Below are 72,089 nucleotides of genomic sequence, written 5' to 3' on the forward strand. Positions count from 1 at the left end.
TATCGATCCAATCCAGTAGGATGTCGAGCTCCCCAAGGGCTTTAACTGCTGCAGAGTGTGAGTCCATCTGAAAAGGAACAGGAAAAGATAAATTTTCCAAACAACCAGTGTGAATACTGGATAACAAATGACATATCTCTGGTGTCTCCTGCATTACTTCTGTAGCTGCTTGTACAGCAAGGTGTAACAGAAAATTATGTAAGTATGGGTACCTTAACAGGGTAAACAGCAGCTTCTGCAGGATTGGGGACAATTTATATCAGTGCAAGGGGAAAATTTTACATTCTCAATCCAAAGTGTCCTCCTTCCTTGCTGACTTGCTTTTATTTTCTTTAAGACACAGAAGATCCAGTTATGGCTCTCTTCATCTGGTTCTGCCATGGTTCAGCTTAGCATGAGCCAACAGTGTGATGCACCAGCAAAAAAAAGCTAATACTATTCTAGACTGCATCAACAGAAGTACAGTGTCCAGACAGATCCAGGGAAGTCAAAATACTTCTCTATTCTATCTTGGCCAGGCCACACCTGGAATACTGTGTCCAGCTCTGGGTGCCAGTTTAAGAAGAATATTGACAAGCTGGAACATTTGCAGAAGAGGGCGACCAAGATGATCAAGGGTTTGGAAACCAAGGAATGGTTGAGGGAGTTGGGTATGTTTAGCCTGGAAAAGAAGAGACTGAGATATGACAGCCAACTTCAAATATCTAAAGTGCTCTCACATGGAAGATGGAGAAAGCTTCTTCTCTCCTGCTCTGGGGGGTATGACCTGAACCAATGGATTCAAGTTACAAGAAAGGAGATTCCAACTAAATGTCGGGAAGAACTTCTGGACAGTAAGAGCTGTTTGACAGTGGACTCTTGTGGTGGACTCTTCTTCCTTGGAGGTTTCTAAGCAGAGGTTGGATGGCCATCTGTGATGGGTGCTTTAGTTGAGATTCCTGCATTTGCAGGGAGCTAGATGACGCTTGAGACTCCTTCCAACTCTACAATTCTATGATTCTATGAAAGATCCTAGGTTGCCAGCTAGGCTTGGGAAATGCTGTGCTTGTTTTTCTGAGCAAGCCATGAAGACAGTTTCTGGAGTGACACGAAAGGGTTCCAGTCAGGCTGGTCTCATGCCAAAAGTCAGTTCAACACCAGACACCTGCAACCCGCTTAAGAGAGCACCTGCATTCCATTAGCTAAATTGCAAAGTGAAAACACATTTACCCTCTGAAACTGATTCAGGATTTGTTCATATCTTTGATTGGCTTCCTTCCCACAGGAGCATGTTGTGACAGTATCCTGAAGGAAAATAATTATTAAATAAATTATGTTTAGACATATTTCTTCATGTATATTGTGTTCAAACATATATCTTCAAGAGGAACAAGATTCACAGTACTGCTGAACTGAATGCAAAAACAAATGCTGAATTACTAAATTATCTTGTTTGGTATGGGAGCACATCTATTCTCTACTTGTGAAAAATATGTTGTGAGATCCATGTAATAAAATATGGAAAAGAGGGTCTGCAGAAGCAGTTTCGTCCTAGTCTGCTGTAACCACTCATGCATATAAGTGCTGTACAAAGCTAATTGGTCATCAAATGCCACATCAGGCAAAGGAGGAAGAAAATGTAGCAATGAGAACATCAAAGAGCTATATTATTTGACACTACTACAAAGGCTAATGAAGAAATGGAAGCTTTTGGCACTTTACTGAAGACCAATTTTAAATTACAAATCTGAATTTAGGTTTACTGAATGCATGTTATTAAGACACAAAACCCATTTTAATATATATCCTGGAATCATTCTTGCAGATGGAGTTGATATCCATGTACCTATGGGCAACATAACTGCAGTTGACAAGGGACTGGCATCTGACACGTTATCTGAAGTTTTTCAGAGTTAAAGCCATTTTATCAACTGTGCTACATCTGTGTATGTAATTATTTTGTTTTTGCTTGTTACATCCACTGCTTATGACAATTCTATGAGGGTGGCAAGTTTTCTGCATGGAGCTTGCACTTATTTCAACATTTCTCTAACACTTTGAAAGCAGGGTTTCCTTCTAAACATACTTTCCCCCCTGCCCCAGAACCAAGCTCAGTCCATTTGTTCAAACTTGCAGAGATGCTCATGTGCAGCCATTTGTGGCCTCATGTCAAGACCTGTATATTAGGGTGAAGGAATATTAGAGGGCTTTATAATGTAGGAACGCTCCCCCTTCCTCCCCCCCCCCATGCATGTATATGGTTGACATACGTCCAGAATTTCCCGAACATATCCGGAATACTGTAGGCAGCAGCAGTGTCTGGGCAGAAATCTTTAAAATGTCCAGGAAAATTTGGACGTATGGCAAACTAGTAGGTTTTTTTTGTTTTTTGCTTATTTTCCATAAAAATAGCTCGAAAACTTCATTATTATTTTTTTCAATTTTCCAGAAAAAGCACAACAACTTTTCCATCCGGATTTCCCCTGTTTGAAATATGGCAACCCTTTGCATGTATTTTATTCCTCAGCAGCAATTTTGCCCATTCATCTCTTTTATTAGCTTACTCTGGAATAAGTTCCACTGAGTTCAGTATTCAGTGAATACTGCTCAAGGATGGTCTGTCATTTACTCTCTTCTCTCAAGGGCCCTCCCTACAGTTTGAAAACCAAAGCCTTAACCCACGTGATAACCCACATGATTGCTCTGGGCGGAGAGAGAGAAATTCTGGCTATCTAGTAACCCACTAGGTCTGATGTACTTGTGGAAAGCTCTCTGATCACTGCTGTTCTTACAGATCTGCTGAGTTTTTCTTCCTTCCTTTTTAAAAGCATGCATCATTGCTGATTTCAGGCCCACAAAAAGCATCTGAGATGCACTGGAAACCTCAAGGAAACTTTGTAGCAGTGGTACTGCCATAATGAAAACATCCGCCAATTTGGAGAGTTATATATTTAACAATGAGCTGAAATGGAGAGAGGGAGAGGGAGAGGGAGAGAGGGGGGGAGGGAGGGAGCGAGGGAGGGAGGGAGGGAGAGAGAGATTTCACGAACATTTTCCTCACTTCAAAAACACATGCTGCCTTGTTGACAATTTTTGCACCCCTTCGTGGAAAAAAATATGGAACTGTTCATAAGGGGAAACTATGAGGATTTGTGCCCATTGGTTAATTTTCACAGTTGTGCATGATTGGAGCAGAATGTGGACTGGGGCACACATCCAGTTTTGAGCCTGAACGCCAGTTCGACTGAAATGAATGCATCATGATTTGCCTCTGGATTCACATCTGGTAATGAATGCTATCCATTCGTCCAGCATTATTTTCAACGGGATGCAAATTCAAACGTGCATCTGACTGTTCATATCATTCCATCTGAAGGATGTGGAACTTAAACTAGGTGGTAAGAACATGTTCCCTTTTTCTTTCCCATCCCCAAGTAGATTTAGCATAGTCAAAAACGCGTCCTGCCTTTCACGATGCTCATTTGTCTTTCTCCCTTCAATGATATATCCATATCTTATGGGATACATGTCATTGTGACTACATGATCCTGAATTGGCTAGGAATAAATAAAAATTGGGGATCCCCCCCCTTTGCAAACAATTGTTTTACAAACAAGTGTAAAAAATATCTGGTAGTCCGGAATGTGGAGTTTCCCCCTCCTGTAAATTTCACATATCAAACCTTATTAAAATTTGGCACAGTCCTGCAACCTACTTCTTTATGAACTTTTGAAAAACTGCACTGCTTTGCAAATTTTTAGAAAAAGCTTCCCAGCTAAATCCTACATTCCTTTACAGTAAGCCCCATTGAACTCAATAGGATTTTATATCTGAGTAGGCATGCATAGGACTGTCTACTCAGATTGTTAGTTCCCATAAAATAAAAACAAAAAACCCAGAGGAAATTTACAAGATATGTATTTAAAAGCAGGCACCAATGTTCTGGGCACTTTTCTTGTCTTGGCTGACCCCAGAGGGGGAGAACTGAAACCCATTATGACCAATTAGAAAGCCCATAGACTTATTCCAAGGTTGTATGAGTTGTAATCTGGTTAGCTGTTTTCAGTGCATGCATGATTTTACTGGTATTATGTACTAAAGCTACTATAAGTATGCCCATTACTGCTATAGGATTGTTCATTGCTGCAGCTTACACAGAGTGTCAGTTCCTTCTTAATACTGAGGAAGTTGTTGGCAATCCTGCTGACTCTCCTTTGATGAAAGTTGTTTCCTTCTGTGCATTGATTGAAGACATTAACCAGGTAGAATTTCAACAAGTAATGAAAAAAGCAACACCTGTCTTCAGACTAAAGCAAATCAGGATAACTTATTAGACTAGGCAACATGTCATTGAATAATGCATTACAGTTCAAATCAGAGGCTTATTGACAATTCACAATCATTTTGATTTTATCAGTTATCATATATGAAACATCTTAAATAGTTATCTCCTTAAATTTCATATCACCTTTCAAATACTGCATATAACAAATACTGCAAGTAACAAATACTATTAATACTAAACTCCACTGAATGTCAGTCATGACCTGTCAAAAATCTAATCCTGAAATCTAATTAAATATTAAATGCAATTATAAAATAAAATACCAATATAAAATAAAGCAAATATTGGAATGCATATATTCAGAGAATATGTAACTAATAATCAGTGTGAAAATTCACAGGACAGAATCTTAGAAATCAAACCCTTTTTGGAGTCCAATCAAGCAGCAATCTTTGAGTCCCTGATTACATACACAGTGGTACCTCAGGTTACATAAACTTCAGATTACAGATGCTTCAGGTTACAGACTCCGCTAATCCAGAAATAGTACCTCGGGTTAAGAACTTTGCTTCAGGATGAGAACAGAAATCGTGCTCCAGTGGCGTGGTGGCAGCAGGAGGCCCCATTAGCTAAAGTGGTGCTTCAGGTTAAGAACAGTTTCAGGTTAAGAACGGACCTCCAGAACGAATTAGGTACTTAACCTGAGGTACCACGGTATGACTTTGTTAGCTTTGATTACAGAACTATTGCCAACTTTGGCACTATTGTGTAAATGGGACAACGATATATTAGAATTCATATGTGTGAACATATGAGATACATATACGTCATCACCAACAAAAGACATAGATATTAGGGCACACAAAGGAGACACATTCTGAATAAAGAAAGATTTTCAGTCCAATTGTATCCATCTACTGAGTTCAACAGGAGTTATTTTCACCTCTATTTTTTAAGATTAATATTTTGTTGGAATATGAGCACTTCTCCAAATAAGAGAACAGAATGTGCAAGGGACAGAAAGCTTATACCAACAAGTTTTCAAGGACAAAGATTTACAAGAAAATCTGAAAAGTCTGCCAAATCTCTCTCTCTCTCTCTCTCTCTCTCTCTCTCTCTCTCTCACACACACACACACACACACACACACACACAAATCTTCTTCCTCCCACCCCCAATTTAATCACTGAATGGCTTAGGAGAGATACCTTTGTATTTTGAAGAGAATGTGATCCATGTAAGAGGCGGATGTTTGTGTGCTGATCTTGAGACTGCTGAAGAAGAAGAAACCCAAAAGGTTCAGTAATCAAATTGATCCATCAAGATTTGTCTCTGTGACTAAGCTTCCCGCACGAAATTCACTGCAGTTCCAAACACGTATGAAGCCTCCTTCCACCAATACTCACAGTCATTTCCTTGATGTCTCCAAATCCCTTCCGCATTTCATACATATCCACAGATACCATGCAGTGCCCAAAGTGGAGTTGTTTGAGGCTGCTGTTAGGGATCAAACACAGCAGAAAGGCTGTGTGCAGAAGCAAGAGAATGTAGCCACCCTCCATTTCAGCACTGGGTAGAAAACATTCACTATTCAGCCAGGAGAGCTATTAATGGGAAATAAAAGACCTGTGAGGCAGCCCTACTTGTACAGGTACATGCTGGTCTTTTAACAGGTCTGCAAGATGCTTGTTGGACACTGGGGCTCATCTACATAATTCTGTTCAGTAGTATGTATACTCCAACCTTTTCTATATGATGAGCTGGAATGTATGGTAAATAGTTTGCAACGCCTGTATATTTCCCCATCTTTTGTTCCAGTACATCCTTCTCTCTCACTTGAAAGCCTTTCAGCCCCAAGCCCTGCTCAGCCACATAGCTTACTGCTGGATGACAAGTCACCATCTCTCAGTCTAGCCTACCTCTGAGCGTTGTTGTGAGGATAAGAAGTGGGTTGTGCTCAAGTGAATCAGAGGAGTCTGGAATGATTCAGCAATAGAGAAGCTATATGGCTTCCTTTTTTACATAGATTCCTCATTCTGTAAACAGTTAATTAAGTTTATTTTATGTTTAAGGACCTCCTGGATTATTACAGCACAACCTCCTCTGAGCTGCTTGCAATAAGGGTTTCAGGTCTCAAAAGCAGAAAGAAATACAAACAGGAAATGTGAAAAACAGTATCAAGTTTTTTTCTGAGGTAAAGAAAAGGAAAGATAACATAAAAAGGGTCCCACTGAAATGAATCAGTTGGTAGTTCTCAATAAACATATTAATGTTTAGCATCTTCATGCACATCAATGTCCATTTTCCAGTCAAATTTGGATGAAGCCCTCAAACCCCCCCCCCCAACACCACACTTTTCATGGTGATTGTGTTTGCCACAGGTACCCTGGTAGTGTACCAGTGTTTCCTATGGCAAGTTTGTCCAGCGTGAAAGACAAGTGAACATACTTATACAAGTTAAGATACATGTCAGGGAGCTACAGCCTAAATAGGGGTCCCTAATGTACATAATAGTGGTCATTGCATGGAACGTCTCTTCACCTTTTTAGTATCTGATATTTTTTGAAAGTATACAAAAGAAAAGACAGAAATGGACATAGAAGATCAGAAATGAATTTCTTTTCTTCTTTTTTTGGTGGGGGAAGAATGCTCTTAAATTTTGAAGAATTAAAATCACTTTATAAAATGACCCTTTACCGTGAATAACCTAATTAACATACAACAAGATGCATATATTTCAGATAGCTATCTATCATCTATCTATCTGTCTATCATCTATCTAAATGCTGCATTGGATACTGTCTTTCTATCTGATATATCTATTATCTTATAGAGTGGATAAATTCACACTTGCAAGTACTGTGAAAGTGCATGAAAACATATCATAGAAATATCTTACCGTGTTTTGAGATGCCTTCCCTGTTTATTGGTAATCATTGTGTACCTGTCCTTGAGATTGTCTTCCACTTATATACTATAAGTGAAGATAATGAAATGCTTAGTAATCCCCTTTGGATTTCTCGCCTGATTATGTACAAGCTTACTCAGCCAAAACAGATTTCCTAGAACACATTTCTCACTGAGATGACTGGCATATAGTAAATATGCCACCCCCACACAGATGTAGAAAATACATCAAGGACTCTTGATACATGCCTTCCAGCAGAATATTTGTTTACACTGCCAACTTTATTTCCAGATTAGCTCGACACAGGACTACTAGCCTTATATATCCATGACAAATGTGTGCCAAAAGGGCAATTTCAGTGGGCCCATCTGCAAATGCTACATATTTTATGGAGTAACCTCTCATCTTTATCTCATTTTTTTGTGGGGGAAGAGATATGAGGTTAGAGAATGCACATAATATGAACTCAGCCCTGTGTAAAAAAAACAATCTGTTTTCAGTTCTGTGAAAATGGTCCAGGCGTTCAGAACATCTAACTCAGGAATGGGGAACCTGAGGTCCGCCAAATGTTGAGCTCCTACTCCCATCAGCCCCAGCCAGCGTGGCCAATGGTCGGGGTGAAAGGAATAATGTCTGGAGGGCCACAGGTTCCTCATCCCTGATCTAAGTGATAGATTTAGATATTCACCACAACATGGTCCTCTTAGCAAAGATGTCAAAAACCTTGAGGTTGAGGTTTTTTAAAAAAAAATCTGAAAAGAGTCTGGTGGTTAGGAATCAAGGTAGAGTGTTCCTCAGAGGATTTGAATGCCTTTAACCCATATTTAGGGACGCGGGTGGCGCTGTGGGCTAAAGCCTCAACGCCTAGGGCTTGCCGATCGAAAGGTCGGCGGTTCGAATCCCCGCGGCGGGGTGCGCTCCCGCTGTTCGGTCCCAGCGCCTGCCCACCTAGCAGTTCGAAAGCACCCCCGGGTGCAAGTAGATAAATAGGTACCGCTTACCAGCGGGAAGGTAAACGGCGTTCCGTGTGCGGCTCTGGCTCGCCAGAGCAGCGATGTCACGCTGGCCACGTGACCCGGAAGTGTCCCCGGACAGCGCTGGCCCCCGGCCAATAAATGTGAGATGGGCGCACAAACCCCACAGTCTGTCAAGACTGGCCCGTTCGGGCAGGGGTACCTTTACCTTTAACCCATATTTAGTCCTGTTTCGATAGCACACTTGTGTTGATTGAGCACAGATCCACACCATATATGTAATGTGCACGTCCACTGCTCATTAAAAGCACATTTACTTCCCCCAAAGAATCTGGGAAACTATAGTTTCCTAAGGGTGATGGGAATTATAGCTCGGGGGGCTGTTGTCCCTAAGTTTCTTTGAGGGAAGTTGTGTGCTTCAAGTGTGCATTAGATATGCTTTAAATGTATAGTGTATATCTGCCCTGAGTGTGCATGGGGTATTTCATGCTGTATAGTCATCATAGCTTCCAAACAGGACTTGTGCCTATGCACATTCCCTTTGAATATTATGGAGGAAGGGCCCACCATTCCAGATTCCCTTATTTCTTCTCTTCTCTTTCAGTCAAAACAAATATGTTGTCTGAACAAGACTGAACATCTATGTGTGTTTGCTATGTCCCTTTTAAAAGGTTCAATTCATTAATAACTGTCCCTAGTGGGCCTAATCAAAATGTGAAGGTTTTTTACACTACAATCCACAAACCAGTTAAGGCAAAGTACTTAGATTTAAGTTAAACTGTGCCACTGAAGCTATTGCACTAACACTTCTAGCTCCCAAACTTCTAGCACCTGTACTGGGGCCTGTGTATGTATTTTTTGGATGAGGCTGGTGTTGCATGATCTTATCTGATTTACTGTGCTAGCCCATCTGAGCTAGCCCATTGGCCTAACAGACCTTCCAAGTGTCCCCATTTTCCAAGAACATCCCTGATTTGGAGAAGCCGTCTCAGTTTCTGATTTGATCCCAAAATATCCCACTTTTCCTTAGGATGTCCCTATTTTCATTGGAGAAATGTTGGAGGGTATGGAGTTACCTGAACCCCGAGCTGTCTGAAGGCAATCCTGTATAGGGAAGTTTTTTAAATGTTTAATGTTTTATTATGTTTTTATATATGTTGGAAGCTGCCCAGAGTAGCTGGGAGAACCCAATAAGATGTTTGAGGTATAAATAGTAAAATTATCATTATGGAATGGGATGTCCCTATTTTCATCGGAGAAATGTTGGAGGGTGTGGGCTAAGGGGAAGAAGGAAGGAAGGGGGGGATAATTTTGCCAGATTCTCAGTATTCTTGGTGTCATTAGATACTTTAATCTCTGGTTTAAATGGCCGTGGGAAGAGGCTCTTGAGATAGAAGTAAGTGTTTTTTTCAGTGTAGTAAACCAAACCTTCTGCATTTGGGAGCTATCCTGCTCAGTTTGCTGAGTGGGACCCTGTATGTCTGCCGTAAAGTCCTATGCTAACTGAGTTTCCTTTCTTAGCTTTCCTTTCTTTCTCCCCAAAAAGAAATACAGAGGGCTTGATGCACATAGGGACTTAAGAATGGCAACAGGCAACACTTATTTAGTTTCTATGTCTGCTACATGTTGTCACCACCCCTATTGTAAGGCAGCTCAGACAACTATCTCCCATCCCTGCTATGTTTATACCCATGCTTTCATGTTATCATTGTATCTCTGCCCTGTGATCATAAAGTCCTCAGTAGTGATATATTTATATGATAAAGTTTTACAACATCCGAAATTAGTAACAACCTGATTTGATTTGCGTTACCTTTATCTTGTAACGAGCTTTTTGGTCGAACCCTGCAGTTGCCTCCCAGCTATATGCTGCAAGCTGTAATAAAGAAATGAACTACCGAGAAAAGAAATTAAATTTTGGCTGTACTCAGCCTTCTTGCAATGAGACACACAGACAGAATGAGAAGTTATTGGCTTGAGATGTCACTGACTTTTGGCACTGTTCCTAATGCTATGTCTTTAAGAAATGCATGGGAGGCAGAAATTTAATAGAAGGGGTCCAGCCCCCCCCCCCCAAGCTATTGGGAAAACTTCACTAGCTAAATTTCTGCCTGTCATGCAGCCGGAAAAAAGGGGGGTTAACTTAGTCTTGGAAAATCTTTTGACTAATATTATATCAATCAGTGCCAATGGTGTACAAATGCAACAGCAGCAGACTGTAAATCATAAGTCATCGATAAGCCCTTCACTCCCTGTTTAGTGGTACTGAGTACTTTGAAAATGAATCAATATAACAGCGAACTCAGGGCCCCAATCCTGATAGAAACAGAACCAATATGGTGCTACTGAGAAACAAGAGCAAGTTATTAGCCTGCTTGGGAAAATCCCAGGGTTTGCAGAAGAAGAAATATTATTTTAAAGCCACCAAAAGAGGTCACCACCCACACAAAAAACAAACAAACCAAAAAAGCCCTATAAGCCATGGAATGTTGAATGTTGGTTGGGGAGGAAGGATATAAGAAATGCAGGAAGGAAAGAGGAACGTGAGTTGACTTCCTTAAGCATCTGACATTTTATATGACTGGCTGGGTGGATGGATAGATGGCACAGCCTGTCACAGGTCCCACTTTTTAATATATGTTTTTAAAAAGTATTGTTCCAGGCTTATCATTGTGGAGTCACCAAATCTTTATCCAATGGATTGGTTTTGAAAAATCTACCGACAGGCTTTAGTAGATAGTAGTAGCAAGAGTGGGTACCTTGGATTTTGTGGCTGACTGCAGCCCCCCAGGCCTCTGTCTCCAATCCTCAGGACTCTCGCTAGGTCATGCCCTTCTCAGGCTACAACCCATCTCTCCAGGCCACAGCCCTCCCTAGTTATGCTCCGTGTCCTCCATGAGTGTTTTTGACTGAATGGAATGTGCCCTTGACTGAGATAATGTCTCTTCCTTGCCTGAATGAAGGATGAAGAGATGTGGGTGTGCACTGTGGGCATAAGTAAAAATAATAATAAAAAAACCTTGACTTTTGCTTGGCTGGAATGCAGCATACAGTAAGAAGATAAGAGCCACAGCTGTTTTTCTACACACTTTTATCTCTGGCCCTGCCCACAACTGGTGTGCGGCCTATGGCAGCGTCTCTATGAATGAATGTGGCCCTTGAGGTGGAAAATGTTCTCTATCCCTTTCTGTAGCTTGTTTCTTTCCTTGACCCTGGACATGAAAGGGAACCAAGGCTCTTGAGAAAACCATTCCCAAATAAACCATTCGTAGGAATGGCTGCACACTCTGGGATATGTGTTTTCTTGGATGTGCAGCTCAAACTGCTGATACAATTTTAATTGCTTAATCACCTTTCTTTTAACTAATGACCCAATGAATTAATTGGCTAAATTTAAATACTTTTGCAAATACCAAAACCTCAGGTTTGACTAGACTGTAGAGAGACAACCTTGCCTAGCAATTAAGAGCTTTGCTCTCACAGAAGGACAAATCGTCATCCTACAAAGAAGGCGATGGTGAAAGCATTATGGAGCTGCCACTGAGGAAATTTTATGACATGAATTTTACCTTCCCATCTTTGACAAATGAAAATAATTGCTATGTTAGGTAGAAATTTTACTGGATGAGTTCATTTGAAAACAGGCTGACAATGCAAAAAAAAAAAAAAAAAATTCCTGACATGGAGAGAAGTGGTGAGGAAAACTTTGATTCCTTAATCCCTTGTGTCTATCAACCTTCTGAAAACACACTGTTATAAGGTCTGAGACATTTGGCTTCTCTCAAGAGTGACTCTGGAAATGTTATCTACAATTATTTTATTTTATTTTATTTTATTATTTGGGGTTGCCATATTTTGTTTCTGGCTGGGTTCTGTGCTTTTAACAGCAGCATATCAAGCAGAGGTTCAGCATATGACACTCTTCCTACTATAGCAGTTGTGGAGAACCTGTACCTGCCACATATTGTGGACAACTTGCATCATCCCACCCCGAGGCTGATGGGAATTGGAGTCCATCAGTATCAAGAGGGCCAAAGGTTAGCAACCCCTGCACTATAGCATGTGCATGCCAGGAAAAGCTTCATCTGTTGAATTTCTGCTTGTACTCAACACACATATTGTTGTCAAAGGTACAGGATCCCTCTCAAGCAAAACCTTGACAGCTCTTATTCTCTCATCACCAAATATGCAGATGCATCTTTACATATAGACATTGATAACCCATAACTTTAATAGTGTGTCGTATCAATCTAGTGCTGAATACTGAAATCTGGTGATTGCAAGGAGGAAGGAAGATATTTACGCTAACTCTCAGGAAAATTACATTTTCCAGTGGCTATAATTATTTATTTTTATTATAATTTATTCAACTTATACACCGCCCTATACCCAGAGGTCTCAGGGCAGTTCACAACAAGACTACAACATATAAAATCAAACCAAAAGCAGAAACCCAATAACCTCCACCCCCCCCAAAAAGCCACATTCTAAAAGGGTGTTGGATGTCAATAAGATCAACCAAAGGCCTGGTTAAAAAGGAACGTGCTTGCCTGGCGCCTAAAGGTATATGATGGAATTAATTATTCCTGCTTGCCATCACAATAACAGCATACAAGTGATTGGCCATCTGGGTGGCAAGGAGGAGGTTGGAGGATTGTTGGTGGGTCAGGGTTTGTGGGTGGGGTGGGTAGGAAAGGGAAAGGCCATTGCAATGCTCATTTTGTATTGGAGGTGTGTATTACAAGCTCCCAGGGCTCAGAGTTCCAAACCTGGAAAAACAAGTCCTAGCGATATTTCTGGCTTTATGATGTAGGAACTGACAGCTGACTCCATGGGGAGGTAGAAATGGGAATACCATTTCTCTTTCCTTTTATTTCTGGCCCTGCTTCTCACAGCAACTGGGGATGCAGACACTTCAGATGCCACTCTGCCAACTGTGATCTCAATGCCAGAAACAGCTTCAACATGCTAAATGTCTTTGGCAGGCAGCAACTGAAGGCAACACAGCCAAGTCAGAAAAGTTGGCAACCCTTAGCAGAAATCGAGACAAATTTATTGGTGAAGCAGATTTCAGGCTTCAAAGGGGGGTGGGGGAAGCAGCCGTCGTGGTGAAATCATAATCCCATTAAGTTTTTGTTCTGACAGTTTACATAATGGCACATCCAGAATGAACAGTAGCAGAGTGAAACTTCAAATTGCTCAAAATGTGATTGATTGAGGCTTTGCAACATACTTTAATTGTGCTGGCTCTGAGAGCTAGGGACAACTGCACCCCATGTAATACGTAGCAGATGAAATCAATATTGCTTTGTGCTATTTATTTGTACTGCCATGAGAGTAAGTGTAGGAGTTTATAGCTGCAGGGTTTAAGCAGTACTGGGAAATGTACGTGGCTTAGGATCATGTACTTTATTTATTGCTGCCTTGCAGAATTCCTGTGAAACTCTGCCTTGCACATTCTCACATACACATAACCATAAGGTTTGAACATATTGATGGTATCAGATATCACACCATTCACTCTAGCTATACAACCCAGGCCTTCAGGGACGAGGGAATTTTTTGGGGGTGGGTGGGTGTTATCATGAGTGCTTATAAGCCTTTCATGGTAAAAACTTCCAGAGGGGACAACTGTCATAGGAAATTGTCCAAGGGTCTCATAGTACCTTCAAGACTAAAGCTGCAGTCCTAATCCCATATAACCTATTTATGAAAAGACACGGTTAGAAGTGCATCCTATCACATTTGATGTGGCTTACTGCTTTCATGAACTAGAGTCCACTTCCTTATACAATACTTCATGCATCAGAAGAAAGGGATTCCAGTCCACAAAAGCTTGTGCCATAATTTATGACATATGTGTCAGCATTGAATGTGCTGCAGGACTCGTTGTTTTTTTCTCACATCAACATCCAAAGAGCTACTTTGGTATATACAAGGGGAAAAGTGAAAAATGGAGTGCCCGTCCTGGGCCCATTGTTGTTCAACATCTTTATAAATGACTTGAACAAAGGAATTGAAGGGGTGCTCATCAAATTAGCAGATGACACCAAACTTGGAGGGGGAGCTAAAGCCACAAAAGACAGAATTGGGATTCAAAATGACCTTAGCGGATTGGAGAGCTGAGCCCAAACTAACAAAATGAATTTCAATAGGGACCAACATAAGGTGCTACACTTAGGCAGGAATAACCAGCTGTACAAATATAGGATGGGGAACACCTGGCTTGTCAGTAGTACATGTGAAAAGGATCTAGGGGTCTTAGTAGACTACAAATTTAACCTGATTCAACAGTGTGACACAGCAAAAAAAAAGAAAAAAAGACTAATGCTGTTTTAGAGTGCATGAACAGAAGGATAGTGTCCAATTCAAGGGAAGTAATAAGGTAAAGGGACCCCTGACCATTAGGTCCAGTCGTGACCGACTCTGGGGTTGTGGCGCTCATCTCGCTTTATTGGCTGAGGGAGCCGGCGTACAGCTTCCGGGTCATGTGGCCAGCATGACTAAGCCGCTTCTAGCGAACCAGAGCAGCACATGGAAACACCGTTTACCTTCCCGCCAGAGTGGTACCTATTTATCTACTTGCACTTTGATGTGCTTTCGAACTGCTAGGTTGGCAGGAGCAGGGACCGAGCAATGGGAGCTCACCCCGTCACAGGGATTTGAACCGCTGACCTTCTGATCAGCAAGTCCTAGGCTCTGTGGCTTAACCCACAGCGCCACCTGCGTCCCTTTCAAGGGAAGTAATAGTCCTGCTCTATTCTGCCTTAGTCAGACCACACCTGGATTACTGTGTCCAGTTCCGGGTGTCACAATGTAAGAGGGATATGTAAAGCTAGAACATGTTCAGAGGGGGGCTACCATGATGGTCAAGGGTCTGGAAACCTTAAGAGGAATGATTGAGGGAGTTGAGTTTGCTTAGCCTGGAAAAGAGACATGATAGTCATCTTCAAATATCTAAAGGGCTGCCACACAGAAGATGGAACAAGCTTGTTTTCTCCTGCTCTGGAGGGAAGGACTTGAACCAACAGATTCAAGTTACAAGAAAGGAGATTCCAACTAACTTTCTGACAGTAAGACTGTTTGATAGTGGAACGGTCTCCCTCGGGAGGTTGCAGACTCTCCTTCCTTGAAGGTTTAAAACCAGAGGTTGGATGGCCACTTGTGATGGATGCTTTAGTTGAGATTCATACATTGCAGAAGGTTGGACTGGATGACCCTCAGGATCCCTTCCAAACTCTACAATTCCATGATTCTTTGATTCTGAGGGGGTTTTACCCAGTGGGAATGTTGAGCGTACACATATCAGCTGACCCTCATGCTATGCTAGAAATTGCTTTTCAAACTTTCCTCAGTTACAAAAATTAATTTTGCATAGTTCTTTGAATACAAACAGTTGTCTTTAACCAGAAATGCCAGTACTGAAGCCTTCCTAGAAACCATATCTGAGCAGTCAAGGGACAGAATGCAAAGACTACTTCATTGGGTTTTTTAATAGTATTACACACTATGCTAATCTCTAAATTGTGTGAGATTCCAGGGGTACCAGGCATGCTTATCAGAGCCTGTGTTTCCTTTTGGACAATGAGGCACAGCAGAGACTGTGGTGTCTTTATAATATATGGTTTATTTACACATATATACCACCTGAGTCTAGATCAGTGTTTCCCAAAATTGGGTCTCCAGCTGTCTTTGGTCCACAACTCCCATCATGCCTAGCTAGCTAGTCAGGGATGGTGGGAATTGTAGTCCAAAAACAGTTGGAGACCCAAGTTTGGGAAACACTGGTCTAGATGGATTGGTTCTGCAGAATCACTTCCTGTCCTTCTCATGACTGCAGCCTTGCAGCCCAGCAGCAAATCAGTCTTGTCACTCTAACCCCTAACTTCCTCCTGCCAGCTTGCAGCACACTGTTGCCTCAGCTTTCATTGTCTCTGCCTTTTCTAACTCAGGAAGAGGCCCCATCCTTTTGATGTGCTAATGGCTCATTATTCCCAGGCCATTACCTCAAAGGAAATTACCGTATTTTTCTCTCTATAACACTCACATTTTTTCTCCTAAAAAGTAAGGGGAAATGTCTGTGCGTGTTATTGAGCAAATGTGTGGTCCCTGGAGCCGACTGGCCCAAGTGCAGGGGCAAAAATCAGGCAAAACTCAGATCGCGCGCTGCAGAGAGGAGGCTGCTGCTTTCCTGCATTCTGCCTCAGGGTCTTATTGCCCACCCTCTTCTGTTTTCAGTTGCTTTGTTTACAAAGTTGTAAAAGCTGTTTCCGGTTGCTGTGATTACAAAGCACAGATCTGCATGGATTCTCAGGATTTTTGCATTGGCCTACCCCAAACTCACCGTCAAATCACATGTCTTCATGCCACAGCATGAAGCACCAAAATGATACATCCACTGTTTAATTCAGAATTTTTTTTCTTGTTTTCCTCCTCTAAAAACTATGTGCGTGTTATCGTCAGGTGCGTGTTATAGAGTGAAAAATACGGTAGTCTGACTCCATTACCTTTCAACTAGGATTAAGACGTACCCAATATACAATTTAAGAAGTCTGTCCAGAATAATTAGCTTTCACACCTGCTAATTAAATGACTAGAAGTATCTGGTACACAGGTTAAAAACATGCACAGATCTATCTTAAACATACATAAACACACATCTTAAACACACATAAATTCTAACCTTGACCAAACCCTAGCATGTAGCACCCACAAACAATATACTGTGCTGCTGAAAGGGAGAATTCAAATCATGAAGGGTTTTCACAAATATTTTGGCCCCTGATGGCACTGCACTTACACTGAAATTAGAAATGGTTGAACATTCAGCACAGTCCCAGTTCACGCATGACAGTGTAAGCTCCTGGTGTATTCAAGGTGTAGCTAGCTGGATGGAAGAGAGAAAACTCTTCAGCTTTAACAGAAATGTCACCATGGCTGGCATCCTTGTTATCCTTAAATTGAGAATCAACCATGCGCTGCAGTTACCTATGGCAGATGATAAGCATCTCCCAAATGGAATAGACCTATTTATTCCTGAATTTCACAAAGGTACAGCTGTTTTGAGTAATGGCTCTCTCATGTCCCAGGATAAGCAGTAGTGACAGGTGTCTATTTGGGCTGGTGGGGCCGTGGGTAGGGCAGCTAGTGAAAAGTGGAGCCCAAGGGGTGTCAAAAAATTGCTAAAATTTTAATAGCCAAATTTGCAGAAGCACATTTTTGATAGGCTATTAAGAAAGACAAACTGTATGTAGTAGCCCAACAGAAAAAAATACACATTTCAGAGCAACCAATGGCATAAATAGTGAGCCAGAATGAAGAAGCAATCAGATTTTGTTTGCATTTAAATGAGAAACCACCTAATTCACACTTTTCGAACCAATATGCAAACCAGAATGCAGCTATCATTAAAAATTCACAGTTCTCTGAATTTTGTGATGAAATTCTCTGACCAAATGCATATACTGGGGGGAAATGTGCATATAAATACATATTAGTGAAAATAGCACTAAACATCTTTCTAGTAGAGAAAAAGCACTTACAAAAATGTGTGTATTGTTTATAACCAACACAAAAATGTGTTTATGAGGAGAATTGCACTCTAGAGTTTTGATGAATTTTCTTGAGGATTCCACGCCCCACCCATGACAAACTGTAAATGTGAAGAATGGAATTTGACTGGGGAATGTGAACATGAGAGAAAGCACAATTGTCAGATTTATCTATCCCTAGTAGTAAGTCAATGGGACTTACTCTCAGACAGGTGAAACCTGGCAAAACACCTTGTTTGCTGACTAAATTCATATGTGTACAGACTTGCAGCCGACTGACAAGAAGAGATAGAGGACTTGTCCTCATCTGAGTATTATCATTATCATTATCATTATCATTATTTATGAAATCTGTATACCACTCTTAATCCAAAGATCAGCGTGGTTCACAACATAAAAATACAAACTGAGAACACAAAATACATAATAAAACAAAAATGAACCAATAAGTCTCCTCCCACAAACACATTTAAAAGGTCACCAAATGTTAATCAGCCCATGAGAGGTAATGTTAACCAAAATTTTATTTAAAAAATGGGACATGTTCAAGAACTACTTAAAGAAATATAACAGTGGGGTGGCTTCTTTGACAGCATTTCAATGATTTCTGTATATATGAATGAAAAGGTTCTAAAAATTAATAGGAAACTTCAAGACAGTATAATTAGTATAATGTTAAGTTTTGTACGACAGGAAAATAGAAAAGGTAAAGGCATTGCGGGAGTACAATCTCTTACATGTATATATGTATGGTGAATTGTATTGTATTTTGAATTGACATTGTTTTGTAATCTTTTTTTTCAAAAGACCATATATAATCATGTTATGATATTAAGTAAATTCAATAAAGAAAAGCAATAAATAAATAAAAATTAATCAGCCCAAGGCCTGGTTATAGAGATACATTTTCACCTGAAACCTAAAGGTATGTAATGAAGGTGCCAGGTGAGCCTGCCTGGGGAGAACATTCCACAAGTAGGGAGACACCACATGCAGTGGAAGTCCCCAATTCACCAAGAGTTTTAGACCCCTTGGCTACCCCCACCTGGTTTAGCCGGCCAGCTAAAGCCATTCCTGGGGTGTGGCTGCTGTTGCTTGTTGGCAGCTTCTAGGGGCCGCAGGTGAGAGCTCCAAAGGTGGAGAAACTACCCCAGAAGAAACACAATGTGTCCCCCATCAGAAGTCCTACCCCTCCCCTAACACCCCACACATCCCAGGAATGTAGCAGAAGTGTGATAATTGATCCACCCGCCACAAACAAATCACCTGTGATTGGGAATTGTTCATCTGCACAAACCAATGCCTCAGGCAGGTGTCTTCTGGGGTGATTCTAATGAGCCTTTGCTAATCATCTGAATAAAACTCTATAGGCATGTCTAGCACAGAGTTGCAACATACCTGCTGGAAGAGAGCTCCTGTTCACAGACATTTCTTCACATCACCCCACAATTGTAACTAATTTCCTGTCTGTGTTTTCTTGGAAGCAGGTATGATTGAGCTGAGAAGACTGGAGCATTAGAGAACCTCTCTGCAGTGAATGAAAGGGAGTGTTTTTCTGGTAAGCCCTTGGAAAAACAAAGGGAGGAGAGCCAATCACCTTTCTTTCCAGCAGACGGGAGGAAAGTCCACAGCCCACCAGAGAATTTTCAATTACCACTGGACCAGTGGGAACATTTTGAATATTGAGAAAGTGCTGTGGGCACCAATCACAAAATGACTGCCACGGGTGGGTGGGTGGCATAACACAAAAATCAAATACAGTCATTGTTACTTTTCCCCACCCCCCTGGACAACCTCAGGCTTACCACGGGAAGTCAGCTGTGTCCTGATGGTCCTGATCATGGAGATCTCACAATATATATTTTTTTAAATAAAAAAAATTCCTTCCAGTAGCACCTTAAAGACCAACTAAGTTAGTTCTTGGTATGAGCTTTCGTGTGCATGCACACTTCTTCAGATACACTGAAACAGAAGTTGCCAGATCCTTCTATATAGTGAGAAGGTGGGGAGGGGTATTACTCAGAAGGGTGGTGGGAATGGGAGATTGGCAGATAGCTGAGATGAGCCTGTTGACGACTCTTAACGACTGCAATAGGTCTTACAGGAAAAGGCAAGAGGTGAGAAGGTGAAAAATGGCTTAGTCATGTATAATGAGATAAGAATCCAATGTCTTTGTTCAGACCAGGTCTCTCCATGGTTTTAATTTTGGTAATGAGTTGCAATTCAGCAGCTTCTCTTTCCAGTCTATTTCTGAAATTCCTTTGTAGTAAAACAGCTACTTTGAGATCTTGTATAGAATGTCCTGGGAGATTGAAGTGTTCTCCTACTGGTTTCTCTGTTTTGTGATTTTGTGATTTTTTAATATATATATATTTATTCAGTTTCAGTATTAACATAGATACAGACTTATATCTGAAGAAGAAAGCAAATTATAAGAATAAACACACACACAACTAGCAGTGAAAGGTGTCTGGGTGTCAGTTTCTTTCAGGAAATTATCATTTTGCAGCAATCTATATTTTTAGAATGAAAAGTAGAATCTGCAGTACTCCTAGAGTAATGGATAAAGACTGGGGTCATAGATTTGCATATTATATGTGCTGCCCAATGTGGAAAGGATTGGTTGCAAAACATACAATGGCAACTTCGAAATAGCGGGGGGGGGGGGGACAAGTATGTCACTGCCCATTTCTCCCTTTAAGTCTTGGGAATGCTTTGCCTGTCAAAACTGGTAATGCAAATATATTAGAAGTTGGTAAAGGCAGCACAAATCAGATTTTTAAAAAAGCAGTCGGCAAACACAGAAAATGCTAGTGTGGAACAGGCTAGCAACATAAACTTCCCGATGCGCTATACCAAGTGAGTGATAAATACTCTAGGGGAAAGGAGAAGTATCTGAAGAAGTGTGCATGCACACAAAAGCTCATACCAATAGCAAACTTAGTTGGTCTCTAAGGTGCTACTGGAAGGATTTTTTTAATTTTGTTTCGACTACGGCAGACCAACACGGCTGCCTACCTGTAACTAGATCTAGGGGAAAGAGTTAGTGTGGAAGCAAACCATTCACTCCTTGGCTACTGTTTGGTTTATCTATGACTCCATTCACACCATGCATTTTAAAATCACCCCGTTTGAAAACCTGGCAACTGTAGTTTGTTAATATTGCTGGAATTGTAGCTCTGTGGTCAGGAAAACTACAGTTCCCAGCTATTTGGGGCTGGCTATGACCGTGGGTAAAGACTGTCAAGACTGGCCCATTCGGGCAGGGGTACCTTTACCTTTACCTTTTATGACCGTTAAATTATCATTGATACCACATTGACTATATAGTAAGAAGTATCTTTAACAACAAACCACAAGCTCCTTATGATCCTTCTTTCACCTGATGGACAACACACATGCATGATCCACAATAGAAACTGAACTAGATGTTTTGCTTTCATTTTTTTCAGAGTTAGCAGGACCCCTGAAAATATTCCTAACACATTATGACATATTCAGTATGACATATTCAGTAGTCAAGAAATTAGTTTCTTGACTTCCATTCATGTAAAGTTTACATAATTAGCAGCATATTCTTTGGTTCACATAATGGTTCGGTGGATACTGGATCATTCAATGAGTGGTTTTTTATTTTATTTTTTGCAAATATTTTTTATTACATTTTCTATAAAAACTTCCATCTTTCCATTTTCCACATCACGTATTTTAGTTTGTTGAACCTCCCTCCACTCCTCTGACAGTCATCCATAATAATTCTCCTATTTACACATTTCTTAATATATAGTATCACCTTTAAGTAATTCCTTTATATCCTTATTTACATTTTTGCGATATTCCTCACTTTTCACAAAGCCTCTTTAAAACACACTAGCGTTGTATTCTCCTCACATATAGTTTTCAAATACTCTCTAAATTTTCCCCAATCCTCCAAAAACTTATGGTCTCTTTGAAATCTAATTTTCCCCGTTAGTTTGTCTAATTCCGCATAATCAATTAGTTTATTTCTCCATTCGTCCAGAGTCGGTACTTGTTCTTGTTTCCACCTTTGAGCTATCAGCGTCCTCGCGGCAGTTATTGCATATTGGAAAAGTTTGAAATCCTTCCTTTTAATTTCCCTTCTGGTTATTCCTAGTAGAAAGGTCTCTGGTTTCTTAACAAAGCTATATTGTAGCATTTTCCTTACTTCATCATATATTTTTCCCCAGAAACCCTTCACTTTCTCGCATTCCCACCACATATGCATAAACGTGCCCTCTTTCTCTCTACACCTCCAGCATTTATTACAGATCTTATACATTTTGGCCAATTTAACCGGTGTTAAGTACCATCTATATACCATCTTCATGGCATTTTCTTTTAGTGTTATGCATGCTGTGAATTTCAGATTTTGATTCCATATCTTTTGCCACTCTTCCAGCTCTATACTGTACCCTAGATCTCTGGCCCAGTGGATCATTACCTCTTTCACCTCCTCATCCATCGTATGCCATTCTAGTAGGATTTTATACATTTTTGATATGATTTTACGATCATTATTAACAATTTCTGTTTGGAACTTCGAATCCTTTTCCTCATACCCTTTTTCTTTCACCTCCTTTTTAAACATATTACTTATCTGAGTGTTTTTTTAATAGCAAAAACCATAAAAAAAACTGGCTGGTTTTCTAATAGAATATATTGTTGTATTTGCTATATCAGAGCTTTGGTGAAAGAAAGAAAGAAAGAAAGAAAGAAAGAAAGAAAGAAAGAAAGAAAGAAAGAAAGAAAGCCTAATTTGTACTGGTTTCAAATTTAACTGTGATTTCAGGTTTTTCCCCAGAGCCAGTTGGGCTCTTATGGTGAGAATATTGGGAGAGGGAGTATCACAGGCTGCAGAGAGCATGTTGCAAGAGCGCTTGTCTTTGATGTTTCTGGTAACTGTCCAGTTTTAATGTTCATGGGATTAAAAAATCTTCACGTTTTTCTTATTCAGGATGGAACTGTGCCGGAGAGCTTCAACGTGAATGCAAAAGCAAACACGGCTAATGGTGACTCCAAACTAGGAAGGTTTTTGTTTGGTTGCTTTCTAGCTTGTTACCGACAGGAACAGTATGCACAAACACAGAATCTGTCACTGTTTAGCACAGGAAGAAGGAACTCATGGCGCCTCAAAAATACTGAAAGAGAAGGGAGTCCAAAATGGAGGGGGATTTCCTAAAGGTGAAATATTGAAGGTACAAAGGCAGACAACTCCAACAAGAAAGAAGATTGGGAGACATCAAAATCACATAGGAAGAATCAGTTGCAGGGTGAAGGTGAGGCAGGCCAAAGATCAGAATGAGCTCAGGCTTGCCAGAGAGGTTTTAAAAAAGGTTTTTTTGGCTATGTTCAAAGCGAGAGGAAGAAGAACAAGCAAGTAGTAGGTCCTCTGCATGGAGAAGATGGAGAAATGCTATTGGGTGACAGAGAGAAGGCAGAACTGCTTAACACCTATTTTGCCTCTCTCTTCACCCAAAACAAAAGCCCAGCCTGGAGATAACAGAATAAATGGAGGGAGCTGCAATCCAAGATAGGGAAAGAGATGGTAAGACCTAGCTACGTTAAATGAATTCAAATCTCCAGAGCCTGATGAGCTGCACCCAAGGGTACGAAAAAAGCTGAGGATGTAGCCTCATAACTTCTGCCAATAATCTTCGAGAACTCTTGGAGAACAAGTGAGGTCCCTGCAGGCTGGAGGTGGGCAAATGTTCTCCCCATCTTCAAAAAGGGAGGGGGGAAGAAAACCCAAGTAACTACCAACCAGTCAGCTTGACAATGATACCAGGAGAGGTCCTAGAACAGATAATTAAACAGTCAGCTCCTCAGTTCCTGCTTGCTTTCCCCAGTAATTATTTCAAAAGCTGCTGTGGCACCTTCTTGAAAGTGCCAACAGTCTGGCTCCATTCTGGTTTAAGTGGAGCCCCTCCCATTTCAAAAGGACCAGCTTGTCCAAAACATTCCCCAGCATGGTTAGAAATCAGGTGCACAGCAGACCAAACAGCTTTGCACACGTAGCAAAGAGCAAACGGCTTACAATGTAAATGTACGGTATGTAAAAACTTGTCCTGAAAAAGAGTGCCAGCATTGTGCGTGCTGTTAACAAATAGTTAAACAAGTTTCAGAGAAAGGGACAAAAAAATGCGTAAAGGAAATTGTACTTCAATGAGAAGCAATCATTTCCAAGATGCTTGTTGACTTCGCCATTTATTAAGAAAGGAATTACCGTAAGAGTTTTGTTTTCCTTCAACAACATTCACTTATTCCTCCTTACACGACAGGTGGGCAACTCCAGATTTTCGCTTCAGGCTTCTTGAATAATAAGGAGTTTGCCAGTTGCCTTGAAAAGTGGTTTTCAGAGTCTCCTCCCTGCAGGAAGAATAGGTGGGAAAAGATCTTTTTGATAACAGTCTATTGCTCCAAGATTGTGTAAGTCAAGGCCATGGTAGAGAACATATTGAACAAGGAAGTGTCAAATGTTTCCAAATGGAGAATTGCTCAATGCCCAAGATTTCATCACTGTGAGTATGCCTTAAAGGGATAAAGACTACCTGCATCTCACCAACTCTGAAATTATATCTGGAAGCACCTGAGAGAGAAAGCTGCTTTGGGGAAAAATCTTGTAGGGGGAAATGATCAGTGGGGAAGAGTTATCCATTTTACCCCTTCTGCTCAAAATTGCAGCCTCCTGGGGCCTCTATTTATTAAAATACTGCTAGGGCTTTATTACATGCATTAGTGTGCAATATCTAATTTCCCCTGTGGAATGATGGCCTGGGTCATTTCATATATTTTTTATAAAGTTCGTTAATTTGAATAAAGTTCATTGTAAAACTTTCATGGCTCCCAACTGAGATACCTTTAGGATGTCCGGTAGCAAATGTTGTGATTCCTTTGAAATCCCAACTCTTGAAGTTCTGTGAAAGGAGGAAACAGTTTGATAACCAGGGAAAACCTGTTTGCTCATTAGGATGCTGTCCACTCCACACACACCCCAGTGCTGTGTCTACTTTAATTTGTTTCTCCTTTTTGCTGCCACTGCCAAAAATTGTGAGGGGAGGAGTCTTGGGAGGGCTAGAAAAAATTACGGGGTGAGAGTGTAGATTAGTCACTGCTGGGGGTTAGCCACTGCTGCTATGGTGTTATAGGAACTAAGTGGCTGAGTCAAAGGCTTCAGGGAAAAGACAGGTTCTGAGGAGAGATTAATATGTACAACAAGCATATAGTATGTTGTCATCATTTGGCAAAACAATGTTTACGAGGTTGCCATTTACGAGGGGGACCCGCAAGACAGAAAACTCAGGAGAAGAAGGGAGGATTCCTCCAGATGTAGGAAAGCATCTTATTTATTTAACTTGTAAACTGCTTTGATTAAAAAAAAAACTTTCAGTGGTGTACTAAAGAGTAAATAAATAAATAAATACATAAGAAACCAATCAAAAACAGCACCAGAAACAACTCTACAGCTTCGTAGTGACCAGCAGCATATCACTGCTCTGAATGTACTTGGGTAACAAAAGGCATTTTGCATACACCAAAGCCTTAAAATCATTGGTGTGTGCCTTATTTCCAAATGGGGAAGACGGTGAAGGTCCTGTGTGAGTGTCTGGAGGCGGTTGGAGGATGGATGGCGGCTAACAGATTGAGGCTGAATCCTGACAAGACAAGACAGGTTGGCTGTTTTGGGGGGACAGGAGGCGGGTGGGTGTGGGGGATTCCCTGGTCCTGAATGGGGTAACTGTGCCCCTGAAGGATTAGGTGCGCAGCCTGGGAGTCATTTTGGACTCACAGCTGTCCATGGAGACGCAGGTTAATTCTGTGCCCAGGGCGGCTGTCTACCAGCTCCACCTGGTTCGCAGGCTGAGACCCTACCTTCCCATGGACTGTCTCACCAGAGTGGTGCATGCTCTAGTTATCTCCTGCTTGGACTACTGCAATGCGCTTTACATGGGGCTACCTTTGAAGGTGACCCGGAAACTGCAATTAATCCAGAATGTGGCAGCTAGACTGGTGACTGGGAGGTGGCCACCGGGACCACATAACACCAGTCCTGAGAGATCTGCATTGGCTCCCAGTATGTTTCCAAGCACAATTCAAAGTGTTGGTGCTGACCTTTAAAGCCCTAAACGGCCTTGGTCCTGTATACCTGAAGGAGCGTCTCCACCCCCATCGTCCAGCGCCGAGGGCCTTCTGACGATTCCCTCATTGTGAGAAGTGAGGTTACAGGGAACCAGACAGAGGGCCTTCTCGGTAGTGGCACCCTGTGGAACACCCTCCCTTCAGATGTGAAGGAAATAAGCAGCTATCCTATCTTTAAAAGACTTCTGAAGGCAGCCCTGTTCGGGGAAGTTTTTAATATTTAATATTTTAATATTTAATGCTGTACTGTTTTTAACACTTGATTGGGAGCCGCCCAGAGTGGCTGGGAAAATTCAGCTAGATGGGCGGGGTATAAATAATAAATTATTATTATTATTCCACGTGGCAAGTTCTGCCATATTAAAGGCCCTGCTCCAAGAGGGATTTCATGAGAATGCAGCACAACTAGGAGGCACTCTTCAAGTGATGTCAGCAACAGGGCATGTTTTTAAGGAAGAAAATGCCCTCTTTAGTAACCTTGTCCCAAGTTTAGGGCCTTATGTGAATCTCAGTTTGGCCTCATTCAGGGGCAGTATTTCAATATGAGTAGGAAAATGAGAGTACTCCTAAACATTTTTGTAGAAAAAAGCACTGTATATACTAATAACCAGGCCTTTTTTCCAGCCAGAAATGGCCGGAACTCAATTCTGGCACCTCTCAGGTGGCCTCCATTGCCATTATAAGAGAACAAGGGTGAGTTCCAGCACCTTTATTTTTCTAGAAAAAATAGAACTACTAATAACAAAATTTTAAACCTGGCTCAGTCGTATATCAGTAGCCAATGCATGTCCTTTAACAGGGATGTTACATGGTGGCAATAGGTTGCTTTGCTCAAAAACTTACATTCTGCACCAGCTGCAGTTTACAGACCAGCTTTAAAGGATGTCCCACACAGAGCATTGCAGCAATCAATTTCAAGGGCTCAAGTGACTAGCAACTGTGGCCAAGTTAACCCTGTCCTGGAACAGTTGAAGCTGACATACCTTCTGCAGCTGGTAAAAGTCTCCCCAGCAGCTAATATCAGTTGGACCTACAAGGACAAAGATGGATCCAGGAGTACTCCTGGACTATGAACCTATTTGTTCAGAGGGAGTACAATTCCATCTAGAGCAAGGAACTAATCTAGAGCCTAGGTTCAGGAACCAGTCACACAGGACTTGATCTCAGTTTTTTTGGCTACTTATTGAGACCAGCACATTTGAATGTAAACTCTTCTTCAGGGGCACTTTTAGATGCAACCAACTTGAATCATTGGTCTTCAATTCTGTTTACAGAAAATTTACAGAAAGCATGACATGCTGGAGTTTCAGAGAAGAGAGTGCACTTTAAAAAGGAATGTAAAAACTTGTTCTAGTAGTTGTTATGAACTGCAAAGCACTTTCAGAAGAAAAATATTCTGGTGCTGATCATGTCAGAACAAAACATTAACTACAACCAATTTTATTTTATGTAAGTAATAATGTTTTTTATGTTAAGCACATTAAACACTCAACAGATAATACAGAAAATCACATACAAATAACAATTTTTAAAATTATAGCTTTTTTGTCTGAATATGTTTGGACCAGCTGTACTAAAAAGCAGTCTTGAAAATAAATATATTCATTTAAAAATTATAATAAAGGGCCATAGTCATAAATTGCCAATTGCAATTCGTAATTGCAAGACAGGCAGGGTGGAACACCTATTGGGGCATGCTACCATCTAGTGGCCATTGCCACTGCTACAAGCATTACTCTCAAAGCATTGTTTGTTGTTGTTGGCATCCCTCTGCCTCAAGACACAATGGAGTGTGCCTCCAGGGGTGAAGTCAAATTGCTGCAGTAGTAGCACCAAAGTGACCTCTCCAGGCCATAAGCCTGCAGTGTGTATGGAGGTCCTGGGCTGCCCAGATGACAAGACCCTCCTCTCAGCTTCACTGATGTGGTCCAAAGGAAAGCAGAGCAATATGTTTGGCACCAGCTTGGCTGCTGGAGTTGCCGGAAGAAGGCACCATCAAACCATCTTAGGGACTCCACTCCTAATTTGTATAGGGGTTACTCCTTAAAGGCCCTTTATTTTCCTGAAGATATCCCACAAAGCAGTGGAGGTTTAGGATCAGAGTTTTCCTTCTCCTAGATGGGCTCCCTTCCCAGGTGGATGAGTCTCATCTGCCCCTCACTTCCCTATACAGCTCATGCAGAAACGGTCTTGACCTTTGAACCCACTATTGGTCTCATCCACTCAATCCACTGAAGCCTATCTTCTCACGGAGGGGAAGTCCCTGAAACATCGAGGGTTTGAGACCAACCCACACGTGGTTTAGCCGGCCAGCCGAAACCGCTTCCATGAGGCTGCTGCCGCATGCTGACAGCTTCTAGGAGCCACAGGTGAGTGCAGGGTGGGTATCCAAAGTGTGCCCCACCAGAGGTGCAGTCCTCCCCTGACACCCCATACACCCCCCAAAAGTGGTAGATAAATAAATAAAATCTGATGTCAGCACTGCTGATGGGACAGCAACCAGCGCCACATCTGAGACCATGGCATTCTTTGCCTGATTTTGGCCGTCTAGCTTTTCTGAATGGTAGCTCTGGGCTGGAAACCTGAAAAGAGAAAAGATTGTGGAACTGACTGTTCTTTCTGACCTCACAGTGACCACCTGTCCCAAAGACCTAACTATAGACAAGTATCACTGCATCTAGGTACAGTATAATTTTTCTGTTTCTAGTGTCTTCTGACCAGTATCTTTTCCACGACACCTAACACCTTTTTTTGCCCAATCCATATAACCCTATAGAATTATCCCTCCTCCCCTTCTCTGGCAGTACCCCCCCCTTTCCTGTATCCAGTTCTATACTGTAGTTTCCCTGCCTTTATGCTGGGTTTCCAACACCTCTTCAATGCCATTTATGCCTGGCAATTGCACCACTGATTTGAACCCATAGAGAGAAAGTGGAAGGAAGCCTTGTTGTACAGTATTAACAAGTGTGGGTTTCCCCTCACAGGCAGGCAAGCCTTACAGCCCTTTTTCACCTGTGAAGTAAATTTAAAGAAAGTGAAAGGTGACATCTGTAAAGTGAAAGGTGACATTTGGTAAACCTCCCACTTCTCCATGATGCATGACAGCTTCTATGAGGCACACCCCATACATTCTCAAAGCAAGTGTGCCTTGTATCAATCAGCTTATATATGCACGATGGCATTGTGAGTAAGCTACTTTGCCTGAGTAAGGCAATATCTTTATTGGGCACCCCCCCTCAATTGACCAGCTTGGCCACCTACAATTTTTCATTGGATCGGAGCCATAATATTTGTAGTTGACACACAAAGTAATACAAAAAGTGGAAAACTGAACTTAAGAGTGGGAAAATGAGTAACCAAAATCGATAGATTTGCCCATCTCTAGGTTTCTGGGGTTTGGTACTCGAAGGCAGAGACAGAAGCAAGCAAGCTACCTTAGACCAAATCAGACCATTGGCCCATCTAGTTCAGTATTGTCTACACCGACTGGAAGCGATTTTCCAGGGTTTCAAATGAAGGATTTTCCCATGCCTGCCTGGAGGTGGAAGGGATTGAAACTGGAGCCTGTTGCATGCAAAGTATGCACTTGGCCACAGAGTGATGCCCAATCCTCATTAATAGCAATTATGTTGCCTGTAATTGGTTCCAATTATAAGTGTATTACTATTTGGCTCATCAGAATCAGGGCTTGTTAAACATATGGGTATTATAAACTGGCTAGATTTATACAGGCTCATTACATCGATTGCTCGTTTGGGTGGCAGGATTAGAAATAACACATTTTCTTTCTTTCTTGTTCTTTCCCTTGGTTTTCCCTCAGACGTTCTGAATTTCCTCTGTGGCCTCCTTTTGAATTTTTTGGTCCTATTATTCTATTTCTTTCTCCAATGAAAAATGATTTTCTTTCCTTTTCTTTCTTTCTATCAGCCCAGCCTTCCTCCCAAAGGAGCCCAGGGTGGCCAACACAAGTGATAAGCAAAAGCACATTAAAATATTTAAATAATATTTAAAAATCTAAAAACATGTAAAACAATCACTCTCCAAATTTGCAACCTTATGAGGACCAGGGAATCTGCTTTTCATCTGGGTTTTTTTTTTTTTAATGAATAAGATATAAATGACTGCATATAAATTCCCACCCCCTTGCCTCCAAAAATCCTGTTTTGTGATGGTAAAACCACATCATTTCTATGTGGTCAATTGGGGCAGAGGGAGGTATGTGATGTGTGGCAGATAGAACTGATCCTGAAATTGAATTCAGAGGTGCTTAGGTAAAGGTATAGGGACCCCTGATCATTAGGTCCAGTCGTGGACAACTCTGGGGTTGCAGCGCTCATCTCGCTTTATTGGCCGAGGGAGCCGGCGTACAGCTTCCGGGTCGTGTGGCCAGCATGACTAAGCTGCTTCTGGCAAACCAGAGCAGCACACGGAAACGCTGTTTACCTTCCCGCCGGAGCGGTACCTATTTATCTACTTGCACTTTATTCCCATGTAAATGGGATTTGTGTTTCAGCTTTAGCAAGGGGAGCAAAAGCTGGCCCACAGCAATGACCTGCCACCTCCCTGTGATTTTCCAGTGGCTCTCCTGGACAAATATAATAAGTCAGATTCAGCAGGACTCACTTCCATGTAAGTGGGGCTCGGATTTCATTTTAGCAAGGGGGTGAAAGATGGATTGGAACAATGAACTTATTTTCTATCTCTTTTCCTCCACTACTTCTGGCTGAAACAAAACCACACATCTTTCTCATGTCCACCCACCTGTCTCCCCTCCCCTCATACACACACATCCTTCCCCATCCAGGAAAGTGCAAAAATAACACAAAAATTCTTTTTCTTCTGAGATATGCATCCAGCTCTAACAATGCAAGCGTTGTTACCTCAGGTTACATACGCTTCAGGTTACAGACTCCGCTAACCAAGAAATATTACCTCGGGTTAAGAACTTTGCTTCAGGATAAGAACAGAAATCACACAGCGGTGGGAGGCCCCATTAGCTAAAGTGGTGCTTCAGGTTAAGAACAGTTTCAGGTTAAGAACGGACCTCTGGAATGAATTAAGTACTTAACCCAAGGTACCACTGTATGGCAATTTCTGTGCATGTGTACAGCTAAGAAGAGAGAATGCCTCTATATACAATATGACTGTGTAATTTATAGTCCAGTGGACTTTACTTTTGTGGGTTCCCCAGTAGCCACTGTGGTTCTGATCAAATAAAAGCTGTCAAACATCGCAATTGGAGTTGATAGATGATATAGATGATAGACAGACAGACAGACAGACAGATAGATAGATAGATAGATATAAACTTTATATACCACCCTTCATCCCAGGTAATTTTTGTGACAGATAGGGCTGGTGCAGGAGGTGGGAGCAGTGGCGGAGGAAGGGAGGTGTGGTGGGTGCAGTCTGGCCCAGGTATCATCCCTAAGGGGAGTTGACATCACTGTGTCGCCGCCCTGGAATGCTCACTGCGGCGCTCCCCTAAGACGCTTGCTGCTCGCCGTGGGCAGTGGCCCCCTGGGATGCTCACCGCTCACTGTGGTGCTCCCCTGGGACGCTTGCCGCTAGCCACGGGTGCCGCCCCCTGGAACGATTGACCTGCCCCCAGGTGCACAGCATGTAAGCCACTCCAGGTGCTGGAGCAGCTAGCTCCACCTCTAGGTGAGAGGGGAGCAGGAGATTCTACTCTGGCTTGGATTTCTGGCCAGAGGCGAAGTCATTGACTTGAGAACCTTATTTATAAAGCCCTGTAGTTCTCCAAGACAAGCTTGGAAAATTTGTTGCCACCTCTGAAAAAAGTGCCATCAGAATACTAGTAGGACAAGAGAAGGTTGACATGTGTGGTGTCAAAGTTTTAGTATTTAGATATTTTGGATTCAAAAATGATTTCTCAAATTTTGTTGTTGTTGTTGTTTAGTCGTTTAGTCGTGTCCGACTCTTCGTGACCCCATGGACCAGAGCACGCCAGGCACTTCTGTCCTCCACTGCCTCCCGCAGTTTGATCAAACTCATGCTAGTAGCTTCAAGAACACCATCCAACCATCTCATTCTCTGTCGTCCCCTTCTCCTTGTGCCCTCCATCTTTCCCAACATCAGGGTCTTTTCCAGGGAGTCCTCTCTTCTCATGAGGTGGCCAAAGTATTGGAGCCTCAGCTTCACGATCTGTCCTTCCAGTGAGCACTCAGGGCTGATTTCCTTCAGAATGGAGAGGTTTGATCTTCTTGCAGTCCATGGGACTCTCAAGAGTCTCCTCCAGCACCATAATTCAAAAGCATCAATTCTTCGGCGATCAGCCTTCTTTATGGTCCAGCTCTCACTTCCATACATCACTACTGGGAAAACCATGGCTTTTACTATACGGACCTTTGTTGGCAAGGTGATGTCTCTGCTTTTTAAGATGTTGTCTAGGTTTGCCATCGCCTTTCTCCCAAGGAGCAGGCGTCTTTTAATTTCGTAACTGCTGTCACCATCTGCAGTGATCATGGAGCCCAAGAAAGTAAAATCTCTCACTGCCTCCATTTCTTCCCCATCTATTTGCCAGGAGGTGATGGGCCCAGTGGCCATGATCTTCGTTTTTTTGATGTTGAGCTTCAGACCATATTTTGCGCTCTCCTCTTTCACCCTCATTAAAAGGTTCTTTAATTCCTCTTCACTTTCTGCCATCAAGGTTGTGTCATCTGCATATCTGAGGTTGTTGATATTTCTTCCGGCAATCTTAATTCCGGCTTGGGATTCATCCAGCCCAGCCTTTTGCATGATGAATTCTGCATATAAGTTAAATAAGCAGGGAGACAATATACAGCCTTGCCGTACTCCTTTCCCAATTTGGAACCAATCAGTTGTTCCATATCCAGTTCTAACTGTAGCTTCTTGTCCCACATAGAGATTTCGCAGGAGACAGATGAGGTGATCAGGCACTCCCATTTCTTTAAGAACTTGCCATAGTTTGCTGTGGTCAACACAGTCAAAGGCTTTTGCATAGTCAATGAAGCAGAAGTAGATGTCTTTCTGGAACTCTCTGGCTTTCTCCATAATCCAGCGCATGTTTGCAATCTGGTCTCTGGTTCCTCTGCCTCTTCTAAATCCAGCTTGCACTTCTGGGAGTTCTCGGTCCACATACTGCTTGAGCCTTCCTTGTAGAATTTTAAGCATAACCTTGCTAGCATGTGAAATGAGTGAAATTGTGCGGTAGTTGGAGCATTCTTTGGCACTGCCTTTCTTTGGGATTGGAATGTAGACTGATCTTCTCCAATCCTCTGGCCACTGCTGAGTTTTCCAAACTTGCTGGCATATTGAGTGTAGCACCTTAACAGCATCATCTTTTAAAATTTTAAACAGTTCAGCTGGAATACCATCACTTCCACTGGCCTTGTTATTTGCAGTGCTTTCTAAGGCCCATTTGACTTCACTCTCCAGGATGTCTGGCTCAAGGTCAGCAACCACACTACCTGGGGTGTACGAGACATCCATATCTTTCTGGTATAATTCCTCTGTGTATTCTTGCCACCTCTTCTTGATGTCTTCTGCTTCAGTTAGATCTTTACCACTTTTGTCCTTTATTATGGTAATCTTTGTACGAAATGTTCCTTTCATATTTCCGATTTTCTTGAACAGATCTCTGGTTCTTCCCATTCTGTTGCTTTCCTCTATTTCTTTGCATTGCTCGTTTAAGAAGGCCTTCTTGTCTCTCCTTGCTGTTCTTTGGAAATCTGCATTCAATTTCCTGTATCTTTCACTATCTCCCTCGCATTTTGCTTGCCTTCTCTCCTCCGCTATTTGTAAGGCCTCGTTGGACAGCCACTTTGCTTTCTTGCATTTCTTTTTCATTGGGATGGTTTTAGTTGCTGCCTCCTGTATAATGTTGCGAGCCTCCATCCATAGTTCTTCAGGCACTCTGTCCAGCAAATCTAAATCCTTAAACCTGTTCCTCACTTCCACTGTGTATTCATAAGGGATTTGGTTTAGATTATATCTTACCTGTCCAGTGGTTTTTCCTACTTTCTTCAGTTTAAGCTTGAATTTTGCTATAAGGAGCTGATGATCTGAGCCACAGTCAGCTCCAGGTCTTGTTTTTGCTGACTGTATAGAGCTTCTCCATCTTTGGCTGCAGAGAATATAATCAATCTGATTTCGATGTTGCCCATCTGGGGATGTCCATGTGTAGAGTCGTCTCTTGTGTTGTTGGAAAAGCGTGTTTGTGATGACCAGCTTGTTCTCTTGACAGAACTCTATTAGCCTTTGCCCTGCTTCGTTTTGATCTCCAAGGCCAAACTTGCCAGTTGTTCCTTTTATCTCTTGATTCCCTACTTTAGCATTCCAATCCCCTATAATGAGCAGAACATCCTTCTTTGGTGTCACTTCGATAAGGTTTTGTAAGTCTTCATAGAACTGGTCAATTTCAGTTTCTTCAGCACCAGTAGTTGGTGCATAAACTTGGATTACTGTGATGTTAAAAGGTCTGCCTTGGATTCGTATCGAGATCATTCTATCATTTTTGAGACTGCATCCCAGTACAGCTTTCGCCACTCTTTTGTTGACTATGAGGGCCACTCCATTTCTCTTACGGGTTTCTTGCCCACAGTAGTAGATATGGTAGTCATCCGAACTGAATTCGCCCATTCCCGTCCATTTTAGCTCACTGATGCCCAGGATGTCAATATTTATTCTTGCCATCTCATTTTTGACCACATCCAACTTACCCAGGTTCATGGTTCTTACATTCCAGGTTCCTATGCAATATTTTTCTTTACAGCATTGGACTTTCCTTTCGCTTCCATGCATATCCACAACTGAGCGTCCTTTCGGCTTTGGCCCAGCCGCTTCATCAGCTCTGGATCTACTTGTACTTGTCCTCCGCTCTTCCCCAGTAGCATGTTGGACACCTTCCGACCTGAGGGGCTCATCTTCCAGTGTCATAACTTTTATATGCCTGTTGTCTTTGTCCATGGAGTTTTCTTGGCAGGGATACTGGAGTGGCTTGCCGATTCCTACTCCAGGTGGATCACGTTTGGTCAAAACTCTCCACTATGACCTGTTCATCTTGTGTGCCCTGCTCGGCGTAGTTCATAGCTTCTCTGAGTTCTTCAAGCCCCTTCGCCACGGCAAGGCAGTGATCCATGAAGGGGATTTCTCAAATAAACGCTATCAATTTGTTTAATAATAGTGGCAGAGCTTTTCTGAGACAGTACTCACTGGTATGGAGTACCAGCCACTCCTCTATTGCTGCCCATGGCAGCCATTTTGTGCCACAACACTTTGATCAATATATGGGTACCAGCACCATCTTTTTACCAAAATAAAAGACACTGAATAGTGGTGTTAGGTTGCATCAGCCTTCACCAACCTGGTGCCACCCAGATATTTTAGACTACAACTCACATCACCCCAAACTAGTATGGCTCAAGTTTTCTAGGCTGATGAGAGTTGTAGTCCAAAACGTCTGGAAGATACTAGTATGGCAAAGGTTGTGACCATACCTGGATCCAAATATGGAAAGGAGATATATACTATTCTATTACCAGCAGTTAGGATATTAATTGCACAATTGTGGAAAACAAGGGAAATTCTGGCAGTGAATAGCAATGGAAAAACAGGATCAGGGAAAATTAGTAATCTGAAATTAACACATACGTTTCACTGTAGAAGAGGGAAAATGAGATCCTGCACGTAACTGAAAATGTTTTGCAATAATTAAATCATGAAGGGCAGAATCATGACTGATGGTGATATTTGAGAATTTGCATTCTATGGTATTTGATGAAATGTCAACGTGTTACAAAAGGTCTCAGCTTTGAAGATGCAACTGTTTGTAAAGGCATTCCCCTCAATCAGGGCTGATATGCAATTAAATAATGGAATGAAGGCAATAAAAAACTGCTAGCATATTTGCTAAGCAGGGTCTGGTATGGTTTCAAATGAAACTTCCCCCTCCCCAGTGGTGACACCAGAAAAAAATGGATACACAGACGGGGCAAAGTATATTTTTAGGTGAGTGGGTTTTGTCTCACCAGACAATGACCAGGGAGCTCGAGAGGAACTGTCACAAGGGCCACTACCACTGTCCCTTGCCCAGCATCTGCAGCCTGAGGCAGCTGGCTCACTCTGCCCAAGAGTAGGGAAAGCCCTGCAATGGGACCATGGCCACCAGGTACAGCAGAAAATAGTTAACATCATTTGGATACATGAGGAGGTTGCCTGAATCCCCTCTTGAGTCACACAGCTAACTATTCCTGCATTTACTAATGTTGAAATGGTCCCTCAATGGATGTGACATGGAAGATCCATGACTATGTTCTCCCAACATCTTTCCTTAGCTGAAAGGAAGCCACAGGAGCAGATCTGGCTCAATAGAATTTGGCACCTGAGGCAAACCACAAAATGATGCCTCCCCACCGCCATGGAAGAATGGGTGAGTGAAGATGTACACAGTGGCGTAGCGTGGGTTGTCAGCACCCGGGGCAAGGCAAGTAATTTGCGCCCCCTAACCCGTGGATTTGCGCCCCCTAACCCTAACCCCCAGATGTTGTGCCTGGTGCAGCCGGGCCCCCCTGCACCCCCCACGCTACGCCACTGGATGTACATCAGGAACAAGAAGGGAACAAACATCTACATCGGGGGGAAATGGGGATATAAAGATCTACTTTGGGAACAAGCAGTGCCTCCTATTCACCAAGAGGTTGTTGTAGAGGCAGCATTGGGGTGGGGCTGCCGAGGAGGTGGCAGATCCAGCCTCCAAGGAGTGTGCCACAGCTGCCACTGCTACTACAGCAGTGGCAGCAAGCAGTGTATTGCTTGGAGGCTGGATCTGCTGCCCCCATAGATTCTGCCACTTGAGGTGATTGCCTCATCTTGCCTCATGGGTGGGCTGGCGCCACACAGGAGAAAGGGCTGTTTTGACCAGGGTTGTGATACTGGGCAAGATGCCAGGAGATCCAGAAATATGTGGGCAGATCTGATCTCCCACATCACATCTAGTTTAGCTGTAAGATCAGAATAGCTATTTCCAGCTCTGTTCAGGATAACATATTTTTATCTTTCCATATTCATTTCCTTGAAGGAAAATGCATCTCTAACAAATTATCAAATCACTAACATGACTAAATTAATTAACCTTGAGCTAAACAACTCAAAACAGAAGGATTTCTAGGGGTTAAATGTTTAACAGATAATTTCATTATTAAATGTTAATAGATAGTTTTGCAATTACCTCTGCTTTTATTTTTATGTTGTGGCATGCATTGTTTATTTTACATCATTTTTACGAGAGTCACTTTACACATCTATAGTATTCTGTCTTGACATATGAAAGGAAAAGTGCACTTAAAATTCCTACGGAACCACACTGCTGAGTAATTGTGAATATGCTGAGTAATTGTACTTGCTGAGTGTGCTGACTCCTCAGTCCTTTGCTTCCATGCAGAAAAGGTAAAGGAACATGAAGTAAGATTTGCAACTTCATGGGTAATTCTGCACTGAGGCAGCTAGCACTCTTTGAGTCAAGGTGCTTGTGGTTCAGTGATGCAATATAATGTGAAAGTTAATGGCTTGACACAGCACTGTGGGGTGGAGGCAATTTATTACCCCCAGCCCTGGAGGCTCAGAACTTTACAACATTCTAAAAACTACTTCCCCAACAATGTTCTGTGTCTAAAATTAGAGGTGTCAGGGTACAATACTTCCTGGCCTCTGACGGCGAAGGCTGATCCCTTTATTCATTACATTCTAGGGATGGTTGTTGTTGCACAAGGACAAGGGAAGCGTGATCCTACTACACACTCCTTCCAACATTGCAGAGATCAAAATAGGCATGCTTGGCACTCCCCTATTCTCATGCAAAACTGCTGTCAGCTGCTACTCTGGGAAGAGGAAATCTCATCCATGCCTTAAAGCACCATCCATTCATATGGCTCTTGCCTGGATAGTTGCCCCAGCCAGTGGCAGAGGAATGGGGTGGGGAGTGCCCTGGATACCAGCCTGGGGGAGTGACATTGCTGCGAGTGAGCACCTCCCCCTTGGGACGCTCGCACCCCTAAGATGCAACGAGGTGTGCCTTTAAGAGGGAATTAGATGAAAGTCGTGGAGAATAAGACAGCCAATGGCTCCTTGTACTACCGGATCAGAGGCAATATTCTCCTTAAGACTGTTTGCTGGGGGACATAAGCAAGAGTGCTGTTGCTCTTACGTCCTGCCTGTAGGTTCAGTGGCGTAGCGGGGAATGCCAGCACCCGGGGCAAGGCAAGTATTGCACCCCATAACCTGGCGCTGTGCAGGCTGGGACATGAGACACGAGAATAAATGAAAATAAGATAGCTTCACAGGTTTGTCTCAGCGTGTTCAGTGGAAGTGAATGAAACAAGTGCATTGTTCCTAAAGGATACGAAATAATAGGTAGTGGCACTTCTCTTTGTCATGTGAATGCATGAGCCAGTCACCTCAGTCTTTCCCAAGCACCCCTCAGCTTGTGCCCAGCCAACCCTTTTAACAAGAAAGAAAGAAAGAAAGAAAGAAAGAAAGAAAGAAAGAAAGAAAGAAAGAAAGAAACCGATGCATGGAAGAAACTCACCTTGTGGAAGAAGAGCTGAGAACCCCCTCCCCGCAATTTTCACCTAAGCCATCATCACATTTATGCTTTGCCTTCAGAATGTGCACCGAGTAGATGGTATGAGCCCTCGCCCAGCCTGGCTGTGGCTGAGTAAGGGGTTGAGGAGGCACATTTCTCCCTTTTGCCTGGGGGTGGGATGGGTGGGAAATGGGGTGGCAGGAAGTCTCTATGTCACTGCTGCTGCTGCTAGTCATTCCATTTGACCACCCTGAGCCAGCTCCATTGCTTGGAGGATAAGAGTGGGGGGCCGCAAGAGCGTGGGGAGCCCTTCCTCTCTGCTGGGGCCCTTGCCTGGCAGAGAACAGAGAGCACCCTTGCAGGGGCATAGGAAGGGGGGTAGAGGGGGCGGTCCACTCCGGGTGCCACTCTGGGAGGGGTGACAAGATGGCCCCTGCCTCCCCCCAGCTGTACAGCAGCCGAGGGCACGCTCAGTCCGTACAGGCTGCCTCTCGCATGACATCCTGTATGGTCGCCGCACATGTGCACTCCGTACAGGATGCCACTTGTGCAGCAGCCCATATGGTCGCTGTGCAAGCAGCAGCCCAAACAGCTGCCCTGTGCGAGTGGCAGCCCATGCAGAGTGTGCATGTACAGCATTCCGTATGGACTGCGCATGTGTGGCATTCCATACAGAGTACGCACGCACGGGATGCCGCACATGCGCACTCCGTGTGGGCTGCGCCGCCCTGGGTGCTGGAGAGGGTTCCTCAGCCACTGCACCCTTGTGCTTGTGCCCCCTGATCTCTCTGCCTAGCCCCAGCAGCCCAGCATAGCCACAATCTCTGCCTTGCTGCTGCTGCTGCTGCACTCCTCGGCTTTGAAACTTTGCACCCAGCTGCACAGATGTTCTTGGACCAGAGATGGAAAGTAGATAAAGTCCCAACCAGAGAAGAATGGCAGATTAAGTTGATGAATTATGCAAATATGGCAAAAATAACCGGAAGAATCAGAAACCAGGAAGACCAGGATTTTAATAAACAGTTTTGTAAACAGGATTTGTAAACAGTTAAAGTTGTTAGTAGGATTGGAGTAACACTGGTAGTTTAATGGTGAATTTCGGATATAATGGAGATGTAAAAGATTTGGATTATTATAAAAGATGCAGGAGGAAATGACTAACAACAGGACCCACAAAGGGGAAGAAGTCCAGAAGATTCTTTGGAGTCTTGATTTTATGTTGTATGTTGGATTTGTGAGTATAAAATGTTAATTTGAAAAACCAAATAAATAAATTTATGAAAAGAAAAGAAACTTTGCACCCAGGGCAATTGCTTCTGTGCCCCCCCCACACACACATACAAAAAGTTAAAAGCACAATAGAATAGACTGAAACAAATAAAAATCATACATTGAATTAAAACACTAAGTGCTAGGTATCCAGCAGTGTGTCTGGACATTTCCTCCTATAAGAGGCCTGTGCATGTCTCCCATATATAGACATAGCTGTTTTGTGCTATTCCTTTAATACTGTGCATTCATAGAATCATAGAATCATAGAGTTGGAAGAGACCACAAGGGCCATCGAGTCCAACCCCCTGCCAAGCAGGAAACACCATCAGAGCACTCCTGACATATGGTTGTCAAGCCTCTGCTTAAAGACCTCCAAAGAAGGAGACTCCACCACACTCCTTGGCAGCAAATTCCACTGTCGAACAGCTCTTACTCTTATAAATCCAAGTTACTCATGCTTGGATTTATAATCCAAAATTATTGTACCTTCTGGGATAAATTCCTGTCAGCTTTAATTTGATAAGGGAACCCTTTCAAAACAATGGTGGTACCAACAATGTTGGGACATTTTGTTTTTTTGTATTGGTTTAAAATGAAGTTCATTGTGACACCTTTAGGACCCTGGTTGTATTTACTAGGTGCTGGGGGGTGAAAGGGCCTCTCTCTCTCTGTGTGTGTGTGTGTGTGTGTGTGTGTGTGTTGGATTCTGTACTCTGAAATTGTTCTTACTTGACTCATCACTTTGTACTCCTCTACAAAATGCTATATGGCCCCCATGCTTGGCTAGCAGTAAGAGTGAATGCCAAGTGGACATGTCTGCTCCTGTACAAAGTTGCTGGAAGTGAGCAGGTAGTCAGTCGGTGGTGCAATGGGAAAAGGTGTGTTCATGGAAAGAGTCCTAAAGGGACAGGAAGGTCAGGAGTCAGGAAGGTCATTTTCAGAAAAAGAAAGAAAAGGGAAAGTCCGTCTCATCACACATGTTCTTCGAAGCATCACTTCCTAATGCCACATTAGCATTCTTGGGTGGGTGTTTTGTTTTTGTTTTTGCAATAAAACACATTTCAGTGCCTGAAAAACTAAATTTAAGGGGTCTCAGATTTATCGCATAAAATAACCTTAAAAGTGCATCTTATTCCACTTGCAGTGTGGTCCTCTATTGAAATTAATCTGGGCCTAGTATTGAAAGTCAATGCACAGCAATATACCTGAAGCTGGCCATTTTTTACTGCCTTTTTTTTAAAAAAAGCAATTTCATTTCTAGATCAGTTGCACATCAGTATGACATTCTGAAATCCTGAAATGCAACTATTATGAGCAACTGTTGACACTGTAAGTAAACTGGCAGCCAATTGTTAAAGGCAATATTGAAATCCTGTTCTTATATAACATGGTGACATAAGAATATAATATGAGCCCTACTGGATCAGACAAAAGACTTTTCTAGTCCAGCATCCTGTTTGCACTGTGGCCTACCAGGTGCCTCTGAGAAGTTCAGTGTGGCATACATAGTTCTCCACCCCGCCTGACAACCTGACAACCACCCAGTGAACTAGGTGAGGCTGAGAACTAGTAATTGGCCAGAAGTCCTCCATTGGGCTTCTTTGCTGATTGGGGTCTCCATGGCCTTAGCCCAACACCTTTCAGTGGTACTGTACCATACTGGCTGTCATACTCGCTTGTGATGTTCCAGCCTTGCATCAGGGCAGGGGAAAATTAATTTATTGGGGATTAGAATGACATATTTCAACATGTCTTGCATTGTTCTTTCCTTTTTCCTGATGTACTTTATGCTTCCCTCTACGTCAAAGTGATGATGTAAATGAAGCTGGAGATAATTCCACAGCAAAGAGTATTTTAAAAAAAATCCCAGGAATAAGCATCCTTCCTTGAATAAGGAATCTTCTGTATCTATCTCTGGATAACACAGGATGAGATATGATGTAATGTGCAAAGGGAAAAAATAATGCAAGTGAAATGTGAAAGGAAGGGTAGAAAGACTCTTACTTCAGAGAGGAAATTACACACCATCTCTTTTATTTGGTGGACTAAGTATCATTGGAAATACAGTGCAGGTGTCAAGCAAAGGTGCAAACTGAGTTTCTCAAAATCTGACCTTGCTTCCTCCTTCCCACAAAATGGATACTAGGATATAGGGATGCAGGTGGCACTGTGGTCTAAACCACTGAGCCTCTTGGGCTTGTTGATCAGAAGGTTGGCAGTTCGAATCCGTGTGATGGGGTGAGCTCCCTTTGCTCTGTCCCTGCTCCTGCCAACCTAGCAGTTCAAAAGCACAGCAGTGCAAGTAGATAAATAGGTACCACTGTGGCAGGAAGGTAAATGGCATTTCCGTGCACTCTGATTTCCATCACAGTGTCCCATTGTGCCAGAAGCATGTCAAGTGCAAGTAGATAAATAGGTACCGCTCCGGTGGGAAGGTAAACGGCATTTCCGTGCACTGCTCTGGTTCACCAGAAGCAGCTTAGTCGTGCTGGCCACATAACCTGGAAAGCTGTCTGTGGACAAACGCTGGCTCCCTCGGCCTAAAAGTGAGATGAGCGTTGCAACCCCATAGTCAACTTTGACTGGACTTAACCATCCAGCGGTCCTTTACCTTTACCTTTTTACTAGGATATAATTATCAATATTATCCAAAAAGGAGAATTATTTATTTGCATGATCATACTATGTTTTGAAATTAATTAGCATTTAGACTGTTATTGTAATGATGTATTAATTTGTGTTTTTTTGTTGTCATGTTATCCTGTTGTGGACACATTTCTGTGGAAAAACGCCATACAGACTGAAATAATTAATAAAGGACGGAAGGAAACCAGGATTTAGACATTGCAATAGCCTGTCATGCTGATTCAGCAGTTGTGGCATGTGCTTGACAGCAGGCTTCTATGCAAATTAACTTCTGAATCAAGACCCATGTCTCCTTTGACAGATGCTACAAACTGTTCCAATTTCTGCATTCATTCATACAGCACGTTATTTTATCTATTTTCAAAATAAAAAAATTCCTTCCAGTAGCACCTTAAAGACCAACTAAGTTAGTTCTTGGTATGAGCTTTCATGTGCATGCACACTTCTTCAGATATCTATTTTCAGTTATCCAAGAGTGCCCGGCACTACCCAGGAATTTTTAATGTGATTTTTAAATGGCTAGTGTAGTTTGTGTGTTTGGATCTATCATGTCAAAAAACAGGTAAAGTCACATTTTGGTCCACTATCTTGATTCAAAATGGTGCCCAGCACCCAAATGTCCACAAAGACTCCCACCTCAGGAACCATCATGCCAAATTTAGAAACAATATCTCAAGAGGCAGCCAAAGCTATGGCCCAAAATGGGCAAAGTCACATCACAGGGACCCTTGTGCTGAGTTTTGTGACACTATCTCAAAAGGTGGCTGAACCTTTGCCAAAAAATGGGAGAAGTGATGTTTTGGTCCACCATCTTGATTCAAAATGGTAGCCAGCCAAGTTTGACGATGATATCTTGAGAGGCAGCCGAACCTACAGCAAGCAAACAAATGGAGAAACCATTTCCCAGTTTATACAGCAATCAATCAAACAGCCTCCCCATCAAATAACACAGTGCTTAAAAGAAACAAAAAATGCTGGTAAAACCAGAAAGGAAAATTTACTTCAAATGCCTGCTGAAATAGAAAGGCCTGCATCAAGTACTTGAAGCTCTGCAGGGAGGGCAGGGGCTGTACTGCAACCTTCTCCACCACCTTGCCCAAGAAGGGGGAATTTGTGATTGGGCTGCCATAAATGACAGTGTTCAGGGTGGGCTTCTACAGGAGTGGACACACTACCTCCTATTTCATATCCTCCAACATTACTCTGACAAAAATCGGGACGCACACCTTTTGGTGCCACACTCTTGCGGGAGCCGGCTGACTTATGAATGAGTGCAGCACCAATGCAAATGCCAGCACTGGCTGCAAGTGCCAGCTCATTCTTCTTCCTGAGTGTGGTGGTGGCAGCGCTAAAGGGGGGAACAGGTCATTCTAGGATCAGAGGCCGAGGTGGCTTCTGTAATTCCGGGATGTCCCAGGAAAATCGGGACAATTGAAGGGTATGCTAAATAAGGGCAGCAGGAGCCTAATACAAATGCATTCGCCATCCGATCAACTCTCCCCAACAGGTTTTCACCAGCCTGAAGAACAAGAGGGCAAGAAGCTGGTCACATCATTGCAAGGGTTCTTTCCATATCACCAGGCTACACAAACAGAAACTGGTCCAATAAAATATACTGGACACCTTGAGTGGATTTGCAAGAACTATAGCATCCAAGGTGCAATGGGGAGCTGATCAATGTTATAAAATCATAGAATTGTAGGGTTGGAAGGGACACTGAGGGTCATCTAGCCCAACCCCCTGCAATGCAGGAATCTCAACTAGATGATACATAACGTAAGGCAATCTGGAGCTGTCACCACCCAACTCAGCTGAGGCCTAATCTCCCCAGAGCAGCCTGATTCACTTCAGGATTTAGCTCAATCTACTTAGAGGTTTAGCTTCTTCATTAGCTTCCTTTTATTTTCCAAGCACAATTCTAGGTACCAGTTTTAATGTATAAAAGCCTAAACCAGGGGCAGGGAACCTCACACTGGGGGCCAAATTTTGAGCCTCCAGGCCTCTTTGTTTAGCCCTACAGACAACCCATCTCGCCAGTCCTGTTCCATCCCCTCCTTGAGTCTTTTGTCTGGCAAGAACTTGTCCTTAATGTGGAGGAGGGAGACATTGGGGAATGTGTAGACAGTTCTGGCTATTGCATGGCTGGGATGCAGCCTTCTGTACCAAAGGCAGGAGTTACATTCATTGCCTCTGGCCCTGCTCAGCACTGGCATGCAGACCCCAGAAACTGGCTTGTGTGGTAATGTGGCCCTGAGTTTAAAAAGATTCCCCATCCATGGTCTAAATAGTTTGGGGTCAAGATGCCCAACCAACAACTCCTGCCCTAGTACCCTTTCACTGGTATTGCTGTTTCATTATATTTGGACAGCAAAGGTAAACAACTACATAGGATGGAGCAGGGCTAGCCTACAACTATGACCAGGTCTTTTTGAACCAAGCAAATACGGGATCCAAAACTCTCCATTCTATTTGCAGGTGGTGAATTTTTTGGCAGGAAGAGGGCATGTTGCCAAATACAGTCGTCCCTTGGAAGTCAAATGAAATCTGTTCTGGAAGTCCGTTCGACTTCCAAAATGTTTGGAAACCAAAGCGTGGCTCCTGCAGCCAATCAGATACCATGGAAGCCCCATCGGACGTTGGGCTTCCAAAAATAGTTAACAAACCAGAACACTCACTTCCTGGTTTGCGGCATTCAGGAGCCAAAACATTTGAGAACTAAGCTTTTGAAAAACCAAAGTACAACTGTAGTCTCAATTTGGGAATCCTAAAAAAAGACCGCAGTATCTAACTAGTTCTACAAGTACAAACACTTTTGACTGTGCAGTGAAACTTCCTCTCATTCTCTTTTCCCAGTGAGTGCCCCTCAAATATATTCTGGGTTTTCTTCCAAGGCTTCAGAGCAGATTTAGTGGGTGCACCATAAGTGCAGGGACAGGAGAGGAAGTGAAGGTTCTGTTATGCAGAAGAAAGTGATTTGTGCTAGCAGAACTCTTTAGCTGGATACCACTCAAAATTCGCTGGAAACTTTTGAGACATGTTGTCCCAGTAAATACTAAATGAAAATTAGCTTACCAGAGGATGAAATAAGCAATGGGCTAAGAGAACAGAACTGAAACAGAAAGAGCCAAGGCTATTGGGTGGAGAGGGAGTTCAACTTACTACTCAATTTGGGGCTGACTGCTGACATTTTCCAAAATTTCCGGGGGAGCCCCAAAAAAGAAAATTATTATAAAAGGTATCAGAAAATTTCTGGAAAACTTCAATCAATGTTTTTTACAATGTTTTTAACTGTTTAGTTAAATTCAAAGGTGACATGTATCTGTGTTTTCTTTCTTTATCTCAAAGTCCCTCCCTTTCTCCATGTCTTTACTATGTCTTTAGATAAAGCAAGCTATGAATGACTATGCAAAACAGGATTGAAAACCAAAATTCAGACGCAAGTGAGATATGCAGGATTAGGGGGAAATAGGGTTCTTAGTATTACTGCTATTATTGAACTGTCATCCTTACTTGCTGAAATATCTCCACTAAATGTTCACCTGCCTCCTACCACCTACACATCCCACTCACCGTGACCACTGAAATGGAAAAACATGTCTTCATCTGCTTCACTGAAACTGTTTCATCACAACTCTTTCCTAACTTTTAATGGGTCAAAGAAATGTATCTCTTTATCTCTCTCATCAACTCACAATGAGCTAACAGAGGAAGCAGAACATTTTCCAACTCCTACTACTCAAAAGTTGCAAGGTACTCAGGCTTCCAACAGGTGCCCAGGAGCTAAGAGTTTTGCTTAGTTTTTTAACACACCTGTACCATCTTTTCCACATAAAATCAATCCTCAACTCAGATTTCAAATATGACATAGTGAGTGCAAAGTGTAACGTTGGAGGTGCTGAAGTGAATCAAAGCCAAAACTGCTGACAAGGTCCACTTTGTAAGATACCTGCATAGGGTTAACCAAGGTCATCTATTTCTTTCTATTTCCTGAGATCCTGTATAACTATATACTTCAGTTTGATTATATTGTTCAGGAGTTGTTTTATTGTTTTTAGGTATTCCCAGCCTTGAAACTTTGGGATTGAGGTGGGTAAAAAAATATAATTCTCTTGGTCATCTACCTATCTCATTTGTATCCTGCTTTTAAAAATAATTTCTTGCCAAAGCAGCTGACATCAGAAAGAATAATGAATATTTGAAAAGAAAAGAAAAACAAGCACATCAGTAGAAAAATCCTGGAAACCAGAACAGTCTTCAGAGTCCATCCAAAAATGAGAAAAGAAGGTATTTGGTAGATCTGTACACATCTCATTCACCCACCACATAAAAAAAGAAACAGCTTGTATTCCAAAAATTCTGTGAATATAGAACAAATGAAATGCACTACTTGGGCACACCCCTTTTGTAAATACATCCTTCTAACCCTGAACCTCTAGAGCAGGGGTTAGCAAACTTTTTCCATAGGGGGCTGGTCCACTGCACTGTCCCTCAGACCTTGTGGGGGGCCAGACTATCTATCTGTCTGTCTATCTATCATCTATCTATCTATCTATCTATCTATCTATCTATCTATCTATCTATCATCTCTATCATCTATCTATCTATCTATCTATCTATCTATCTATCTATCATCTATCTATCTATCTATCATCTATTATCTATCTATCTATCTATCTATCTATCTATCTATCTATCTATCATCTATCTATCTATCTATCTATCATCTATCTATCTATCATCTATCTATTTATCTATGAATTCCTATGCACACTGAGAAGGGGACAAGTAGTCCTATCCCCCAGCCCCAGCTGCCTTCTCGGTTTGCAGCCTGCCTCATTCGCCAAAGGGCTGGCGGCGGCGGCACGAAATGGGCTTCTTCCCTGCCTAGAAAAAGAAGGCGCTGCACTTACCTTCCCAGGGGCTGCCACCACCACAACCACCACCGCTGCTGCTTCTTCTCGTGAAGCAGTTAGGCAGAGCAAGCTTGTCCACTCTGCTCTCTGGCCCACAGGAGCACCAGGGCAGTGGCTACGGTGGCGAGAGAAAGAGGCTGCCAATCAAACACTGCAACTGGTTTACCTCAGTGCGGCGTGGGGATGTCTCTGCCAATCAAACGCCGCTCCTCTTCCTCCTGTCGCCATCTCTGGGAATCTCGTCTTTGCGGCGGGTTCCAGCTTCATGGTGCAGGCCAGATTCAGGACCCAGGTGGGCCTGATCCAGCCCGGGGGGGGGGGCGTAGTTTGCCAACCCCTGCTCTAGCGACTAGCATCTTTCCATGTATTGTTCAGAGGCATGGTGAGAGAATACGGCTTTCAGTAACACCCTCAAAAAACCCAGATGAAGTTAGTTGAATTGAGGTTCCACTTAAATCAATGGGACAAGTTACGGTTAACTTGCCTCTTTGATTTTTATTATTATGATGAATATTATGTTGTGACAATATGTGGCAAAAACCATTATACAGCAAACATCCTTGTTTCTCATGTAACAACAAGCAAACAAACAAACAAATAAGTGAAATAAAAAGGGGGGTTAAAAAAATCAAGGAAATGACATATGAAGTGGGGAGAGGGTCAACATAACAAAAACACTATAATATAATGAATAAATCCTGATGGCAGGATTTAAATAAACATTCACATTATTAGTATTAGAAAATGTTTAGAAAATAGTGAAATATTATGGTGTATTTACTTTTATTTTTATGTTTTTAGGCTTGATGTTATGTTATTAATAACTTTTTCTGTTAGGAAATAGCAAAGTGGGTGAAAAGAGAAACAAACCAGAAGTGGAAGTTGGGGGAAGCCCTGGAGGGGAGGGAGGGAGGAATATAGGTAAATGTTAAGAATTTTGAGATGTATGTAATGAATGAAAAAGAAAAATGAATAATTAAAAAAATACAATGAATAAATTAAAAGGAAAAATATCATCATTCCCTTGCCCCATCAATTTCAGTAGAACCCAAAGTCAACCAATTTACAGCACACTCCTAACCACTTCTACTCAGAAATAAGTCCTGTTTAATTCAATAGGGCTTACTCTCAATATTCTGGATACAGCCCCATGTCTCTTCTGTAAATGGGCATGACATAATGAGGAAATGATGGATCCAAGTATCCTGGAGACAAAAGCACATCCTGCAGCTGAGTTAAATGATGTCAGAATGTCACAACATACTCTCAGGGAGGGAAGCTGTAGTCTAATTGTGTCTAATAGATGCAACAAGTTGGAAATTGCCTGGCATCTGAAACACAGGAAATTATGAAGGCTCAGGGCATTTCTTGAAACCTAGCTTGCTCTAAAGTGGGAATGAGGGACAGAAGCCCAACAGGCACACAAATCAAATGTATTGATCTCATTGGTATCAATCCCAGCATAGTTCAAACATAGTTCAACAGGTGACTATCTTAAACATGCATAAACAGTTTTAAAAGCTACACAAGTTTTCTTCTTCAAATGAACACACAGAGTACAACTGCTTCATTCAAATAAGCACACAATTATAAACAATAGTGAATACCTGTCATATTCGCTGGATTGATTTCTCCTCCAAATAGGGGACAAATAAGTGAACACTGGCAATTTATGCTCCTGTTTTCATCAAAATTCTCCAACATCCATACTCAGGAACATGTACATCTCTGGTTATTGTGAAATATAAAAAGTAATTGCATTTGGGAAAATTGCAATTGCTTGAGAAACTTTTCAAAATGCTGTTTTTGTTCCAAGATGTGCTTGCACTTTCACAGGTTTTAGGCGCATAGCTAAAAGAATGTCATGCATATGAGACAACATTCGGTGCCTCCAGCCTGCCAGTATTTTTGTGGGAGAGATTCAGGAATATAGCCAAACTGTCAACCGCCCTGAGATCTGCAGGTAAAGGGTGGTATACAATGGAGGAGGAGGAGGAGGAGGAGGAGGAGGAGGAGGAGGAGGAGGAGGAGAAGAAGAAGAAGAAGAAGAAGAAGAAGAAGAAGAAGAAGAAGAAGAAGAAGAAGAATTATTTTAGGTTTGTACATCTGAAGTGGATTAAGGCTCTCTTCCACTCCAGCACAATGAACCTTTTCTGTTTGAAGAGTAGTGGGGAAATGCATTGCAATGTGTTTGATGAACAAATGATTAATGTGAAGACATGTAAACACCATGCAGGCAAATCAGGGTGATGGCTTATTCTCAGAATCCTCCTCCCCAGAACTGGCCCCTGTGCTAGCCTCCTTGCCTTCTGGAGCTGGCATGCCAGGTGGACCCTACCCCCCCCCTGCCCGCCTGCAAGTTCTGCTCAGTGCACAAGCTCTGGGATAATGCTGTGACAGCTCGTAGGGCTGTCCAGGTGTCCACGAAATCTTACAAGAGCATCTCAGTGCCTGCACACTGAGCAGGACTTGTCCGGTAAGCAAAGCAGAGAGCTTAAGAGTTCTTTCCACTCCAGGAAAACTGGATACAAAACAGCTTTTAAGCTCCCCGTCTTGCATGTGTTTAATTTGCACAACTTCAGCCAGACGGCTTTCAAACAGACAAGGTTGAGAATGAACAAGTTAATTGTACTTAAGATGCTGTTGCACTGTACGAACCAATAGTTATTCTTTAGCAGCTGCAGCAGTTCATCAATTAGGCTGCCAGTGATGTCAGAAAAGCCACACACACTATCATTTCAAATGATATCATCCATGACACTCTTTTTCTTTTCTTTGCCTGGGCATACATATCAGGAAGCTCCTCGAGATCTTCCTTTTCCAATATGTGTACCAACATGAATTTTTCACTGCAGTACACACCTTGGATAATTCATTCATTGTAAAGCACACTTTTTTCCAGAGAAAAAATGTCTGAGGATATAAAAGTTTTACAAGTAAAGCTATATTGGTTGAGATCTTTTTAAACCCAGCTAAATATCAGTGTTTGATATTAATTACTGTGAAATGTCAGAGAAATATATTGGGAAAGTTCTGTTTTGTTTGTTTGTAAATTTGACAGGTATACTCTGAGAACTCCAGGGCATAGAGAGCTATTTTAAGACATCTTCATGACATCACTTGCTACTTACTCATGACTCTTCATTTTTCTTTTGGGAACTTTTTTAAAAATATGCAAATGAAGCACCAGAGAGAAATTGAGAGTAAAGACTAGTCCCCACCCACAGGTATGTCAAAGGAAATTTCCTGTAAAGTCCTTCATATATATAAAGGGCCAGAACCAGGTAGAGACAATTATCCATCACTGCAAATCACAGCATCTAGGTAACTAAGGTAAGCACTGTGTACTTATGTGTCAGATGTAGCTTATATTAGCTTGAAATCTGAAGGCAGATATTTTACAGATTATAAACAATATATTTCACTGTTTACAGGATGAACAAGTCTTACTCTTTTTCTTTTTCTATTAACATGAGTTTTAGTAATCTGTACCAAGTTCTAAGTTAATTTTCAGGTGTTTTTTTACTATTATAAAAAATTAAATATAGGTTTAGATTTAGATTTAACTAGAAGATAATTCTATTCATGTCAACGCAACAACCTTGCAAGTTAATGTTTTAGGAGTGTAATATTAAGTCCTATGAATTGAAATACATCAGCCTCTCTGAGTTGTGCTCTAGGATGTTTTGTTGTTTTTTAAAAAGAATCATTTTATTCAAAATATGTGATTGTAGTAGTAACTCTGATGTCTAAACCAACTTTTTCTAATATACTGATACTGAAGGCTTTATATGGAATTAATATGGGAGATTACATACACATAATATACTTGGTTCAGAAAAGGTCAGACACAACTAGGTCCCATTGAAATCAATGGGATAAAGCACTTCATTAACTGAGCTTACCTGTGAACCAATTTACATTTTATGCCATGCTGATGCAAATTCCTCCCACCACAACAAAAACCCACTAGGAAGGATACACTTAAAAAAAACCCAATAACTCTCAACATGTAAAGGTGCCTAGTAAAAGATAAAATGTAAAGCTTAAGTCCAGTGGAAAGCGACAATGGGGTTGCGGCAGTCATCTCGCTTTCAGGCCAAGGGAACCAGCATTTGTCCACACAGCTTTTGGGGTCATGTGGCTACCATGACTAAACCGCTTCTGGCACAATGGAACACTGTGATGGAAACCAGAGCGCATGGAAATGCCATTTACCTTCCTGCCGCAGCGGTACCTATTTATCTATTTGTACTGGTGTGCTTTCGAACTCCTAGGTTGGCAGGAGCTGGGACAGAGCAACGGGAGCTCACCCCATCATGGGGATTCAAACCGCCAACCTTCTGAGGCTCAGTGGTTTAGACCACAATGCCTAAAACCACAACTGCCCTGCACTTATCTTTTTGAAATTTAACAGGCTCCACCCCTTAGATGGGCATTAATTATGCCTGCAAATGTCATCCAATTCTTCCCCAAAATTAAAATGATATAGGTATTTGTTTTTTCATCCACTGTAATCAATGGAGAAGACATCTTAAGTAGCAGAAAGTGAGGCATAATGATCTTCTTCTTTAGATCCAAGGTGACATGTAGGGCATGTTCAATGAATAAAATAAAATAAAATAATCTGTACAACCCTAGTAGTTTCAGTTTACCGCATTGTGGGCATCAGTGATGCAAATAATATTTTCCTCTTTAAAACTTGATTTTGAGAAATGTTTAGCAGTTTGACTACACTTCTTCATCAGCAGACCACTAAACCATCTCTGTCTTTTTACAGGAGTGGATTATCAAACAAAGATGGATATACGTTTTTTCTCTTGCTTTGTTCTTTCGTTTCTCTTTGGCAAAAGTGTGACCACAGAAGCTCAACAATTCAACTTTGGCCAATGTGAATTGAGTGGCGTATCTCTGCGGGAACTAAAGGACTATTTTGGTGCCATCAGAGAAACGGTGGTAAGTATCACAGGACAACCTACATTTGACTTTTGGTCATTGATCTGAAATTTGGTGTGCATAGGAGATTCATTGTCCTGATCAATGAAACCAAGATGAAAATAGCATTGATGTCTGAAACACATCATGTTTTGACATTGATTACTTAGAATTCCTAGTATAATACTTAACCAAATCATTTAAATGAAAATTCCAATGGAAATATATACATATATTATTTAGATAAAAAGTAAAGGGACCCCTGACCATTAGGTCCAGTCGTGACCGACTCTGGGGTTGCGGCGCTCATCTCGCTTTATTGGCCTGTTTAACCCACAGCGCCACCCGCATCCCTGGTCCCTGGTTAATTCCCTGGGTTAATTCCCCAGCACCTCCAGTTAACATGACACCATTGCATTTCAGGAAACTGAAGGTGTGTCCCAGGCAGCTGTCTCACATCCATTTTTTCTTCAACTACATAGCACTTTCTACCAGCCTGATGAGGCAACAAACTGAGTGGAGGTTGCTAAGGAACATCACCATCCTGATCTCTTTTCTTGCACTATTTGCAATAATAAGAGAACTGAAAGAGCCAGTTTAAAAGCTAGTATCTTCACTGGAAAGTCAAAAGTCAACTTGCATCTATATGTTGATAATTTTCTGTCTCTGCTTCTCAATAAAATGGTTTTTAAAAGTACTCTAAATAGATGTAGCTCACCAAGTTCAATAATCTCCTCAGACACATACCATATACCTAGATAGTCAAGTAACATTAGTGGTGATCAGAAGAGAAGAAGGTACTAGGTAAAGTTGAGACCACACAAAGTTGGGTCATAGACCTCCCTCTTGACTACAAATTCTGGAACAATTTAGCCCATGGGCAATCCCTACCTTGAATAACCTAGATGGATCTGGTGGTATTCAATAAACTTTATTCTAAAGCACAGAGGAAGAGATTTTAGTCAGAATTTGGATATGAAGACACTGTGTAAAGGAGTAGTTCCTTTAGGTAAAAGAGTTCATGTTCCTTTAGGTCAGGCTTCCTCAACCTCGGCCCTCCAGATGTTTTGAGACTACAATTCCCAGCATCCCTGACCACTGGTCCTGCTAGCTAGGGATCATGGGAGTTGTAGGCCAAAAACATCTGGAGGGCCGAGGTTGAGGAAGCCTACTTTAGGTGATCATGACAGCTACCCATTTGTGGCATCTGTAATACCTGTCTTTCACACTACCTCCCCCCACCTTCCAGTTTTGTCTTCTACTCACATGATTTCTCTTCTTTTTGTAATTGCAGCAAACACAAGATAACAGGACTGATGTGATACTGCTGAAGGAAGGTGTCTTACAAGATGTTCCGGTAAATATTGCTTTTTTAGCACACAAGAGTGCTCTGAGTGGCTAATTTCTGAAGGTCAAGAATGCATATTTAGTTCATGAATAGTTAGTCCTATTAAGACAAATTACATTCAGAAATCTAAAATCACTCCAGGTTGTTCTAGATCTGTATTTCCCCTCCTGAATTTTGTCATGTCATGTCTTGAAAGCGCACACATTTGTCTTAGAGGATTCAGTGCCCAGGAATCAAATATTTACACATATATATGTGAACTAGACCCTTGACAGCCTTATTAGCTATTTGAGCCCACAACTGAAGGAAATCTGAATTTGACCATGCAAACCACATATTTTTTCCCCCTTGTTTTAGACATCTGAAAGCTGTTGTTTACTCCGCCACCTGCTGAGGTTTTATGTTGAAAGTGTTTTCAGACACTATGAACCAACAAGCAACTTGCTTAGAAGGAAAACCAGCACTTTGGCCAATGCCTTCCTCAGCATCAAGACAATTCTGAGAAAGTGTGTAAGTATGATTCATGACCCTGACTCTTGTCATTGAAAAGTGGGCTTTTCAATGCACCCTGATTCCAGAAATCCTAAATGGTCACAGGAATAGAGATGCATTTTTACAAAGTAAGCAATACAGCTGTGCTGGTAGTTAAGAGAGGTGGGCACCTGCACCCAGGGTTCTTTCTAAATCCAAATGTCAGTGCAAAGTTCAAAGATGAAAGTAAGATAAATAGTTTTCAGCCTTGTTATTATACATGTAATTATCCTAATCATTTTTCCTCTTGTGCTTTTTTGGGAAATCAGCATGATCAAAACAAATGTTCCTGTGGAGAAGAGACCCATAGAAGATTTAAACTTATACTGGAAGAATACAAAACGGTAACTTGTCTTGCTTGTTTTCCCCTCTCTGCTATTTAAGACTGAGTTGTTGCATTAATAAATACACATAGCCAGATCTGTCAGGAAGCTTTTGGACTTTGGCAGGGTCTCAGATATATTGTCTATTTGGTCTACTTTGAGCTAGACCAAAAGTAGATTCTGCATCTCTCATTTCTCTACATATCGGAGAAGCATGCAAGTGAGGCCGCCATGGAATGGGGTTGTCGTACCACAATCACAAGGTACAATGCCGGTTTCCCCCATAGCACATTGAGACGACTTTTCAGATAACTTATTGTGATCTGAACCACAAAGATATGTAGGAGGAGGGCAGAAGATAGGCAAGAGGAAGGGGGAGGGGATAATTCCTGTTTAATATTCCATAATTAGGAAGGCAATCACCCCATTATACTACTCCTTGGTGCTTCGGACAGAATTAACACCACACTGAACTATAACTGTAAGGTCTATGAATGTGAACTGAATAATAAGATGAATAGCATGTTCGGCCATTTGCCCTACATCCACCGATCTCGTCTCACATTTCCTGCTTCCACATATTACCATGACCTGCAACAACAACAAATCTGGGACCAATTTCATGACATGAAAACCACAACTTAATAATGTCTCATGATGAGAGAAATAGCCAACATTCAATATTTAAATGCATGTAGTTAATAATAGTGTGAGAACAGTATTGAGAGTGATCCAGTGAATATACTGAATATACCGCATTATCAATGATTTTTACCAAAATATATAAAATGTGTTGTTAACACTGTACTTAAATATTTAACGGTTGTCAATGTCTTTGTTCAGTTGTGCAACCTTTCTAATAGATGATCATATGTTCTTATCAAGGGTATCTCTATTACCTTTTAATATAGATTACGAATTAAAAATTTGGAAATATAAGACTCTATAAACAACGTTAAAGGGAAATCAATTTGGAAGCCAACAAATAATCCATTTACAGCCATTACCCTCCTGTTTGCTTATATATTTTTCAGTAATGAACATATGAAATTGCTTTTCTCTTCTGCAGCTTGATAATAATGTAGCAGCAAACAAAGCTCTTGGAGAGATGGACCTTCTTTTTGCCTGGATGGAAGGATTCAAGAGCTAACCACACCGTAACACAAGCTTTAGAACATCAAGAAATGCAACAGTTGTTTTTCATTTCAATAACGTAAAAATATTGATATTTATGTATATTTATTTGGTACTTCTCAAAATGAAAGATGGTCTATATATATATTAATATAACAATAATATTTATTTATTTATTTTGGCATCTTTTTTTTTAAAAAAAAAACACATTTTGTAACAAAAGTTGTCCAAATCCTTGGTAAGATGTAGCTTCAAGGCTGCTGGACCAAAATCAATCAAACAAATTTAAGGCAAATGAAGATTTGGACTGCCTACCGTGCAATCCTAGCCCCTGATCTGTGCCACTGGAAAGAGGATAAGGGAGAAAAGTTCCTCCACTAGACTTCATTTGCCTTCATTAATAGCCTTCACCATATCCTAACCAACTCCAGTATCAAAGATCCAGAAGGGTTAGAATTGCCATCCTTGTAATTTTGAAAATTCATAAAGCATTAATATTTCAGAATGAGGAGGCGCTAATAAGCCTCCATCTGCCTTACCCAAAGAGTTACCATTAACCAATTACTTGACCCTGTAACAAAATTTGTCCTCGTGCATTTCACTGTTATTATAACTACCGGTAATTGTTCATGTGGTTATTTTTCTTACTTTGTTATTTAAAATGTATTTATACAAAAGCATATTTAATTATTTCATTTTTAAAACATGCAAGAGTTATAATGTATTTATTAATTATTAACAAAGACTGGTACCAACCTATTTTTATCTTAAATGTCTGACATTGTTTGGAACTCTGAATTTATTTTTATATACAGTGTAAATGTTTTTATCTTGCCTAAATAAAGATGTGATATTATTTTTATAATGATCTAGATGTATTGCTTTTTTAGTCTCTGAATAGACACCTGTTTATTCATTTATTAAAATTACACCACACTTTTCCTCCGAGGAGCTCTGAGCATTGTCCATGGTTTACTGTCTCCCCATTTTATCATCACAACAAGCCTGAGAAACTTGAAAAATGCCCACCCTACAATGAAGCTCGATCAGCCGCCAGCCACTGCATTTTATATCAAACATTTGCAAACAGAACTGAACATAAGCAGCTTTTGCCAAATTACAAATTACATAAATTACACATTTACAAATACTAGCCCTTCTTTTAATGGTAAAAGGTAAAGGGACCCCTGACCATTAGGTCAAGTCGCGACCGACTCTGGGGTTGCGGCACTCATCTCGCTTTATTGGCCGAGGGAGCCGGCGTACAGCTTCTGGGTCATGTGGCCAGCATGACTAGCCGCTTCTGGCGACCCAGAGCAGCGCACGGAAACGCCGTTTACCTTCCTGCCTCAGCGGTACCTATTTATCTACTTGCACTTTCATGTGCTTTTGAACTGCTAGGTTGGCAGGAGTAGGGACCGAGCAACGGGAGCTCACCCCGTCGTGGGGATTCGAACCGCCGACCTTCTGATTGGCAAGTCCTAGGCTCTGTGGTTTAACCCACAGCGCTACCCGCGTCCCTATTTTAATGGTAGCCACTAGAAATTTTTCAAACTTCACAATTACCAGTTTATCTCAGTCCACAAAGAGAAAAGTCATTTAGAAATCAAATAACTGCCCTTTATAAGATAATAATAGCAATACATGATACACACACACACACACACACACACACACACACATCTCCATATTAACATACATGTTAGGGGGAAAGCTGGAAAACGCCGCCGCCTCTTCCTTTGCTTCCCTCGGAGGAGGAAGGGGAGTGGGGGGGATTGGGGCCCCCTTCTCCAGCAGTTTCAAGAGAAGAGGAAGACAGGATTGACTTGCAGCAGAACTCCGAGTTGCCAAGTTATGAGGTGTTAGGAGAAGGAGAGGGAGAATTGCCAGCAGAGACATCCTTGGAAAGTATAGAAGCGCCACTATCCCCCCACACACATCGCTCACTTAGATTTCAAGAAGAAGAAGAGAAGAAGAGTTTGGATTTGATATCCCGCCTTTCACTCCCCTTCAGGAGTCTCAAAGCATTCTCCTTTCCCTTCCTCCCCCACAACAAACACTCTGTGAGATGAGTGGGGCTGAGAGACTTCAGAGAAGTGTGACTAGCCCAAGGTCACCCAGCAGCTGCATGTGGAGGAGCAGAGATGCGAACCCGGTTCCCCAGATTATGAGACTACCGCTCTTAACCACTACACCACACCCGTAGGGCCACAGGCTGTTGCTGGGGAAAGAAGGAGAGGAGCTCTGAGTGAGCAATGTCCCTATGGAGTTAAGGACTCGATTCTTTGTCTCGCACCACAAGAACTGAATAAAACCATAAATACGAACTTTCTTGCTTCTGCCTTGATCCTTGATTCTGCCGGCAGAGGGTAGAATCCTCCAAGCCTGACAATATATGATTTTAGGATGTAATTCTCTTAAAAGAGCACTCAAGTAGGGTAGTGAGAAGGCATCGTTTTCCATTCTGCCCTCTATTTGTCACTTGCAGCACTGTTTTTCATAGAATAATAATAATAATAATAATAATAATAATAATAATAATAATAATAATAATAATAATAATAAATTATTTATACCCCGCCCATCTGGCTGGGTTTCCCCAGCCACTCTGGGCGGCTTCCAAAAGAATATTAAAATACTATGATACATCGAACATTAAAAGCTTTCCTAAACAGGGCTGCCTTCAGATGTCTTCTAAAAGTCTGGTAGTTGTTGTTCTCTTTGACATCTGGTGGGAGGGCGTTCCACAGAGAGGGCGCCACTACCGAGAAGGCCCTCTGCCTGGTTCCCTGTAACTTGGCTTCTCGCAGTGAGGGAACCACCAGAAGGCCCTCGGTGCTGGACCTCAGTGTCCGGGTAGAACGATGGAGGTGGAGACGCTCCTTCAGGTATACTGGACCGAGGCCGTTTAGGGCTTTAAAGGTCAGCACCAACACTTTGAATTGTGCTCGGAAACGTACTGGGAGCCAATGTAAGTCTTTCAAGACCGGTGTTATATGGTCTCAACAGCCGTTCCCAGTCACCAGTCTGGCTGCTGCATTCTGGATTAGTTGTAGTTTCCGGGTCACCTTCAAAGGTAGCCCCACGTAGAGCGCATTGCAGTAGTCCAAGCGGGAGATAACCAGAGCATGCACCACTCTGGCGAGGCAGTCCGCGGGCAGATAGGGTCTCAGCCTACGTACCAGATGGAGCTGGTACACAGCTGCCCTGGACACGGATTTAACCTGTGCCTCCATGGACAGCTGTGAGTCCTTCAGGGGCACGGTTACCCCATTCAGGACCAGGGAATCCCCCACACCTGCCCGCCTCCTGTCCCCCAGAAACAGTACTTCTGTCTTGTCAGGATTCTATCTCAATCTGTTTGCCGCCATCCATCCATAGAATCATAGAGTTGGAATAGACCACAAGGGCCATCGAGTCCAACCCCCTGCCAAGCAGGAAACACCATCAGAGCACTCCTGACATATGGTTGTCAAGCCTCTGATTAAAGACCTCCAAAGCAGGAGACTCCACCACACTCCTTGGCAGCAAATTCCACTGTCGAACAGCTCTTACTGTCAGGAAGTTCTTCCTAATGTTTAGGTGGAATCTTCTTTCTCGTAGTTTGGATCCATTGCTCCGTGTCCACTTCTCTGGAGCAGCAGAAAACAACCTTTCTCCCTCCTCTATATGACATCCTTTTATATATTTGAACATGACTATCATATCACTCCTTAACCTCCTCTTCTCCAAGCTAAACATGCCCAGCTCCCTTAGCCGTTCCTCATAAGGCATTGTTTCCAGGCCTTTGACCATTTTGGTTGCCCTCCTCTGGACACGTTCCAGTTTGTCAGTGTCCTTCTTGAACTGTGGTGCCCAGAACTGGACACAGTACTCCAGGTGAGGTCTGACCAGAGCAGAATACAGTGGCACTATTACTTCCCTTGATCTAGATGCTATACTCCTATTGATGCAGCCCAGAATTGCATTGGCTTTTTTAGCTGCCGCATCACACTGTTGGCTCATGTCAAGTTTGTGGTCAACCAAGACTCCTAGATCCTTTTCACATGTACTGCTCTCAAGCCAGGTGTCACCCATCTTGTATTTGTGCCTCTCATTTTTTTTGCCCAAGTGCAATACTTTACATTTCTCCCTGTTAAAATTCATCTTGTTTGTTTTGGCCCAGTTCTCTAATCTGTCAAGGTTGTTTTGAAGTGTGATCCTGTCCTCTGGGGTGTTAGCCACCCCTCCCAGTTTGGTGTCATCTGCAGATTTGATCAGGATGCCCTTGAGTCCATCATCCAAGTCGTTGATAAAGATGTTGAATAAGGCCGGGCCCAAGACAGAACCCTGCGGCACCCCACTAGTCACTCTTCTCCAGGATGAAGAGGAACCATTGATGAGCACCCTTTGGGTTCGGTCAGTCAGCCAGTTACAAATCCACTGAGTGGTTTTTGTTTCTCTGCAGTTCGTCCAAAAATGATATTGTTTTTCTCCCTGTCCACTGTGGTATGCAAAATTGCAGAATTTCAGTAGGAAGCTATTGGGTATCTATCAATTGGAAACAAAGCAAGATGTCCACCCCAAAACCTTTGCAGGTGCAAAGAATACTACAAGCAGCTTCGTCCTGGTAAAATAATACCACTTGGAATAATACCACTACAATTCAATCTAAGATCTTCCCCAGCATTATTTTTCTAGAAAAATAGGTTCCAGAATTCACCATGAATGCCCCCCTTGTTCTCTTTCCTTTTTTGAAATAACTTTTATTTGATTTTACAAGTGCAAACCTATAACCATACAAAATACATGTCCTTATTTAGAGATTTCTCTGAATCTCCAGACTTCCCACCATCCCCTCCATGGGTCCTCTTGTCAACGTTTTCGGCTGCATATTATTTCATAATCCATATTTTATGTCTCTCCATATTGTCCATGTCTCCCTTGTTCTCTTATAATGACAATGGTGCCCACCTGAGAGGTGCCAAAACTGAGTTCCAAGCTGAAAAAAGCCCTCATCTTCCCTTTACATTTGGCCTTTAGGCAATTCAACACTAATGCCACACTGCAGCAGACTAGAGCCAGGTGAATAGACAGCAATTTTGCAAGGGTTATCCTGAATGGCCTGATCCTATCAGCTACTCTTAACAATTCATAATGACTGACGTTAACAGCCTCACTTTCCATAGGAGGACAGTTGCCATCAGTCCCTGGCCCAGTGAATTGCTGTCACAGCAGATGTTTGACCACTGCTTTGCCACTTTGCACTGTCACTAACACACACACAGTAACTGCACTGCATAAAACTGTTTAAGCAAAGAGAATGAAAGACATCCTCTGTATTCTATGTTTGTGGTGTTTCTGGCTGTGGAATGTAATGCACTTCTCTCACACATACAGATTCAGTATGCATGGAAGTGGGGAAGGTAGATAGATGTTGTCTGGCAATTACGGTAATGCAAAGCTGATTTGACTGAAGTGGTATGTTATTGTGTGAGAAAGATAAAGCCAGTAGGTGGCATCAGGCTCCCAACACTACACTGAGGGATAATTCTTTCAGTCTCCGCAATCGGAGTTTTGCTTGTCAACATTGTGTCCCATGCACAAGGGCCCAATGGCCACAACAATAACATCTACGGAGAAGAATAGATTTTGGTACAGGCATTTGTTGGAGATATTGCAGGTTTGGTTTCAGACCACTGCAATAAAGCAAATACCACAATAAAGTGAGTCACACAATTGTTATTGTTCCCCAGTGCATATGAAAGTTATGATTACACTATTAAGCCAGGTCCCCTTGGTTGCAGGGGCAGGAATGGCTCAAGCCCTAGCCAACTTCATTCCTATGGACAGAAGAGGGGCAGTGGCAGTGGGCTTCCTTCTCCTAGAAGCAGCAAGACTTTCTGCAGCTTCACCCACATCCTGGTAAGGAGCAATATCTGTGAAGCACAATAAATCAAAGTGCAATAAAAACAAGGTATGCCTTTGTCAGGAGCAAGCCAGCAGTCAACTTTAAATTGCTGTAAAACAGCCTTGCTGAAGATGCATAGAATACAATATATTAAACAGGAGCACCTGTTTTTGTCCCTTTGTCAACACAACTGTCAGGAAACCCTGATGATGACAATATGGCATAACTGTGATGATGCAAACTTGGACAAATCCACTAACAGTATGAAGAAGTCTGAAGGAAGAAAAAATAAACCAGCAACCTCTCTTTCCTGCCAGGAACTCGGCTTGCTATATATTACATAAAACACGCCAGGAGGCAAAACCAGCATTTCTTGGGTTTGCATCACTCTCTAGCTAAAGACATGTCTCTGCTAGGAGGATTTATAATTCCAGCAGTCACTAGCCTCTGATAATCTGATCAGCTGGTAGCATTATAAATAATATCAGGAAAAAAATGAATTGCTGACTCAAGTGCACTAAGCATGCTGCGTGTATTTTCCAAGGACACAGCTTTCCCGGTCTTCCTCTTGACATCACTATCAGGCTCGACACCTGCAGGAGCCAGAGGGGGTTGAATACAAGCATAGCAGCATGAAAGGAAATCAAGGTATATGATGTGACTTGCCAATATCACTTTGTAAAGTGGGGGCTATTATGCATAATAGAAAATCATTTCCTGTAAACCCGTGTTGGAAATGCCTACAGAGTCTGTGTTCATTCCAAAATAGTTTTCCATGTTTTATCATTGTATTGGTCTTCTCTGTTTTTATAGTTGTATATTTTATTGTGAAGGTTGGATAAGAAATCAAATAAATAAATAAATAAAGCCATGCAGTTACTAGTTAGGTTGACCCCATTTGATTCTGAGGTGCTTCCATGCTTCTGCAACATACACAAAGTGCCCCCATCTCCACATTGGCTTACTTGACAGCAGTGGGCAGGTTTAGTATTCTAATCCATGTTGAACAGTGAGCTGCTGTTTAAATTTCCCACAGTGTCTCAGTCATGGCATTGTTCCAGGGCACTGTGGAAATTAAGATGTCCCCGCAGTGGAGGACTGGAAGCTCCCTTCTAAATTTCTTTCAAAGCCCTAGAATACTGCTATGGCCAGCACTGTTCAGAGGCCCCATTAGCTTTGGGTTCTGCTGAGACAATGGGGCCCCAGCCACACACTAAGGATGCTACATATTGACAAGGGATCTTGTTCAGTTGCAGTATAGATTTTGGGCAAGTATGGATGCTTAAATCACCTGTTTTGCATGCAGAAATCCCTTGTTCAGTTTCTGGCATTCCCAGGTAGGGCTGGGAAAAGAGTACCGGTAATCTGGGTCCAGAAATATATTCAACCACTGCACTACAAAAAAATTGTAGGTATGGCCAGGCCTGCCATCACAGATCAGCACCATCAGACAGTTGTTGGTGACCAGAGCCTTCAGAAGGACTCACCTTGAATCCTGCCACCGAGCCAAAATGTTGATTGCAACAACCCAGGCCCTACCATCAGACAAAGTGAGGCAGTCACCTTAGATGGCAAATGCTGCAGGTCTGAGAGCAAAAGCTGTAGGAAGACCACGCTGTGTGTGTTACCTGCCCTAAGCCAGCCTCCTGCCCCCAGGTGGTCCATCAGATGCTGTCTCATTTACAGTGTTAAAGTAAGATTCAGCTGCCATTCCAGTCAGCTTTTGTACACAGATTGGGAAGAGGCACAATCTTATCCTTTGCCTCAGGCAGCAAAAGTTATTGGGCTGGGCCACGCATAGCTGGAAATGACTGTGGCTAGTAAGTCATATTATGTTGAAATCCCAGAGGCACTGTGTGGGGATTTGCCAGCTAGACCAGCATTTTTTAAATAATAATAATAATAAATAATTACATTATTATTATTATTATTATTATTATTATTATTATTATTATTTTGCTTGTTGCAGTAATGGCTTACTGTGAGACTGGGTGCTGCTTCCACTGGACCCACTTGAAGGAGGGTGCACTGCCACTAAAGAGGTGCCAACTTGTAGGGGGGACCCTTCCAAAGTTGACAAAAATCCCTTGGCCTCTCCAAGAGATGCCAGGGTCTATGATGAAACTAGTGCCATCAGGCAGGAAGTTACGCCCTCCTGTCCTGTATAGCTGGAGCGCATTGCAGATTGATTGATTGATTGATTGATTGATTGATTGATTGATTGATGCTAAAAGGGATGTAGTGTTAAAGTTTGGATGAGCTCCACCTCTTACACCTCACAGGTAAATTGCAACTTATGTGCATTTAACTTGTGTGTATTCAACTTTACATGCTTGGCTATTCAAAAGGGGAGGAAACTGGGGCAGGAACGGGGGGGGGGTCTTTGGCAATCCCTCCACCAGTGTGTTTTGAATATATGCACTTTTGGCTTTAGGCACTATCCCCAGAATGAAACCCCTGTGTAACTTGAGAGTCGCCTATTTTCCCCTTTTGCTTTCATGTGAAACCAAGAGGCATCTTTTTGCCTCGCCTTGATGTAAGGGGGACACAGTAGAAAAAGCTTGGACACAAACAAGCTGTTTCTTCAGTCTCATACTTGCTTTGGTTTCTTTCCCCCTTCTTCTTTCCCTTGCATTTCACTTTCTCCTTCTTTCAGCTAGGACCTCTGAGCGCCAGTGTGGTGTAGTGGTTAAGAGTGGTAGACTCGTAATCTGGTGAACCGGGTTCGCGTCTCCGCTCCTCCACATGCAGCTGCAGGGTGACCTTGGGCTAGTCACACTTCTTTGAAGTCTCTCAGCCACACTCACCTCACAGAGTGTTTGTTGTGGGGGAGGAAGGGAAAGGAGAATGTTAGCCGCTTTGAGACTCCTTCGGGTAGTGATAAAGCGGGATATCAAATCCAAACTCCTACTCCTCCTCCTCTTCTTCTTCTTCGAGGGTCAAACGTCTGAAAAGCAAAATGGTAAAATCCTTCTGCTAAAAGGGAAGAACCACCAGAGCCAGGAAAAATTGCTCTGGGGATCAGACCCACCTCCCAGGTCACTCATATCCATTTTACCCTGTAATTCAATCGGGCCATCACATACTCTCCAACATATCTCCAATGAAAACAAGGACGTCCCATTCCATAACAATAATTTTACTATTTATACCCCCCCACACACACATCTTACCGGGTTGCCCAGTTAATAAACTTCCCTATACAGGATTGGCTTCAGACGGCTCGGGGTTAGACAGTGGCGTAGCATGGGTTGTCAGCACCCGGGGCAAGGCAAGTAATTTGCACCCCCTAACCCGTGGATTTTAGCACTCGAGTCTCTTCCACTAGATTAGCGCGCGCGCCCCCAGATGTTGCGCCCGGTGCGGCCGCCCCCCCTGCACCCCCCACGCTACGCCACTGGGGTTAGATAACTTCATCCCTTCCAACATTTCTCCAATCAAAATAGGGGCACCCTAAGGAAAAGTGGGACATTCCAGGATCAAACCAGAAACCTGGACGGCTTCTCTAAATCAGGGACGTCTCTGGGAAATAGGGGCACTTGGAGGGTCTGCCATCACAGAATAGCTATCAAAGTTAGTGGAAAATATCCCCCCAAAGTTCTAAAATTCCATTGTTATCAACAATCTTCAAATGGAAATATCTCCCAGAATATTTAGTAGAAATATCCTCCCAAATAAGTTCTAAAATTGCATTGTCATCAAGATTATTCAACAGGAGTAGATGGCCATAGTCACTATCCCACCTCAATGGGAACTTAGCAGCAGTGGTGACTGAGACCCATTGGAACAGAGGGGGAGAAGGCAGGAAGGCCAAACAGTAACTGAAGCTAGAGCCAATGAAAGGCAGGGCCAACTATTTCTAGTTTTGTTCCCATCATTCTCCCTACTGAGTTTTACAAGGGCAACACTGAGACTAAAGGGGAGGAAGCTGTCAGGCAGTCCTATCCGCTGGACTGGTTGTAAAGAAGAAGGTGGTCAGGTGAGGACTGGCTGAGGGAAGGCTGAGGTTGGTAGAGCAGCCCACCTTTATCCTAATGGATCGGCCACCATTGCTTAGCAGGCCAGGACTTTTGAAACACAAGTTGATAATTGATTGGAACTAGTGAAAAACATTTCAATTATTTTCAGATCACTATGGAAATCAGGCCCTAAGGGCAAAATCGACATTTTAAATAGGCCAGTTTGGTCGACATAAGTTAATGAATATTGTGCAATGGTAAATGTATTAAAAATAAGGCAATGTGGGGGTAGCTCATTGTTTTGTTGATAACATCTATACCCCCCTTTGTTTGTAGACTTATACACCTATACCCATATCAAGGGAAATTGTTCACGATGACTTTATACTTCCTCTAAAATCAGAGGCAGTAAATTTCCAAATGCCAGGTGCTGGGGAACCACCGTAGGAAAGGGAATCTGGCTGGCCACAGTGGCTAATGGGATACCAGACTAGGCAGGCCTTTGGTGTGAACCAGCAGAGCACTTCCAACATTCTTGTGTTCTTAGTTTCATGTAAGTCTGGAAATCCCTTGTACTAAAGAGTTAAATTGATTGCACAACCATAAACTTTTGTTCCTATGGGAAGGTCCCAAGCAAGTTGTATTCTGTCATAATTGGCTCTTGCCCTGAGGCTGCCACATTTTGTGCCTAGCAATCTCTTCTTATACTTTTAGAAAAACATGCATGAGTGATCTTTACCCCAGAAGAATTGAAGGGGGTTGGAAGCTTTTCCTTCTGTTGCGGCATAAACAGGAACTTTTCTGGGTGTCATATGATGAGGGTTTGGTGTCTCAAAGCTATTGCTCAAGGTTAAAAGCATGTGGCATTTTTAATAGGTAAATATCAGTATACTGTGGCTTTTTTTGTGGGGGAGCCAACTTTATTTTGTATTTGTCCTTTTGCTTCTCTTTCCCCGTTCACCTATTTGATGTCAAATTCTGGTCATTCTAACCCCCTCAGAGTTCACTTCTGATGCAAAACTACTTAAATCAGTGAAAATTAGGGCTGCACTGAATGGGCACGACCCAACATTGTGCCAGAAGATGCAACAGGGCTTCCCCTTCTCTCCTCCTGTTACAACCCCCATGTCCTCCCGATGTGCTCCAAGGGTGCCCCAAACCTTTGGAGCACATAAGGAACAAGAGGGTGAAGTTGGTTGCATTGAGCCATTTACTTCATTCACTGTCCCTCAACTCAGATTTTGATGCATCCTTGGGAAGGAATTGTCCAAGTAGCCCAACACAATCACACAGTGTAGTTTAGCACACCTTTTGCAAACATAACCCTATGCAATTTTATTCACATGTCCTATTGTAAGTTTGGAAAACTCAGCAGTGGCCAGAGGATTGGAGAAGATCAGTGTACATCCCAATCCCAAAGAAGGGCAGTGCCAAAGAATGCTCCAATTACTGCACAATTGAGCTCATTTCACATGCTAGAAAGGTTATGCTTAAAATTCTACAAGGCAGGCTTAAGCAGTATGTGGACCAAGAACTCCCAGAAGTGCAAGCTGGATTTCGAAGGGGCAGAGGAACCAGAGACCAAATTGCAAACATGCACTGGATTATGGAGAAAGCTAGAGAGTTCCAGAAAAACATCTGCTTCATTGACTACGCAAAAGCCTTTGACTGTGTCAACCACAGAAAACTATGGCAAGTTCTTAAAGAAATGGGAGTGCCTGATCACCTCATCTGTCTCCTGAGAAATCTCTATGTGAGACAAGAAGCTACAGTTAGAACTGGATATGGAACAACTGATTGCTTCAATATTGGGAAAGGAGTACGACAAGGCTGTATATTTTCTCCCTGCTTATTTAACTTATGTGCAGAATTCATCACGCAAAAGGCTGGACTAGATGAATCCCAAGCTGGAATTAAGATGACCGGAAGAAACATCAAGAACCTCAGATATGCAGATGAGACAACTCTGATGGCAGAAAGTGAGCAGGAATTAAAGAACCTCTTAACGAGGGTGAAAGAGGAGAGCGCAAAATATGGTCTGAAGCTCAACATCAAAAAAGCTAAGATCATGGCCACTGGTCCCATCACCTCCTGGCAAATAGAAGGGGAAGAAATGGAGGCAGTGAGAGATTTTACTTTCTTGGGCTCCATGATCACTGCAGATGGTGACAGCAGTCATGAAATTAAAAGACACCTGCTTCTTGGGGGAAAAGCGATGACAAACCTAGACAGCATCTTAAAAAGCAGAGACATCACATTGCCAACAAAGGTCCGTATAGTTAAAGCTATGTTTTTCCCAGTAGTGATGTATGGAAGTGAGAGGTGGACCATAAAGAAGGCTGATCGCCAAAGAATTTATGCTTTTGAATTACGGTGCTGGAGGAGACTCTTGAGAGTCCCATGGACTGCAAGAAGATCAAACCTATCCATTCTAAAGGAAATCAGCCCTGAGTGCTCACTGGAAGCACAGATCCTGAAGCTGAGACTCCAATACTTTGGCCACCTCATGAGAAGAGAAGACTCCCTGGAAAAGACCCTGATGTTAGGAAAGTTTGAGGGCACAAGGAGAAGGGGACAACAGAGACGAGATGGTTGGACAGTGTTCTCAAAGATACAAATATGAGTTTGACCAACTGCAGGAGGCAGTGGAAGACAGGAGTGCCTGGCATCCTCTGGTCCATGGGGTCACAAAGAGTCAGACACGACCAAACGACTAAACAATGACAACAATCCAAGGTAAGAGCCAGTGTGTTGTAATGGTTAAGAGTGATAGACTCATAATCTGGGGAACCGGGTTCACATCTCTGCTCCTCCACATGCAGCTGCTGGGTGACCTTGGGCCAGTCACACTTCTTTGAAGTCTCTCAGCCCCACTCACCTCACAGAGTGTTTGTTGTGGGGGAGGAAGGGAAAGGAGAATGTTAGCCACTTTGAGACTCCTTCGGGTAGTGATAAAGTGGGATATCAAATCCAAACTCTTCTTCTTCTTCAAACAACTGATGCGAAATAGGTTTTTAGGCTCTGAGCTTCATATTCTCAGATGCAACTGTTGAAACACCACTATGGTCAGAGCTGGCTGTGGTATTCTCTGTATTGCAATGGCACACTTTGTAACCACCAAGTCAAATTCAGGTCACCAGCTATGTATAGCAGTCTCCTGGTTTGCCACCTGCCTTAACGGAAAGTGGTGCAACACCGGAGGTGAGCAGAGAGATGTACACACCTGTTGGGAAACAGGCCACACAAGGAGAAGAACCAGGAACTATCTGGAAAACATCAGGCCTCTGACAATTAACGTACATGAAGATGAGGCAATTATACTCAAGAGATAACTTCTGAGTGAAAGGAAAATACAAGGAAATGTGGAAGTACCTTAAAATACTCCTGTTCTATTTATAAACCCAATGGAATGTACACCCACGCTACTTTTCTTAAGCCTGGGTGGATCTCAGGAAGTGATTTCATTGTCTAATGTGTAATTTAGAATTGCTGATCTTTCTGGCACCCTGAATCACCTTTTATTGAGAAGAAGAAGAAGAAGAAGAAGAAGAAGAAGAAGAAGAAGAAGAAGAAGAAAAGTAGTAGTAGTAGTAGTAGTAGTAGTAGTAGTAGTAGTTTGGATTTGATATCCCGCTTTATCACTACCCTAAGGAGTCTCAAAGCAGCTAACAATCTCCTTTTCCCTTCCTCCCCCACAACAAACACTCTGTGATGTGAGTGAGGCTGAGAGACTTCAAAGAAGTGTGACTGGCCCAAGGTCACCCAGCAGCTGCTTGTGGAGGAGCGGGGAAGCGAACCCCATTCACCAGATTATGAGTCCACCACTCTTAACCACTACACAACACTGGCTCTCACACCACTCTGTTCAGGTTCCATTTCAAGCCAGCTCTACACAAATTGTCTCTGCAGACTGTTTTAAGAGGCTATGGTCAATGTACAATCTGCCTGCTGAAAGATCAGAATGCACCTCCGCTTTACTGCCTTTCTCTAGCATATTGTTTTAATTATTCAGAACAAATCTAATTTCAATAATCCTTTGTGTGAGCTGTACAGTGCACAAAATTTGGCTTGCTGAGTTGAGGAAGTTTTGCTTTTGACTTGGAACATATTGCTACAGTTGCTACACTTCTCTGAGCAGTGAGACGTTCCCAGGCATAGTGCTCACCCATGTTTGAGGAGGTCACTCGGGGCTGGTAAATTAGAGCTGGATGAACAGCTTAACACTCCAATAGTCACCATGAAATGAAATACAGTGGTACCTCTGGTTACATACTTAATTCGTTCCGGAGGTCCGTTCTTAACCTGAAACTGTTCTTAACCTGAAGCACCACTTTAGCTAATGGGGCCTCCCACTGCCGTCACACGATTTCTGTTCTCATCCTGAAGCAAAGTTCTTAACCCAAGGTAATATTTCTGGCTTAGCGGAATCTGTAACCTGAAGCGTATGTAACCGGAAGCATCCATAACCCAAGGTACCACTGTATAGGCTTTTAAAAACAATCCCACCAAGTAGCCAAAGCCCATCTCTATCTCACCACAGCTCTCCAGAAAGAGACAGTGACCCTGCCAGAATATTAGTTTACAGAACCCAAAAGCACTTCTCTCGGTGTCTCTCTTTGTCCATTTTTACCTCTGCCGCAAATTGCAGAATTAACACTTCTTATCAGGTCCAAGACTTTGGCCAATTATTGCCTGAGGGCAATTTGTAGTAATAGTCCTATTCACCCAGATTTGTTTGAAAACCCAATAATAGTCTATAAATAGTGACACTCTGACAAAGAATGTTCCTGGACTTTCACATGTTTTTGATCCAGATACAATGTGGGGGGGGGGGTCTGTGTAGGATGCTGCTGGCTTGTTACTGCTATACTATAAGGAGACTTGGCAGCTGGGAACATTCTACAGCTCTCAGTGGTGAGTGGTGGAATTTACAGCCTGTGCTAATCTGAAATCTAAAATCAATCCTTTAAGTAGTCTTTGTCTGTGGCAGATATTTGCCTAAGGAGATTAGGAGGGAACATACTTGCATGCAACTTCTCTTGAGAAGCACTGTTTAAAGGTGGTGTATTGATACTGTAAACACATACATAAAACACAAGCAGATATCCATCTGGGTCAGCAATCTGGATTAAGCACTTCTAGCATTGGGATATGTCTTCAGATGAGCAGACACAGCAAGTGTGCACTTCATAAATGATGTATAAATTGACTCAATTTTTATTTTGAAACTAATAGTTTGGAAGGAATTATATGTCTTGAAACATCCAAATATTGTAATAAGAAGACTAACATTTATATAGGACTTGCTGGCCTCCATCTGTTATTGCATGCATCTAGCCTGAGTTAGATGATCAGTTTACTACTCCCCACCACCACCTGTGAAGCAGGGAGTGGAGGCTTGGGAAGATGGATAAATCTAGCTTTTGTCTTCTAGTCCTAAGTATCTGGGGACGCGGGTGGTGCTGTGGGTTAAACCACAGAGCCTAGGACTTGCCAATCAGAAGGTCGGCAGTTTGAATCCCCGTGGCGGGTGAGCTCCCGTTGCTCGGTCCCTGCTCCTGCCAACCTAGCAGTTCGAAAGCACGTCAAAGTGCAAGTAGATAAATAGGTACCGCTCCGGGGGAAGGTAAACAGCGTTTCCGTGTGCTGCTCTGGTTCGCCAGAAGTGGCTTAGTCATGCTGGCCACATGAACCAGAAGCCGTACACTGGCTCCCTTGGCCAATAAAGCGAGATGAGTGCTGCAACCCCAGAGTCGGTCACAACTGGACCTAATGGTCAGGGGTCCCTTTACCTTTACCTTTTACCTAAGCATCTGACTGGTGATATGCAGTATAGCAGGATATTCTTCCCTCACCAAATTACTCTTTTTCCTCAGAATAGCTTGCCAAGGAGGATCTGGGGATCCCAGAAACTTAGGAACAGCCCATAACAACAACTCTGTAGTAATCGGGACCTTGGGATCTACCAGGAGACAGGCAGGGATCTCATTCTGCAGAAAGGGACCTTGACCTCCGAAGAAGAGGCAGAACAGTTCCCAGGAACAACAGTGCCTCCAAAGACCAAGCAGTGGTTCCAAGGGAGTTGTTTGTGCATATATGTTTTTGTGTATACATGCCATCCCCAGAATGCAACCCCAGTGCAAGACACAATTGTACTGTACTGTCGGAGCCAATCTGGTGCTCCTGCCAGTGTATCCAGACAGCCCCAACCTTATTGCCACCTTATTCTTCCCCAGCACTGCCTGCAAAAGCTACAGCAACTGTGGTGCCAGATGGGTGGCTGCTACTTGTACAGATTACCTAACAGGGGTTCCCTGCCTCAGTTTCCCTCCCTTGCCAGGACCACAATATACTTCCTCTGCCTGTCTCAGTTTCCCTCATGACCACACCACCTCCCCTCTCCTTGCCTCGGTTTCCCTCAGCAAGTTCACAAGGTGTACTTTCCTCCTCAGCCTCTAACCCTACAAAAAGGTCACAATATCCCCACCTCCTTGCAGACCACTTTCACTTCCACCTGCAGCTTCCCACCAAAAGCCCCCCCCCCCCCGGTCAGAAAAGCACCCCCAGTGCCAGGAAGAGAGAGAGGGATGAGAACACCTCTAATCATTCTTAGTCTGTGTGCCTCTTGCGCCCCCTCCTGGCTTAAACTGTCATTACCCCTTTACAACTGACAAGTGCAAATATTAGAGATGCTGTCTCAATCTTTTATAGCAACTTTGGTA

General features: G+C 42.5%; 3 protein-coding genes across 7 annotated transcripts in view; 2 read left to right on the plus strand and 1 right to left on the minus strand.

The window, feature by feature from the left end:
- LOC309535359 (interleukin-20-like) overlaps positions 1-636 on the plus strand; it is a 13,252-nt gene extending 12,616 nt beyond the window's left edge. For all 3 annotated transcript variants that reach the window (XM_082228391.1, XM_082228393.1, XM_082228392.1), the window contains one exon: positions 338-636. In XM_082228391.1, coding sequence (XP_082084517.1) covers positions 338-433 — 96 coding nt within the window. In that variant the 3' untranslated portion in view covers positions 434-636. The remainder of the gene's footprint in view (positions 1-337) is intronic.
- IL20 (interleukin 20) overlaps positions 1-7,272 on the minus strand; it is an 8,348-nt gene extending 1,076 nt beyond the window's left edge. Inside the window, exons 1-6 of one of the 3 annotated variants that reach the window (XM_082228397.1) lie at positions 7,164-7,272; positions 5,671-5,868; positions 5,473-5,538; positions 4,134-4,286; positions 1,210-1,284; positions 1-67 (exon numbers count right to left, since the gene is read on the minus strand). The exon at positions 1-67 is cut by the window's left edge and continues 1,076 nt beyond it. In XM_082228397.1, coding sequence (XP_082084523.1) covers positions 1-67; positions 1,210-1,284; positions 4,134-4,286; positions 5,473-5,538; positions 5,671-5,826 — 517 coding nt within the window. In that variant the 5' untranslated portion in view covers positions 5,827-5,868; positions 7,164-7,272. Of the gene's footprint in view, positions 68-1,209; positions 1,285-4,133; positions 4,287-5,472; positions 5,539-5,670; positions 6,422-7,163 lie in introns of those variants that run through there. The other 2 variants (XR_014221209.1, XM_082228396.1) reach the window with 2 other exon arrangements.
- Positions 7,273-16,959: 9,687 nt separating this feature from the next.
- Positions 16,960-55,534, plus strand: LOC309534725 (interleukin-20-like; the record flags this gene model as incomplete). The annotated part of the gene is made up of 6 exons (XM_082227034.1): positions 16,960-17,197; positions 52,028-52,203; positions 53,477-53,539; positions 53,888-54,040; positions 54,331-54,405; positions 55,454-55,534. The coding sequence occupies 6 exons, from the start codon at positions 16,960-16,962 to the stop codon at positions 55,532-55,534; spliced, it is 786 nt and encodes a 261-aa protein (XP_082083160.1).
- Positions 55,535-72,089: the final 16,555 nt, after the last annotated feature.

The sequence above is a fragment of the Podarcis vaucheri genome (genome assembly GCF_965113315.1).
Source record: "Podarcis vaucheri genome assembly, chromosome: 6".
Lineage (NCBI taxonomy): Eukaryota > Metazoa > Chordata > Lepidosauria > Squamata > Lacertidae > Podarcis > Podarcis vaucheri.